This window comes from Mesocricetus auratus, unplaced genomic scaffold, assembly GCF_017639785.1.
Source record: "Mesocricetus auratus isolate SY011 unplaced genomic scaffold, BCM_Maur_2.0 Super-Scaffold_100676, whole genome shotgun sequence".
In the NCBI taxonomy this organism is placed as follows: Eukaryota; Metazoa; Chordata; class Mammalia; order Rodentia; family Cricetidae; genus Mesocricetus; species Mesocricetus auratus.
Genome location: NW_024429266.1, coordinates 120081013 through 120153101, shown reverse-complemented (window position 1 = coordinate 120153101; position 72089 = coordinate 120081013). Strand labels below are relative to the sequence as shown.

At 38.4% G+C, this 72089-nt stretch overlaps 4 protein-coding genes across 4 annotated transcripts; 1 reads left to right on the top strand and 3 right to left on the bottom strand.

Annotated features, from left to right (window-relative positions):
- The first annotated feature begins 5758 nt into the window (after window positions 1-5758).
- LOC101842490 (putative vomeronasal receptor-like protein 4) lies at window positions 5759-6670 on the top strand. Its single transcript, XM_005087419.2, has one exon. The coding sequence runs from the start codon at window positions 5759-5761 to the stop codon at window positions 6668-6670; it is 912 nt and encodes a 303-aa protein (XP_005087476.2).
- Window positions 6671-14259: 7589 nt separating this feature from the next.
- LOC121136531 (putative vomeronasal receptor-like protein 4) lies at window positions 14260-15177 on the bottom strand. The gene has a single exon (XM_040737081.1). It carries the CDS (start codon window positions 15175-15177, stop codon window positions 14260-14262), a length of 918 nt encoding a protein of 305 aa, XP_040593015.1.
- Window positions 15178-30962: 15785 nt separating this feature from the next.
- Window positions 30963-39344, bottom strand: LOC101842222 (putative vomeronasal receptor-like protein 4). The gene is made up of 3 exons (XM_005087418.2): window positions 38476-39344; window positions 32877-32946; window positions 30963-31166 (listed from the first exon to the last, which is right to left on the bottom strand). Exons 1-3 carry the CDS (start codon window positions 39342-39344, stop codon window positions 30963-30965), a joined length of 1143 nt encoding a protein of 380 aa, XP_005087475.2.
- Window positions 39345-62960: 23616 nt separating this feature from the next.
- On the bottom strand, window positions 62961-63878 carry LOC106022665 (putative vomeronasal receptor-like protein 4). Its single transcript, XM_013126223.2, has one exon. It carries the CDS (start codon window positions 63876-63878, stop codon window positions 62961-62963), a length of 918 nt encoding a protein of 305 aa, XP_012981677.2.
- Window positions 63879-72089: the final 8211 nt, after the last annotated feature.

Sequence of the window (72089 nt, the reverse complement as noted above, 5' to 3'; positions counted from 1 at the left end):
CTGATGACATTATGATAACACTGGGGACTTTCTTTTCCACTTCATGGGAAGGAATCTCTTTTCAAACAGAGATTCCACAATAGGATCAACATATGGTCATCTTCAGCAAGTTTATGCTTGCCACAATGTGTTGAAAATAGTGTCTTTTTTGGTGTTACGTGTTCTCTCTTGTTGGAGCTCCTATTTGCACATCCTCAAATGTGATTATATACTCTTTAGTAACAACAGATACCAGAGCAAACTGGGACCACAGCCTGGATTGGAGCGGTGTGCAGAGTGTTAGAGAAGAGAGTAGCAAGTGATCTCATCAGGGAAATGGGAGAGACAGCTCCTTAGAGAGGGGGAGGACAGAAGAAGGTGGGAGAAAAATATAAGGGAATAGCAGAATACAATTGATCTGATAGGGAAAATGGGAGAATGGTGGGGGTTTCTTATGTAAGGTTCAGGGAGATACATACAAAAGGAGGTAGGTAGATGAAGTAGCATATGGATCGTTGAAAAAGTCATAAGAAAAAATCATAAGAAATCATATTATTAATGAATTTCCACCTCACACAAAAATAGAAAAGAAAAACGTGTTTGTCTTGATAGCTGGGAGTTAGTTTTTAAACCCGCAGTGGAGTATTCCAAAATGGAATGGAATGGGATCTAAATTGGGAGACATCTAGGAACAATTGTACCCGTAATCATTGGCTTTAAAATTAGTAGGGTGTGGAAAGTGCCTCCAACTGTATGTATGTATTTAATTATGGATCCTGAGAATATAAGACTTCATAGAAAAAAGGGACATAAAATAAGTAAAATCTGAACTTTGATAGACATTTTACTGATTAAAATAGTGGGATTATCATGAATTACCATTTTGATTCCATTAGAATTATGAATGAAAACAGATAGTTGCAAAATGGAACATATTAAGACTATGAAGATCCTGGTCCCAACTTCCTTCTCTTTCTGGGGTCTCCTGGACTGGGGACTGCAGCAAGCTCAACTTGCCCCTGGAGGAATGAGTGACCAGGAGCCTTTTGAGAGAGCCAGTCTACTCCCACCCCCACTAAGGGCAGAGGGCAGAGGGCAGAGGGCAGAGGGCAGAGCTCCCACTTACAGGGAGAGGGAGTGCCTCAGACACATCTACACTCACCGTGAGACCCTTCACTGGACCTGCTTATATCCACCGGAAGAGAACCTTGGAACTATACTCACCAGGAAAGGAAGAGACCTCACCTCTACCCACAGAAAGAAGGAATGAGAAGACAACAATATAAGAACAAATTCAATGACAGAAAAACCAATATGACACCACCAGAGTCTAGGAATTGTACACCAGCAAGATCTGAACATCACAACACAGATAAAACAGAAGAGGATGACCTTAAAAACAACTTCATGAAAATGATAGAGACCCTAAAAGAAGAAATGAGAAATTCCTTTAAAGAAATGGAAAAAAAGACAGACAAAAAATTACAAGAAACAATTCGAACAGTGCAAGGTTTGAAAGCTGAAAGAGACACAATAAAAAAAAACCACAGTCTGAAGGGATGCTGGAATTAGAAAAGGTGAGTAAATTATCAGGAACTACAGATGCAAGCATAACCAGAAGAATACAGGAGTTACAAGACAGAATCTCAGGCATTGAAGATTCACTAGGAGAAATAGATTCATTGACCAAAGAAAATCTTAAGTCCAACAAATCCCTAATACAAAATATCCAGGAAATATGGGACACCGTGAAAAGGCCAAAACTAAGAATAATAGGTACAGAAGAAGGTGAAGAAACCCAGCTCAAAGGTGCAGAAAACATATTCAATAAAATAACAGAAGAAAACTTTCCGAACCTAAAGAAAGACATGCCAATGAAAGTACAAGAAACCTACAGAATATCAAAAAGAGTAGACCACAAAAGGAAGTCCCCTCACCACATAATAATAAAACCCACAAACCTACAGAATAAAGAAAGAATATTAAGAGTAGCAAAGGAAAAAGGCAAAGTAACATATAAAGGCAAACCTATTAGAATCACACCTGACTTCTCCATGGGAAACTCTGAAAGCCAGAAGTTCCTGGATACTTATTCTACCAACACTAAGAGAACATGGATGCCAGCCCAGACTACTATACCCAGCAATGATTTCAATTACTATAGATGGAGAAAACAAGGTATTCCATGGCAAAACCAGATTTAAGTATTACATATCCACTTATCCAGCCCTACAGAAAGTACTGGAAGGAAAATGTCAATCTAAGGAAGGTAACTACACTAAAAAAAATAGGAAATAGATAATCCAACTTTACCAAAAGCCAAAAGAAAAAGCGGGGTAAATCCACAAACAATAACACCACCACCAACAAATAAAAAACAAACAAGAATTAACACCAAATGCTCTTAATTTGTCTATAAAAAGACACAGGCTAACAGAATGGATACGAAGACAGAATCCATCCTTCTGCTGCATACAAGAAACACACCTCAACTTCAAAGACAGGCATTACCTGAGAGTAAAGTGTTGGGATAAGATTTTCCAAACAAATGGATCCAAGAAGCAAGCTGGTGTAGCTGTCCTAGTATCTAACAAATTAGACTTAAAACTAAAATTAATCACAAGAGATGAAGAAGGTCATGTCATATTCATCACAGGAAAAATCCATTAGGATGAAATCTCAATTCTGAACATCTATGCCCCAAATACAAAGGCACCCATGTTTGTAAAAGAAACATTACTAAAATTAAAATCACACATATGAGCTCATACAGTTATAGTGGGAGACTTCAACACCTCACAGAAACTTAACAAAGAAACAAAGGAACTAACAGAAGTTATGACCCAATTGGGTTTAACAGACATCTATAGAACATTCCATTCAAATACAAAACAATACACCTTCTTCTCATCACCACATGGGACCTTCTCTAAAATTGACCACATACTTGGCAACATAGCAAACCTCAACAGCTACAAAAAATTGGAATAACTCTTTGTCTTATCAGGCCACTATGCTTTAAAGTTAGAATTCAACAACAACACAAATTGCAGAAACCCTATAAACTCATGGAAACTGAATAACGCACAATTGCTCCATTCCTGGGTCAAGGAAGAAATAAAGAAATTAAACACTTCCTAGAATTCAATGAAAATGAAGACACAACATACCCAAACCTATGGGACACTTTGAAAGCAGTACTAAGAGGAAAGTTCATAACACTAAGTGCTTACATGAAGAAACTGGAGAATAGTCACACTAGAGAATTAACAGCACAACTGAAAGCTCTACAACAAAAAGAAGCAAACTCACCCCAGAGGAGTAGAGACAGGAAACAATAAAATTGATGTCTGAAACCAATAAAGTAGAAACAAAGAATCAATGTAACAAAGAGTTGGTACTTCCAGAAAATGAACAAGATAGACAAGCCTCTATCCAAACTAACCAAAAGGCAGAGAGAGAACATGCAAATCAACAAAGTCAGTAATGAAAAGGGGGATATAACAACGAACACTGAGGAAATCCAGAGAATCTTCAGATCATATTTTGAAAACCTGTACTCCACAAAATTGTAAAATTTAAAGGAAATTGACAATTTTCTGGCTAGATATCACTTGCCAAAATTAAATCAAGATCAGATAAGCAATCTAAACAGACCTACACCCCTCTAATGAAATAGAAGCAGTCATCAAAAGTCTCCCAACCAAAAATAGTCCAGGCCCAGATGGCTTCAGTGCAGAATTCTTCCAGAAATTTAAAGAAGAGCTAATTCCAATACTCCTCAAAGTGTTCCACACAATAGAAGCAGGAGGTTCATTGCCAAACTCTTTTTACGAGGCTACAATTACCTTGGTACCCAAACCACACAAAGACACAACTAAGAAAGAGAACTACAGACCAATATCCCTCTTGAACATCGATGCAAAAATACTCAATAAAATATTAGCAAATAGAATCCAAGAAAACATCAGAAAAATCATTGACCATGCTCAAGTAGGCTTCATCTTAGGGATGCGGGATGGTTCAACCTCTGAAAATCTATCAATGTAATTCACCACATAAACAAACTGCAAAAGAAAAACCACATGATCATCTCACCTGATGCAGAAAAATCCTTTCACAAAACCCAACACCCCTTCATGATAAAGGTCCTAGAGAGTTCAGGGATAACAGTAATATACCTGAACATAATAAAAGCAATATACAGTAAGCCACAGCTAACATCAAACTAAATGGAGAGAAACACAATACAGTTCCTCTAAAGTCAGGAAGAAGAATAGGCTGTCCACTCTCTCTATATCTCTTCAATATTGTACTTGAAGTTCTAGCTACAGCAATAAGACAACAAAAGGAGATCAAGGGGATACAAATTGGAAAGGAAGAAGTCAAACTTTCACTATTTGCAGATGATATGATAATTTACATAAGTGACCCAAAAAACTCAATCAGGGAACTCCTACAGTTGATACACACCTTCAGCAAAGTGGCAGGATACAAGATTAACAAAAAAAGTCAGTAGCCCTATTATATTCAGATGATAAATGGGTTGAGAAAGAAATCAGAGAAACATCACCCTTTACAATAGCCCCAACATCATTAAATATCTGGGGATAATGCTAGCCAAACAAGTGAAAGACCTGTATAGCAAGAACTTTGAGTCTTTAAAGAAAGAAATTAAAGAAGATACCAGAAAATGGAAAGATCTCCCATGCTCTTGGATTGGTAGGATCAACATAGTAAAAATGGCAACTTGCCAAAAGCAATCTGCACATTCAACGCAATCCCCATCAAAATACTGGCACAATTCTTCACAGACCTTGAAAGAACAAAACTCAGCTTTATATGAAAAAAAAACCACAAAAGGCCCAGGATAGCTAAAACAACCCTGTACAATAAAGGAACTTCAGGAGGCATCACCATTCCTGACTTCAAGCTCTACTATAGAAACAGGCTTGCTTCACATGTCAATCCCAGCTCCCTCTCCATCCCCACCTCCCCTGCCCTCCACTAACTCCTCTTAACCCCCACTGAATCCCCACTCCACTCTCCAGGGAGGATGAGGTCCTTCATGGGGGATCTCGAAAGTCTGTCATATCATCTGGGGTAGGGCCTGGGCCCTCCCCCATGTGTTCAGGCTGAGAGAGCATTCCTCCATGTGGAATGGGCTCCCAAAGTCCATTTGCATGCCAGGGATAAATACTGATCTAGTACCTGAAGCCCCAAAGAATGCTGAGGCCTCCCCACTGACACCTACGTTCAGGGGGTCTGGATCAGTCCTATGCTGGCCTCTCAGCCATCTGTCTGGGGTTCATTAGCTCCCCCTTGTTCATATTTTGGGTTTCTTTTGTGAATATTTTTCAGCTCAACATTTTTTATTTGGTTGTAAAATCGTGAATAATATTCTGTGTTCATCACAACTGTTTAGGTGTTAACTATTAAATGATGCAATGTAAATCAATAGGATTGCTTTTCTAAGACATGACATGTGTGTGCAATACAGACACATAAAGTGCTCATTCTACATTGAATGTGGCTGAGAAGGCATTTGTTTTGCACATTACAGTATATATACATAGGAGTTAATATGCAAAATATATAGAAATATAGGCCATATCCAATATGGACTTCAAAATATAAAGAGATAGATTAATCAAGAATAAGTAGTTAAAACAGAACGATGATAAATACATAATGACCACTGAGTCACATGTTTGATGTTATTTTTCAGATATATGAAATATGCTTCTACTATGATTTTAAGAGAATACACTTTTCACATATGTCCTCACTGAAGAATATCCTTTATTTTCAAGCTGGACTTGGAGTTCTGGCCAATATGTTTCTCCTTTTTTTCTACACTTTCATAATCCTTGTTCATAGATCTAAGTCTGTGGATCTGATCTCCTGTCAACTGCCCTTCATCCACATAGTGCTGATCCTCTCTGGAGGGGATATTTGGCTTACAGATGTATTTGAGTCACTGAACATTGAGAATGACTTCAAATGTAAGGCAACTTTTTACATAAACAGGGTGATGAGAAGCCTCTCCATCTGCATCACCTGCCTCCTGAGTATGTTCCAGGCTGCCACTATCAGTCCCAGCACCTCTTTGTTGGCAAAATTTAAACATAAACCAAAAAGATACATGATCTATGCTTTCTTCTACATGTGGTTTCTCAACTTGTCATTCAGTAGCATCCTGATGTTCAATTTTGGTGCTTTTACCAATGCCAGTGAGACCAACCAGATGAAGGTCACCAAATACTGCTCACTCCTCCCCATGAATTACATCACCAGCGCAATGATTTTAACAGTGACAACCTCCAGAGATGTATTTCTTGTAGGAGCTATGCTGACCACAAGTACATACATGGTGATCATCTTGTTCAGACATCATAGGCAATGCAAGCATCTTCACAGCCTTAGCCACCTGAGGATGTCCCCTGAGAAAAGGGCCACCAAGACCATCTTGCTGCTGGTGGTTGTCTTTGTGATCACTTACTGGGTGGACTTCATCATCTCATCCACCGCAGTCCTGTTGTGGATGTACCACCCAGTCATCCTGACTGTTCAGAAGTTTGTGATGAATGTCTATCCCACAATTACTCCTTTGGTACAAATCAGTTCTGATAACAGAATAATCAGTGTGCTGACAAACTTGTGGTCAAAGTGCCACCAGATTTTCAAATAATGGTTAATTGTTTTCATGTTTAATAAAATGTTTTATTAATTTTTATTTAAATTTGTGGGAATCATGTCAGTATGTATATATGTGTGAATTCCTGGTGCTCACAGAGGTCTGAACTGGTCACTGCTCCTCCATCCCTAGAACTGGAATATAGACAGTCATTCTGATTCAGCTGCAATTATTATTATTATTATTGTCATTATGTATCAAACTACAGATTCTTTTAAACTGTTTAATAACTCAAGTAGCAATTCAAGGTTCTTCTTAAATAAAATTCCTTTAATAAAATTTTTGGTATTATACATGTACATTCTTGTGACATTTCTGTTACCAACTACTATAGAGTCCCTTAAATTTATGGTAACACACAAGTTTATATTTCCATAGGAATTCTCTTACTCTCTGCTTTTTATTTTATATCATAAATGTTCCCTTGATGCTGAGGTTACTCAAAGGAATCTTCCTTCTCCCTAATGTTTTCCTCTCTCCTCCTCTTCTCCCCTTCTGTTTCTCCTAACACTCTCTCCCCTCCCTCCATGCACCCACTTTCTATCAGGAGAACTTGTCCCTTTCATCTTCTCCAGGGGACACGTGTGTCTCTCTTAGGGTCCTACTTGTTTCCTAGCTTCTCTGGTATGGTATGGATTGTAGGCTGGTAAGCATTTTATCTGTGTCTGAAATGCATATATCAGTGAGTATTTACCATGTTTGTCTTTTCGTGACTGGGTTAGTTCACTCAGGATGGTTTGTTCTAGTCCCATCCATTTGCCTGTGAATTTCAAGATTCCATTGTTTTTTTCCACTGTGTAGTACTCCATTGTATAAATGTACCACATTTTCTTTATCAATTTTTCAGTTGAGGGGCATCTAGGTTACGTCAAGCTTCTGGATATTACAAATAATGCTGCTATGGACATAGTGGAACAGATGTCCTTGTTGCATGAATGTCCACCTTTTGGGTATATGCCTAAGAGTGGAATTGCTGGGTCTTGTGGTAGATTGATTCCCATTTTCCTGAGGCTCTGCCATACTGTTTTCCAAAGTGGTTGTACGAGTTTGCACTCCCACCAGCAATGGAGGTGTATTCCCCTTTCTCCACATCCTCTCCAGCATAAATTGTCTTTGGTGTTTTTGATTTCAGCCATTCTGACAGGAGTAAGAGGTTGTTTTGATTTGCATTTCCATGATGGCTAAGGATGTTGAACACTTTCTTAAGTGTATCTCAGCCATTTTAGACTCCTCTATTGAGAATTCTCTATTTAGTTCTGTGCCCCACTTTTTAAGTGGATCCTTTGGTGTTTTGGAGACTTGCTTTTTGAGTTCTTCGTAAATTTTGGAGCTCAGCCCTCTGTCAGATGTGGGGTTAGTGAATATCTTTTCCTAATCATCTGTTGGGTGTCTGTTTGTCTTGTTGACTGTGTCCTTTGCCTTACAGAAGCTTTTTAGTTTCAGGAGATCCCATTTGTTAATTGTCAATATCAGTGTCTGTACTACTAGTGTTATGTTCAGGAAGTGGTCTCCTGTACCAATTTGTTCAACAGTACTTACCACTTTCTCTTCTAAGAGTTTCAGTGTGGCTGGATTTATGTTGAGGTCTTTGATCCATTTGGACTTAAGTTTTGTGCATAGAGATAGACATGGATCTAATTGCAGTCTTCTGCATGCCAATATCCAGTTATGCTAGCACCATTAGTTGAAGATGCTTTCTTTTTTTCCATTGTATAATTTTAGCTTCTTTGTCAAAAATCAAGTGTTCATAAGTGGGTGGGTTAAAATCTGGGTTTTCCATTCGATTCCATTGGTCTACCTGTCTATTTTTGTGCCCCTTTTCATTTCTGATTTTGTTAATTAGCGTGCTCTCTGTCTGCCTTTTGGTAAGTTTGGATAAAGGTTTGTCTACGGTGTTGATTTTCTCAAAGAACCAACTCTTCATTACATTGATTCTTTGTATTGTTTTTCTTGTTTCTAGTTTATTGATTTCAGCCCTCAATTTAATTATTTCCTGGCATCTACTCCTCCTGCGTGAGGTTGCTTCTTTTTGTTCTAGAGCTTTCAGTTGTGTTGTTAATTGTCTAGTGTAACTATTCTCCAGTTTCTTCATGTGGGCACTTAGTGCTATGAACTTCCCTCATAGCACTGCTTTCATAGTTTCCCATAGGCTTGGGTATGTTGTGTCTTTATTCTCATTGAATTCTAGGAAGTCTTTAATTTCTTTTTTATTTCTTCTTTGACCCAGGAATGGTGCAATTGTGCATTATTCAATTTCCATGAGTTTATAGGGTTTCTGCAATTTGTGTTGTTGTTGAATTCTAATTTTAATGCACGGTGTTCTGATAAGGTGCATGGAGTTATTTTCATTTTTTTGTACCCGTTGAGGTTTGCTATGTTGCCAAGTTGGGTCATAACTTCTATTAGTTCCTTTGGGTCTTTGTTAAGTTTCTGTCTGGTAGTCCTATCTAGTGGTGAGAGTGGGGTATTCAAGTATCTTATTATAAGTCCCCCACCACTTTGACATGTATATTATTGTCTTTGTTCAGCTTATGTTTAGGCATTCAGGTTGGTGAGATTTTATGGTTATAGCTTCTGACATTACTAAGAGACACAATCTCACAGCAAAATTCCTGACCTCCTGGTTCTTGTAATCTTTTCACCAATTCTTCCACAATGTTCCCTGAGCCTTTTGTGTAGGAGTTGTTTTATAGATGTATCCATTGGAACTGAACTGTACAACTCTCCAGTTTGATTGCTTGTGGTGTTATTTTACTAGTCACTGTTGCAAAAAGAAGTTTCTGTGATGAGTGTAGCATGAAAAATAAAAACCCTAACATATATATGTGCAGTTATGGGTTAATACTTAGGACAGAGCTAGCCAGTAAAAAGCCCTAGATATTGGCCAGCAACATGGTAACTAATAGAGTCTCTGTGTGTTATTTGGTGGCTCTAAAGTGGTGATGGGACCCAGGTGGGAATCCCATAACAATATTTATATAAAGATTTATATCCATTATAGGTGTTTTTTATTTGTGTTTTGGGGGATTTTTTTGGATAGTGAGTAGTATGCTTTCTTTTATTAGACTTCCTTACTATTGTTTTACCCTCCTCTTTCTGTCCTCTATACTAGTCTCCCTCCCTTTCCCTAATTAGGCCCCCATTTTTTCCATTTCATCATGCAGATAACTTATAACCTGCTATTCCCACCACTATTGCTCCCTGCCCATCTACCCTGGCAATGCCCCTTCCTGCTTTCCTGATTTCTGCAGTTACTCCAGGTTACATACTCATATCTGAAGAATTGGAACTACTGCTTCAACAGGAGAGAATATGTTTGTACGGATGTTTGTACTTTTGGGTCTGGGTTACCTCACTCAATATGGTTTTCTCTAGTTCCATCCTTTTACTATTTGCTTTATCGCTGAATAGCGTCCCATACAGTATATGGGAGGTACTAGATCTGCCCCATACCATCTTTCATTGTCCATTCACTTGGTCAGTTGAAGGACATTTAACTTATTTCTATTCCCAGCTATAGTGAATAGGGCAGCAATGAATGTGCTCAGGAAAGCACCTGCCGAGTAGGATGTCAGGTCCTTGTGGCATGTGCAAAGAAATGGTAAAGCCAGGTTACACTGCACAGCTATTTTTAGCTTTTTGAGAATTCACACCAATTTCTGTTCTGGCTGTTCCAGTTTGCAATACCACCAGCAGTGAATGAGGGTCCTGTTTTCCCCGCACCCTCTCCAGCATTTCTTGTCAGTTGTCTTGTTGTTCTTTACCATTCTGAGTTAGGTAAGACGAAATCTCACAGCTAATTGCTAGAGATGAGCTTTTTTATTTATTTATTTGTTTATTTATTTATTTATTATTTATTTGGTATTTCTGATGTAGGATAATGTTCTTTTCATTGTAAAGATTTGTTATATTGCTTTAATAAAATGCTGCTTGACCAATAGCCAGAGTTCTCCTAGTCTGGTGGGGCTCCCAGACTAGGAGAACTCTGGGAAGAGAAAAGGGGGAGACAAGATGCTACGCAGCTACCGAGGAAGCAAGAGATCTGGGCATCACCGGTAAGCCAAGACCATGTGGAGATACACAGATTAATAGGAATGGGTTAATGATTAAGAGAGAGATAGCCAATAAGAAGCCTGTGCCATCGACCAAACAGTTTATAATTAATATAAGCCTCTGTGTATTTATTTGGGACTAAACAGCTGTGGGACTGGGTGGGACAGAAATTTCAGCCTACATACTTCTTAGCTACTGTTTTCTTTTGTCTTCTTTTGAGAACTCTCTGTCCAGTTCCCCAGCTTGATTTTGGAATGGGTTGTTTGTTTTTTTTTTCTTGGGGGGGGGGTTGGACATCAAGTTTCCAGTACCATTCGTTCAAGATGTTTTTTTCTCTAACATATGTTTTTGGCATATTTGACAAATACTAAATGGCTGATTATGTGTAGTCATGTTAGGGTTTTTTATTTTGCTCCGTGGGTCTGCATGTTTGTTTTTGTGCCACTACTATGGCATTTTTATTACTGTGACTCTGAAATGGTAATTTACCTGTATTGTTCTTTTTGTTCAGGATTGTTTTAGCTGTGTTAGGTCTTTTGTGGCTCTATAAGAATCTTGGGAAAGTTTTGTCTATTTCTGTAAAGAATGAGATGAGTATTTTGACTGGGATTGCATTAAATCTCTAAAACAAATTTTGAAAAAGAAAATGTTCATTTTTACAATATTAGTTCTAGTTATCCATGAGCATGGGGTATCTTTCTATTTTTTACTGTTTTTTCTATCTTATTCTTCAGCATTTTAAAGGGCTAGGGTTAGGGTTAGTCCTAATATTGTTTCTGAAGCTATTGTGAATGGGTGTGTGTCCATGATCTCCTTCTCTGTTGTTGGTATAAAGAAGAGCTATGGATTTGTACAAATTGATTCTGTATGCAGCCACATCGATGAATTTGTTTATCATATCTAGAAAATTTTTGAGAATGTTGGGGTTATTAATGTATAGTATCGTATCATCCTATTTGTATCCCTTTAATTCCTTTCCCTTTTCTCCCCCTCCATGTAGTTCTCTAAGCACAATATAGAAAGGAAGTGTGAATAGCAGACATTCTTCCAAATTCCTGACTTCAGTGAGATTGCCTCAAACTTGTCTCCATTTAGACTGAATGATGTTGGCTGTGAATTTCTTGTATATGCTGTCTTAGTCAATGTTCTATTGCTGTGAAGAGACACCATGACCAAGGCAACTCTTATAAAAGACAGTATTTAACTGGGAACTTTTTTATCACTTTAGAAGGTTAATCCATGATCATCATGACTGGAAGTAGACAGGGTGCTGGAGCAGTAGCTGAGAGCTTTACACCCTTATTCACAAGAAGCAGGGGGTGGACAGAGAAGAGAGTAAGGGAGGGGAGAAGAGAAGGGAGGGGGGAGGACAAGATGGAGAGAGGAGGGGAGGGGAAAGGAACCTGACTATACCTGGTATGGACTTTTGAAACCTCAAAGCCCATCCCCAGTGACATCTCCTCCAACAAAGCCACACCTCCTAATCCTTCCCAAAGAGTTTCACTCACTGGGGAAAACACATTTAAATGCAGGAGCCCTAGGTGGTATCATAGTAGCTTTTATTATGTTAAGATATATTCCCTCTAGCCCTACATTTTCTAGGACTTTTGTCATGCACTCATGATTGGATTTTGTCAATGGCTTTTTCTACATCTATTTATTGCATCTATTTTCCTGTATCTATGATGATTATACGGTTTTTTATTTAAGTCTATCGATTTATTATACTTAAAGGGTTGTGGATGTTGAACCATGATGCACTGAAAATATACAACCAAGTTGGCAATGGTCTATGATATTTAAACATGTTCATATTCTGTTTACAAGTATTTCATTGGGCAATTTTGAGTCTTTGTTCGACTACTGGCCTGTAGTTTTCTTTTTGTTGTTGTGGTTGCTGTGTGTTTATCGGGTTTTGGTATCAGAGTGACACTGGGTTTCTAGAGGGAGTTTGGTAGAGTTTTTCTGTTTTTCTTCTTTCTTCTTTTTTATTTTTATTTTTATTTAGTATTTTGAGACCTTTGGAGTATACACTGGCACTTGCTTTGTAGACCAGGCTGGCCTTCAACTCACAGAGATCCGCCTGCCTCTGCCTCCTGAGTGCTGGGATTAATAGGCGTGTGCCACCAACACCCAGCCCTAGATTCATTTTGAAAGTCCGTTAGAATTCTGCTGTGAATAAATCTGGCTCCAGACTTTTCCTTTAGCCTAAAGACTTTATATTACTGTTTAAATCTCATTTGCTCTTGGTTTGCTTTTGTTATTGACTTCTTGATTCAATGATTATGTTTTGGATGAGTCTAGAAATTCATCTATTTCTTTTATGTTTCCCAGCTTAACAGACTATAGGTTTTAAAAGTATCCTCTTATAATATTTTATTACATTTCCTTGTTCAAGTCTGATTCTGAAAATTTGGGTCCTTTATTCCTTTTGATTACTTGGTCCAAGAATCTGTTTAATCTTGTTCACCTTCTCAAAGAACCATCACTTGTATTTGTTGATTGTTTGTATTAATTTTCTTTCTATTTCATTGATTTTTGCTCTCACTTTCATTATTTGTGACTTTCTACTAGATTTGGTTTTGATTTGTACTTGTTTTCTTAAATTTTTGAGTTGTATCATTGGTGCTCTTTTTGGTTTCTTAATGTAGACACCTAGAGCTATAAATTTTCCTCATATTATTGTTTTCAATGTGTCCCAGAGATTTTCCTGTATTTAATTTAGGTCTAGGAAGTTTTTATTTCTTTCTTGATTATTTTCTTTGACCCAGTCATCGTTTGGTAGAGAGTAGTTAATCTCCATGAGTTTGTATATTTACTAGAGATTTGTATGCTGCCAATTTCAAGGTTTATGTCATTGTGGTCAAATAGGATACAAGGAGTGATTTCAATCTTTATGAATTTAATAAGATTTGTTTTATATTTTAGGACATGGTATATATCAGTAACCTCAGCATCAAGGGAACATTTACAATATAAAGTAAAAAGAAGAGAGTATGAGAATTCCTGTGGAAATATCAATTTATGGCGTACAATGAACTTAAAGGACTCTATAGTACTTGGCATCAGAAATGTCACAAGAATGTATATGGGTAATGCAAGAAAAATTTACTTCAATCTTACTAAGAATCTTTCTTTGCTACTTGAACTATTAAACAGTTTAAGGAGAATCTGTTTTTAGGGAAAAATGTATTGGTGCTGTACCAACATGACTCCCTACAAATATCTGTGTGTCCAGTTCCAGGGGGTTCTGTGACCTCCTCTAGCCTCTGTGGGAGCCAGGAATGCACACATGCACACAAGCTGACACAACACTCATTCACAGAAATCAAAATAAATAAGTTGGGTTTTTTGTTTTTTATACAGGGTTTCTCTGTCACTGTGGAGCCTGTCCTGGCATTCACTCTGTACACTAGGCTGGTCTCAAACTCAAAGAAGTCCACCTGCCTCTGCCTTCCAAGTGCTGGGAAAAAAAGGTGTGCTCTGCTGCTGCCTGGCTAATAAATTGTTTTTTTAAAGGAAGAGAAAAATTACCCTTTTAAAAAAATCTTGTGACATTTTGACCGCAAGTTTTTCAGCATATTGATTATTCTGTTATCAGAACTGATTTGAATCAAAGGAGTAATTGTGGGATAGGCATTCACCACAAACTTCTGAACAGTAAGGATGACTGGGTGGTACATCCACAACAGGACTGCGGTGGATGAGATGATGAAGTCCACCCAGTACATGACCACAAAGACAACCACCAGCAGCAAGATGGTCTGGGTGGCCCTTTTCTCAGGGGACACCCTCAGGTGGCTAAGGCTGTGAAGATGCTTGCATTGCCTGTGATGTCTGAGCAAGATGATCACCATGTATGCACTTGTGGTCAGCATAACTCCTACAAGAAATACATCTCTGGAGGTTGTCACTGTTAAAATCAGTGCCCTGATGATGTAGTTCATGGGGAGGAGTGAGCAGTATTTGGTGACCTTCATCTGGTTGGTCTCACTCACATTGGTAAAAGCCCCAACATAGAAGAGCCACCTACTACTGAATGCCAAATTGAAAGACCAAAGGTAGAAGAAAGCATAGATCATGTGTCTTTTTAGTTTATGTTTAAACTTAGCCAACAAAGAGGTACTGGGACTGATAGTGACAGCCTGGAACACACTCAGGAGGCAGGTGATACAGACAGACAGGCCTCTCATCACCCTGTTTATGTAAAAAGTTGTCTTACATTTGAAGTCATTCTCAAAGCTCAGTGACTCGAAAAAGTCTGTAAGCCCAATATTCCCTCCAGTGAAGATTAACACTATGTGGATGAGGGTCAATTGAAAGGAGATCATGTCCATGGGCTTAGATCTGTAAGCTAGGATTATGAAAGTGTAGAAAAAAAGGAGAAACATATTGGCCAGGACTCCAAGTCCAGCTTGGAAATAAAGGATATTCTTCAATGAGGACATACATGGAAAGTGTATTCATCTCAGCATCATAATGGAAGCATATTTCATATACCTGGAAAAATAACAGAGTACACATCAAACTTGTGGTTCACTGGTCAGTATGTCTACAACATCATTCTATTTTATCTAGTCATTCTTGATTAACCTGCATCTTTAACTTTGGATGTTTCAGACTGAATATCATAGCCTCCATTTCTATATACTTCTCTATGTATCTACTTGTATGTATAGCATACGAGAGATAATAAAGTTATTTACAGTCACATCCTATAAAGAATGCACACTTAGTGCGCCTGTATTGCACCAAGGCATCATGCCTTAGAAATCCTATCCTACTGATTTACATCACCTCATTTTATTTTTAACACCTAAAACAGTAGTGACGAACACAGAATATTAATCACAGTTTTACAATTGAATAAAAATTATGTTGATCTGGGAAAAATCACACAACAAATCCAAAATCACAAGGTTTGTCAGACTTATATTTCATAAGTTTAATATGATATATTTTGCAACTATCCATGTTTTGACTCATAATTTTATTTGAATCACAGTGAAAATTCATGATAATCCCACTATTTTAATCCCCAAAATGTTTATCTCAATACATCTGTTTTTATGTTGCCTTTTCCTTGAAATCTTACATCTGCAGGATCTGGAATTATAGACAGAGATACAATAGGAGGACATTATTACACTTTCCACACCCTATTAACTATATAACCATCGTGGTTATAAATGGTATTAGATGTCTCACTGTTTACTTCCCACTCCAATTAAAACTTTTGTGAAGTTCACCTCAGTTTTAAGGAATTAACTCTCAGCTACCAGGACAAATACTATTTTTCCTTGCGGGGTGTGTGTGTGTAAATGTTTAACGGTATGATTCCTTATAGTTTTTCCAACCATCCATATTGCTGTTTTAACTTCCTACCTACCTCTTCTGGATTTACCTCCTTGCAAAGGAGCCCCTCCCTGTTTCCCCATTTTCCCTCTTAGAGTGCTTGTATCTGGCTATCACCTTTGACTCTCCTCCTACCTTTTTCTGGATTTACCCCCACTTCCCCCCAAAGAGCTCCCTTTACCCCATTTACCTTATCAGATTTTTTTGTATCCCACCATTCCGCTTTACCGTCTTCCCACCCCTCCCCTTAGCTAAGGAGCTCCATTTCCATATTTCCCCAGCCAGACTGCTTGTATTCTTCTGTTGCTTGTCCCTCTCCATTGTTCCCTACCACCCCACCCCGATCCTGGCAATAGTCCTTTTTGCTTTCTGTAGTTACTACACACTATGTAATCTGAAGATGTGGAGCTAGGAGCCTCCACCAACAGGGAACATGCAACACTAAGACAAACACTACTTTCAACACATTGTGACAAACATGAACTTGTTGAAGATGATCATATAGTAATACTGTTTTAGAATCAAAAGAGATTCCTTCCCATGCAGTGGAAATCAAGGTCCCCAGTGTTATCATATGTTATCAGTACCCTGACAGTTTTATAGATTCATTCAACAGTCTTACTTTTGGTTCCTTGTTAGTCATTTGACCTGGTTACCAGTGTCATTATTCTTACCAAATTATTATTATTATTGGTTTTTCGAGACAGGGTTTCTCTGTATTGCTTTGGAGCCTGTCCTGGAACTCGCTCTGTAGATCAGGCTGGCATGGAACTCACAAGAGTTCTGCCTGCCTCTGCCTTCCTAAGGCTGGGATTAAAGGAGTGTGCCACCCCCCCCACTGGCTTATCAAATTATTTTAATTCAGTACTTTAAAATCAGCTTTCTGATAGAGAAATAGAAAATTGCTACACTGACTAAGATCTTGTGAGGAAAATGTGCACAATTATATTTTCAAGTTCTCTTGTATATTTCACATATATAGATGCATTCATGTATGTATTGTAACAATGCAAAAGTTAGTGGCTGATAACCCTCTAAAACTTCCCCATGAATACGAGACAATGAACCACATGTTGGATATTTATACAAATTTTGCTCTTTAAAAACTGAATCCAGTAAAGGAATAGATTCCTCCCAATTATCAGAGCCAAACATCTGATTCTCCCACCAACATGTATCTACAGCAGCTCTGCTGCACCAAGATGTTCTGGGTTTTGTTTTGTTTTGTTTTAAGGCTCCAGGACATGGGCTGGAGAGGTAGCTCAGTGGATAACAGCACTTTTTACTCTTGAAAAGGACCTGAGTTAGATTCCCAGAAGTGACATGGTGGCTCAGAACCATCTGTAACTCTAGTTCCTGAGGCTCCATTGCCCTCTCTGATCCAAGCATGAAAATGGCACACAGACATATATGCAGGCAAAACACTCACATATGTAAAATAAAATAAATCCTTTTTAACTTTTATTCTTTTTTACATTACATCTGGGATGCAGTTTCCCCTCCTTTCATTCCCTTTTCCAGGACCTCCCTCCACTTCCTGTCGCTTCCAGATCAACTTATTCCCTGTTTCCCTTCAAAACAAAAAACAAATACCAGAGAAAGTCTTTCAGGGATACTCACCAACCATGGTCTAACAAGATACAATAAGAAGGGACACAAATTCTCATATCACAGGTGAACAAAATCTTAAATAAATAAATGCCCCAGGATAACACTTAATTCAAGTATTGGTCTCGAACTGAAAGAATTGTAGCCCATTCCAACTATAAAATTGCAAATAGACAAACAATGTATGTACAGCCATTTATTATTAATAGATGACTATTAACAAATAATAATTAATCTCTTAAAAATCTACAATTTATTATATATCACATATGTTATAAGTCATACAAAAGATAACATAATCAGGTAGAAGATACTAATCTAAAATGTTTTTACTTATCCCAAAGATATGCATTCCAGCCTCTTCATTTCATACCTATAGCTTTGTAACTGTTTATCACATGCAGAAAATGACTCATCTTTTTGATTTATCAAGCAGCAACTTTCTCTCAGGTTCACTGGAGGTGATACTGGTCCAGAATTTCAATAGCTACCATGGTTACAAACTGAGGTGTTCACATATACATGAACTAAGTCATTCATTTGTTTTATTTGAAAGAAATGTGCAACACTGGGGTCAGTCGAAGTATTCTGCACATTCCAAGAAAGCACTCTAAAACTAAGGTGTAGCCTGAAGTTGTGGGTTCTTATTGTTTGCTAGTTTGTTTTGTCTTTATGCTTTTAAGACAGGACCTCACCATGTAGCTGATGCTGGCCTTGACCCTGCTATGTAGCCCAGAATGTTCTGCTTCTGCCTCTTGAGTGCTGGAGTTACTGGTGTGCATGCCAATCCAATGGGTTTATTTTAATTTAAATTATAAGCATTTATCAGACATTTTTAATTGATGCCTCTGGCAGTTCCATAATAGAAGATTCAAAAGATCGATTCTAATGTAATGCTAGTCAGGAAGTCATAGGATAAGAAAATATCAGAGATAAAGTCTTAGACCCTTTGAGCCAGGCTGGAAATGCACTAACTGTATACACACCTTGTAGTCTGTAGGAGTGTGAAGGTCAGGGCTGCTTGGGCTGACATAAAAGCACTAGAATACATTCAAAGCAGACGTTGGAAATAAAGGCTATTGCTGTTTCTGCTTTCACAGAAGTTTATGTTGTAAAATTAAGTTGGAAGTACCCATAAACATTCATAATAGTGGATAAGCCATCACTACTGAACTGACCCAGACCCAAAGGCTAAGCTGTCTGCAGGCAGCAGTTTAGAAAGTTCTACCAAAAGGAAAGCAGGAGCTGCTTCGTGCATGGCTCAACACTCTTCTGAGAAAAATCACTTTACCCCTTTGCTATCATAGCATTTGATTTTAGAACAGCCTTGACTTATGAATTTATGATGGTCTTTTTATTCCGCTTTGAGGAGATAATATGATAAACATACAAACATATTAGATCAATTATCATTTTAATTTTTAAGTTTTACCCCATTAGTGAGTAATGACCAAAAAGCAGTGTGACCGCTCAGGGAGAACATGAAATGATTATGTGACTGTCAGGTGATCAGATACATGGTGTGGGCTGAGGTACTCTCCACTGTCAGCAACATTAGCAAGTCTTCAGGAATCTCAAGAAAATGAAGACCTTAGCCACTCAAATTAGTTCCATGAAGTCTTTATGAAATGCATAATGCCAACAGGAAGAAATAGTGATTATTTATTTAAGGTATCAATTCATAGTAATTTCCTGATACTTTTAAATATTTTTAATGTATAAATGATTCTTTGGAAATTGAGTTTAGCACAGGTGCAACTGACAGCACACAGACAGTGACTGGAATATTACAATTTCACAGTTGTGAGCCTGCTCCCCTGAGAGGAAGCAGCAGCAGCAGCAGCAGCAGCAGCAGCAGCAGCAGAAGTGTCTGTCACTGCAGAGACTGTGGGGAAGCAGTCAGACTTGAGCTTGATCGCTCGGCACATGGCATTTGAATCTGGGAAAAATATGAAAATATTCACTGGAAGTGTGTGTGTGTGTGTGTGTGTGTGTGTGTGTGTGTGTGTGTGTGTGTGTGTGTGTGACTACCAGGGCTGAGAAAAGATCAATAGCATATTGTTTACTGGGGCTGTTAATATAAATACATGTACAGCACTTGAGTGAAAAACTGAGTTTCCTCAAATGAGTTCATGAAATAAAATGAACCATAAAGAAGATGGAGAGTGTGTCCTCTGTTTTACAATTCACTTGACCAGATCCATGAGGGTCCTGCCTCATTACCAGTGCAGACTGGCCCCAATCAAAATCATGATGCTCCTGCTTAGCCTTCAGAGTGCTGGGATCACAGGTGTGTGCCACCACACCTGCCTTCACTTTCCATTTAGTTTCCTGTGTACATTAGTAAGTGATATTCCAGAACAATAAACATGGACATCCAGCAGTTAAATTTAAATTTACTTGGCATGTTTTGTAAATGCATATCCCAATGAGCAATTGTATTTTGTAACTATTAGAAGAAATATTGGAAATTTTGACTTTAAATAATCTTATACTATTTGAGAATTGAAAACATTGTCTCATAGCTAATGAAAAGCTTACTCAATATTATATTAATATCAGTGTTACAAGATTCAATTCAGAAAACTTGAAATATTTAAACGGAATCAATTTTAATTTAAACATTGAAACTGTTGCTAATATTTCACAGCTTACATTTTAGTAAGGATAAATTTACAAAGGTTTCATAAATAAGTGAGATGAGGTATTCAGAAACTTCTGAAGTAAACAGTAAACATAGATGCTATTAGAAATCATCGCAATAGAATAAACAAATCTATGTAAAAAAAGTTTAGCACTCACCTTATGTTAAGAACATCTTATGGGTTACTAGCCATGAGTTGAAACTTTCCTAAAAAGTTCCTGCATGTATGCAAACTTAACAGAATAGTAAATTACTGATAAACACTAAATTAGTTAATATTGTGGTATATTTGTAGCTTGTCTCACATAAATCAATGCATACACTCAGCTAACTTGAGAAAAGCAGTAAAATGAGAAAATACAAAATTTAATTTAAATACATCTTAATATTATAAATATACTCCTGAAAAACCAATAAATGTTCTTTGTTTTTCACCCACTAAGTCATTTTTGGTGTTTTGTGACAGGAATGGAAAACTAACACAGTTGGCATTACCCAGTTGGAGTTATATTCTTAGAATTATAGTAATAGACACTCAGGAAACTCCATAATCAGATATGCTCATTAAAATATTCCATTTGTGGCCACTTTTATGTATGTATTAGTGTACATTCATTGTAAAGCATGATGTGTTTCATGGCATTTTCATTCAGTATATAACACCCATTGATCATCTTCATCCCATCAGCCCTTTCTGTCTCTGTCTATACTTCTGCACTCTTCTCACTAGCCCCTTTCTAGGGTCACATTCATTATATTCAGAGATCATAATAATTAAATCTATGTTCTTTATAAAATGCTTACACTGATATATTCATGTCTACAAGCATCTGTTATACTTGGATATGATACAGTAAGGTTCAAAAGGAAAAATTCTAAGCAGAGAATTCTCTAGTCATTTAAGTACAGAAAATCCTCCTTCATCTACACTTACAGCTCACGCTATTAATGAGTAGAAAGCAAACACTCACCTGCCAAGGCCTTTGATCAACATTCATTTTGAACAAGGCCCTAAGAAGCAGTTATAAGGAAGAAATGTCATCAGCTCATCTCCCTGTACACCCATAATTATCATGTCACCTGTAGAGGACAGTTCTGACCTTGAGCTTGTTGGAAAGTGGTACCATCAAATGGAAGAGTAAACTTTCCTAACTCCAGGACAACAGTAATGAAGGAACAACTGAGCTCTGGGTTTCCCGAGTGTGAGCAATTCTCCCCAGGCCACATCTGTTTGTGTGGATTAGCTGATCCCAGTCCTTGTGAATAAAACAAAAGCAATAATAATAATAATATTCAATTTCAAAGAAGTAGAAAAAATTCATTCCCCAAGGTATCCTTTCTGATTCCAAAAATATCCCTAATGCCCTCTATGCTTATTTGACCGTAGCTTCAGGATCTCACCTAAAAATTAACAGCAATTTTGTTAGGATAAAAACAAGTTAGCTCCTCCAAACACACTTAGGAATAGTAATCTTTCTTACAGAGGACACAGTCATGAAGACATAGTCATGAGGTGATGTGACTGTGTTATGAGTAAAAAATGGGATGTAGGGCTGAGGATGTAAATCGGTTATAGAGTGCATTCCTAGAAATTCTTGTATATGTAGGGTGCCATGAAAACAACAAACTTTCAAATTTATAAGCACAGCTGAGGATGAAGAATCTCAAGCCAATGGCAAGGACCAGACCTGCAATGAAATCATAGAAGAAAAATGTTCCTAGTTAAGGTAAGACACATGCATAAAAATACAGGAATATATAGAGTGTCAAAAAACATGATTAGAAAAGAAAATTTCCATGGCATTTCATATTTCAAACATTAAGTATATAGAGCAAGAAATTGTTCTAAAAGTTCCAGGAGAAAAACTTCGAGTCACAAATAAAAACCCATCAAAAGATAGGAAAACTTTGAAAGCTAGAAGAGCCTGGAACAATATGGTTTTCTAGATTCAGTCAAATCACAAAAGTTAAACCAAGAAGTCGAGAACCTAAACAGACCCGTAACAAATAACTAGGGTGGTATAATAATAAAACGCTTCCAGCTAAAAGAAGTCCAGGACATAGTGGATCCATAGCAGGATTCTACCAGACATTCAAAGAAGATCTTCTCACACCACTTTTTTTTTTAAAGAAAAGAAACACAAGGAACAATCCAAAACTACTTCCACAAAACCAGTTTCACTCTAATACCAAAACCAAGTACTGACAGAAGAGGAAGAATTTCAGGTCAGTATCTGTGACGAAAATAGTCTAAAAAAACCCTCAATAAAATACTTCTGAACAGAATACAGACATACATCAAAAGACGTATATATTATAAACATGTTGGCTTTCTCCTTGAAATGCAGGATGGTCTACAAGTCAATAAATATAAGCCACATGAATGAATGAAAAAATACACATGATTATCTCAATAAATGCAGGAAAAGCCTCTGAAAATATAATATGCATTCATGTTAAAGGTTCTGGATAATGCAGGATGAGAGAGAACATATGTCAATATAATAAAAATGTATAATCAAGAAACTCACAGGATACATCATCTTGAATCAATTCCACGGAAATCAGGAACAAGACAGGAATTAACGTGATACATGTAGGGAGAGAACAAATCACATCACCCCTATTTGCAAATAACCTGGACTGAATATTAGAGACCCCCATATCTAAAAATCATTTCTAGAAATAAATTTGACTAAAGAAGTAAAGACCTCTACATTGAAAAGTTTAAACACAGCGGGGTGGTGGTGGTGCACGCCTTTAATCTCAGCACTCGGGAGGCAGAGGCAGGTGGATCTCTATGAGTTCGAGGCTAGGCTGGACCGACAGCCTCCAAAATAATACAGAGAAACCCTGTCTCATAAAACCAAAAAAAAAGAGAAAAGTTTAAACACACACACACACACACAGGAGAAAGAGAGAGAGAGAGACAGAGAGACAGAGAGAATGAAACAAAATAGGTTCTTTTAGAAAATCAGTAAAATTGACAAACTTGATCAAATTCATTAAAAGTAGAGAGAAATGATCAAATTTACAAGATTAGAAATGAAAAGTGGGACAGAATAACATACTGAGGAAGTCCAATGGATCTTAAGGACATACTTTCAAAATTTGTACTCTACCACATTGGAATAACAACAACAACAAAAAAGATAATTTTCCACCTAACTCAGTTAAATCAAGGTCAAATAAGCAATTAAACAGACCTATAGCCTTCAGTGCATTAGAAGTGGTAGTTAAAGTTGGCCCAATCATATTAGATGTAAAGCAAAGGATCACCAGGCTACAATTCACAGGCCAAGAGAAACTAGGTTACAAGGAGGGCCCTAGGTAACTTGGGTCACCCTGGGAAGGGAAAATAGATGACATCTCCTGGATAAACTGGGACCAGGGAGGAGTAGAGAATAGGAGGTGGGGGATGGGAACATGAGGGTTGGTCCAGTTGGGGGAGGGGTGGGAGAGAGAGAGCAATGAAAGCAGTGTTTTGATAGAGTGGGGGCATTTTGAGGTTAGGGAGACTCCCTGGAATCCACAAAGATGATCCCAGCTAAGACTCTTAGCAATAGTGGAGAGGGTGTCTGAATTGGCCTTCCCAGTAGTCAGATTGGTAACTGCTAGAATTTTCAGCCAAAAACTGATGGAAGCAGATGCAGAGGTCCACGGCCAAGCACTGGGTTGAGCTCCCAAAGTCCAGTTGAAGAGAGGGAGGAGGGAGTATATGAGCAAGATGGGATCAAGAACATGGTTGGGAAACTCACAGGGACAGCTGACCTGAGGTCACAGGAAGCTCATAGACTCTGGACCTTCAGCTAGGGAGCCAACATAGGATGAACCTAGACCCCCTGCATGCTGATGGTAGTTGTGTAGCTTTGTCCGTTTGTGGGGCCCCTAGCACTGAGACCAGGACCTGTCACTGGCATATGAGCTGCTTTGAGCAGGGAAGCCTATTCCCTTGGATGGGATGCCATGCTCAGTCTTGATGCAGCGGGGAGGAACTTCGTTAACTCCCATGGGAGGACTTACCCTTTCTGAATGGAGATGGAGGAGGAATGGATGTGGAGGGTAGAAGGGAGGTGGAGGGAAAGGAATGAGAGAAAAGGAGGGAGGGAAATCTGTGGTTAGTGTGTAAAATAAATGTAACAATTTAATTTAAAAAATTGTCTTCCTGGAAACCAGTTGTAGTGAGGGAGGAGTGATGAGCAAAGGGGTCATGACTAGTCTGGTGAAACCCACATAAATAGATGACCTGAAAAAGGGGGGGGGGACTCAGGGACCCCAGACTGATGGCTGAGAGGCCAGCATGGGACTGATTCAGACCCCCTGAACATGGGTATTAGTGAGGAGGCCTCAGCAAGCTTTGGGACATCAAGTACTTGATGAGTATTTTATTCCTGGCATCTGAATGTACTTTGGGAGCCCATTCCACATGGAGGGATGCTCTCTGAGCCTGGACACATGAGGGAGGACCTAGGCCCTGCCCAGGATGATATAAAAGGCCTCACCCTACCTGGAGAGTGGAGTGGGGATTGGATAGGGGGGTTTCGAAGGGCTGGGATGGAGGGTGGAGGGGAAACAGAGGGAGCTGGAATTGACATGTGAAGCAAGCTCATTTCTAATTTAAATAAATTTAAAAAATTGTCTCAACAAAAAACAAACAAAAAGTAAGACAAAAACCTCTATGGTAAGATGGTTTTAGCACAGAATTTTTTACCAGACTTTCAAAGAAGAGTTAACCACAATATACCTCAAAATATTCACCAAATTAAAACCAGAAAGAACATTGCCCAATTCTTTCTACTAGTCCAGTTACTATGATATCTAAGCAACATAAAGATTCAACAAAGGTCTAGGCCCCAAACTCCGGCAAGCCCAGCTTCAGGTGAGATTGGGTCTCCGGCAGGGACACCCTCATCCCCTGCCCAACACCCATCCCCTCAATCTTCCGGGGCCTCACCTGGCATCCAGAAGACCCAACCACACAGGAAAGACATCAGCCCTTCCAGGCCCCAACCTCCGGCAACCCCAGCTTCAGCTTAAGCTTCAGTGTCAGCATCCCCAGCTTCAGCTTCAGGAAGAAAGGAGACCAGTGGAGACTATAGACCAATTTCCCTCATGAACATCGATTCAAAAATACTCAATAAAATACTTGCAAACCGGATTCAAGAACACATCAGAAAAATCATCCACCATGATCAAGTAGGCTTCATCCCAGGAATTCAGGGATGGTTCAACATTAGAAAATCTATCAACGTAATCCACCATATAAGCAAACTGTGTAAGAAAAACCACATGATCATCTCACTAGATTCTCAAAGATCCTTTGACAAAATCCAGCACCCCTTCATGATAAAGGTCCTAGAGAGATCAGGGATAACAGGAACATACCTGAATATAATAAAAGCAATATACAGTAAACCAACAGCTAACATCAAACTAAATGGAGAGAAACTCAAAGCAATTCCTCTAAAATCAGGAAAAAGACAAGGCTGTCCACTCTCTCCATATTTCTGCAATATTGTACTTGAAGTTCTAGCTACAGCAATGAGACAACAAAAGGAGATAAAGGGGATACAAATAGGAAAAGAAGAAGTCAAACTTTCAAACTTTCACTATTTGCAGATGATATGATAGTTTACATAACTGACCCGAAAAACTCCGCAAGGGAACTCCTAGAGCTGATAAACACCTTCAGCAATGTGGCAGGATACAAGGTAAACTAAAAAAAAAATCAGTGGCCCTATTATATACAGATGATGAAGTGACTGAGAAAGAAATCAGAGAAACATTACCCTTTACAATAGCAATAAACAGCATCAAATATCTGGGGATAATCTTAACCAAGGAAGTGAAAGACTTGTATATCAAGAACTTTGAGTGTTTAAAGAAAGAAATGAAAGAGGAAACCAGAAAATGGAAAGATCTCCCATGCTCTTGGATTGGTAGGATCAACATAATAAAAATTGCAATCTTGCCAAAAGCAGTCTACAGATTCAATGCAATCCCTATCAAAATTCCATCACAATTCTTCAAGGACCTTGAAAGAACAATAATCAACTTTATATGGAAAAACAAAAGGCCCAGGATAGCCAAGACAACCCTATACAATAAAGGAACTTCAGGAGGCATCACCATACCTGACATCAAGCTCTATTATAGAGCTATAGTCCTGAAAACAGCTTGGCACAAAAATAGGCAGGTAGACCAATGGAACCTAATTGAAAACCCTGATTTTAACCCACACACCTATGAACACTTGATTTTTGACAAAGAAGCTAAAACTATACAATGGAAAAAAGAAAGCATCTTCAACAAATGGTGCTGGCATAACTGGGTACTGGTATGCAGAAGACTGCAGGTAGATCCATGTTTATCACCCTGTACAAAACTTAAGTCCAAAATGACCAAAGATCTCAACATAGATCCAGCCACACTGAAACTTTTAGAAGAGAAAGTGGGAGATACTCTTCAACGAGTTGGTACACGAGACCACTTCCTGAACATAACACCAGTGGCACAAACACTGAGATCGGCAATTAACAAATGGGACCTCCTGAAACTAAAAAGCTTCTGTAAGGCAAAGGACACAGTCAACAAGACAAAAAGTCAGTCCACAGAATGGGAAAAGATATTCACTGACCCCACATCTGACAGAGGGCTAATCTCCAAAATCTACAAAGAACTCAAGAAGCAAGTCTCCAAAACATCAAAGGATCTAATTAAAAGGTGGGGTACAGAACTAAACAGAGAATTCTCAATAGAGGAGGCTAAAATGGCCAAGAAACACTTAAGAAAGTGCTCAACATCCTTAGCCATCAGGGAAATGCAAATCAAAACAACTCTGAGATACCATCTTATTCCTGTCAGAATGGCTAAAATCAAAAACACCGAAGACAATTTATGCTGGAGAGGATGTAGAGAGAGGGGAACACTCCTCCACTGCTGGTAGGAGTGCCAACTCGTACAGCCACTTTGGAAAGCAGTATGGAAATTCCTCAGGAAAATGGGAATCAATCTACCACAAGACCCAGCAATTCCACTCTTAGGCATATATCCAAATGAGGCAAATTCATACAACAAGGGCATCTGCTCCACTATGTTCATAGCAGCATTATTTGTAATAGCTAGAACCTGGAAGCAACCTAGATGCCCCTCAACTGAAGAGTGGATAGAGAAAATGTGGGACATTTACACAATGGAATCTTGAAATTCGCAGGTAAATGGATAGCACTGGAAGAAACCATCCTGAGTGAGGTAACCCAGTTGCAAAAAGACAAACATGGTATGTACTCACTCATATATGGATTTTAGACATGATCAGGTAGTGCCAGTCTACACTTCCACTGATAGAGAGTCTGGGAAACAGGAAAGAACCTAAAAGATATACATAGTACCCAAGAGAAGAGGAATGAGGCAAGATCCTCTGAACAGATGGGGAACATGGCGAGGGGTGGGAGGGAGTGGGAGCTGGGAAGAAGAGAGGGGGAGAAGAGGACGAGAGAGTAGGTCATGGGGGAACAGGAAGGTTGAGTGGGGGGGTAGGATAGGGGGAAGAGGGAATCATAGGTTAGAAGACAGATCAGGCACCAGTGTGACCTCTAGTGATCTAAATGGATGACACCAATTGGCAAGCTAAGCAATAGTGGAGAGACCACCTCGAATGCCCATTCCTGATAATGAACTTGATGTCTATAACCATCCTGGAGCCTTCATCCAGTGATTGATGGAAGCAGAGGCAAACACCCACAGTTAAATACTGAACAGAACCCAAGGAACCCAGTGACAGAGAGAGAAGAGCGATGAGCAAATTGGCAAAGAATGGGCTGGCAAAACCAGCAGAGACAGCTGATCTGAACAGGGGAGAGCTCTTGGACCCCAGACCGACAGCTGGGAGGCCAGCATGGGACTGATCCGGACCCCCTGAATGTGAGTGACAATGAGGAGGCCTGAGCAACTTATGGGGTCCTGAGCAGTGGATCAGTGTCTATCCCTGGAATACAAACAGACATCGTGTGTCCATAGCACAAAGAGGGATGCTCTCTCAGCCTGGACTCTCAGGGGAGTCCCTGGACCCTGCCCTGAGTGAAATGATAGACTCTAGATATCCCTTATGTGAAAGGAATTGGCAATAGGGTGGGAGGCTGGGGGGGATTGGGGGTGCGGGAGGAGGGGAGGGAGAGGGAACTGGGATTGATATGTAAAACAAGCTATTTAAAATTAAAATAAAAAATTAATAAAAAAGGCTCAACAAAGAAAAAGTGGAGGCAAATTTCCCTTATGAACATGAATAAAATACTTGGAAACTGATTCCAAGAACACCTCAAAAAGATCACCCACCAAGATCAAGTACACTTCATGCAAGAAATGCAAGAATGTTTCAACATGCATAATTCAATGCATGTAACCCATCAAGTAATTAGACTAACATACAAAAACCACATGATCATCTCATTAACTGAAGAAAAGGCCTTTGAAAAATCCAGCACCTGTTCTTAACAAAAGTCCAGGAGATATTAAGGATACAACAGACATATCTCAACATAATAAATGCAATCATAGCAAGCCCATAGCAACTGTCTACTTAAATGGAGGAAAGCACATTTCCACTAACTTTAAGAACAACACAGGACATCCAATCTACCCACACCTAATTTATGTAATACTTGAAGTATTTTTTGTTTGTTTGTTTTTTGAGATGGGGTTTCTTTGTGTAGCTTCAAAGCCTATCCTGGAACTGGCTCTATAGACCAGGCTGGCGTCAAAATTATAGAGATCCTCTTGCCTCTGCCTCCTTAGTGCTGGGATTAGAGACATGCACCACCACTGCCTGGCAATATTTAAAATCTTAACTAGAACAACATGATAACAGAAGGACATTGAGGGGACACAAATAAGAAAGAAAGAAACCAGAGTATCTTTATTTTCAGGTGATGTGATAGTATGCATAAATGACCCTAGAACTTCTACCAAGAAATGCCTACAACTGATTAACACTTTCAGCAAAGTATCAGGGTACTAAATTAGCACACATAACCAGTAGCCCTCCTATACACAATTGGAAAATAGACTGAGAAATAAACAAGGGAAACTATACCTCTTACAATAACCTCAAATAATATAAAGTATCTTGGAGTAACTCTAAAACAGGCCACTAGGGCTCAGGATAAAGAGGTAGACAGATGTCTGTGAGTTCAAGGCCATCCAGATCTACACAAGATTGATCCAGTCCTAAAGATAAACAGCTCACACAAAGATGATCTCAGCACCTGGGATCAGCACCTGGGAATAGTGGAACAAAAGTTATTGGAGTAACCAATCAATATCTGATTTGATTTAAGGCCCACCAATGAGATGGAACCCATACATGATGTTACTTAGGTGGGAAAAAACCCTGAGACTAGATAGGCTAGCTGGAAGGAGTCTAACTGATCATAGAATGGCAAAAATGATCCTGGAGGACTTTCCCTCCTCCCTCATTCCCCATGCCTTGCTAAAAACTGTTAGATTACATTCTTGAAGCTAGTCCCCAAGGTCCATTCCCTTGTTTGGTCACTTCTTCCTCCTGAGACTGAGTACCAAGGATCAGGTATCAAACTATTGAATCCAGAAATAAACCACCATTTGCCTATGGTCATGCTGTCTCCTATATATCTAGAAGTAGTCCTTTATCTCACTGGGACAAATACCCCTTCTGCTGTCCCTTGTTCCTTCCCCTTCTCCCTCATCTTTTGTCTCCTTTCATGGTCTCTTATTCCCTGCCCTTTGTCCATGTGGGGCAGAGAACTTGTTTCTGGGGTATCTTGAGCCAATACAGGTGCTTTGGTTTCATAACTCAGATCAGCCTACAGGACCTTGCTCCCCACCTTGCTTAGTCATGAGGACCTTCAGGTGCTGGCTTTCTCCATGCAACAGTGACTAATTGGTGAGTTTTCCCTTAACGCTCTGTATCCTACACTCCTGCTGAGCACATTCCATTCAGTTCTGTGTGGCTGGCAAGCTTTCCTTTCACTGTTGGTTGTGGTACTGCCAGAATATGGTGCCTGTTCCTAACCATACAAAAACCCTGCTGATAGGTCCCTGGATTCTTCCTCAGACTCACTGGGGTGTTGTGAGATATTTTGAATGCATTCTGACAATAAAACTTGTTTTGGGTCAGAGGGCAGAGCTAGTCACTAGCTGACCAAAATTAACCATAGAGGTTTTGGAGGTTTGATGACAGATAGGAGACAGGAAGTAGTATGGCCGAGTTGAGAGAAGATCTCAGCCCTTTGGAGACAGGTGGTGCAGAAGAGGTCACTGGCAGCTTCTCCACTACTTCTCTGATCTTTTGGGTTCTTACCCCAATATCTGACTCCCAAATTTTATTGATAAAGAACAATTAGATAAATACATCATCTGGCACCAAATGTGCGGCACAAAATCACAAGATAGCCACACAACCAGCGACCACCACCACTGTCCCAGCCACCAGAGCTGGATGGCATTTCCTCCATTGCCCCAAACCATCTGAGCAATTCTGGGATTTGCCTATTGCGGCCTCCTTAGAAAGCTTCAAGCTGCCACCCAGACGACTCCACAGGCTCCAAACTCCACAGGTGGCACCTGGGCTGCAAATGCCACTGGAGGTAGTCACCCACTGGCCCGCTCTGCCTTCAGGCAGCTCTGCGTGCTAACTTCCTGCCACGTGTGCCTCTTCTGCATATCCCCTGTGTCTGCTTTCCCGATGGCAGGCTCCTTCTCCCCATGGGCTGCAGGCTTTCCCTGGATGAATTCCTCTTGTTGCTGCCACCACCAGGTCAGCTGCCTTGACCCGTGCTCAGGCTTCTGTTGTTGCTGTGTTCGCCACACCCTCTCAGCTCACAAGTGAGCAGCTGCAGTCGCTCTTGGCCGGGCAGTGCACCACCTGTGTTCGTTGCCCAGCTGTGCTATAAGGTGACAGCCAGTCTCACACTTCTCTGCCGCCTTCAACAGACCTGGTAAAACAACTGGGAATTGTTAATGGGTGGGGTGGGTTAAAAAAGGGACCCCTCCCCCCACTAAAATGCAAAATATGATGTTGTAGTAAATTAGATCCCTTATAGTTCCACAATGGAAGGTTTGAAAATGGAGCAATTAAGTGGGGGGATAATCAGCTTAGCTGGGATTGACATAATGCCAATTATAACCATCATTATTTTGGTAATTCTGGTTTTATCCCTTAAAAAGTTATTTGATATCAGTGCCAAATAGGAAAAATTGACTGGTAAGATAAAATCCTTAGAAAGAGTAATGAAGCTAATATAAAAAATATTCACACATGCAAGGGGGAATTTAGAACAGAAGTTACCACACCATTGCATTCTGAAACTGAAGAGGAATGGCCCAAGTTTACTAGAAAACGAATCTTAATTTATCCAATTACTATTCAAGAACAACCACCAGATGATAGACGTCTCCAAGGATATTCAGAACTGGGATCCAACAGAAATGTTAGATTTGAAGAGATTTAAAGAAGAAATAGTTGCATATGGCATTTATTCACCTTTTATGAAGCAGATGTTAAATTCATGGGCCACTCAGAACAAAATTATTGCTCAAGACTGGAAGATCTGGTTATGGCAGCATTGGAAGCTGGTCCTCAGTTACACTGGAGAACCTGGTGGAGAGATGAAGCTAGGACCATAGAATGATGAGGTAGGGCTTAGATGTGATGAGATTTCCCAAGATCACTTCCTCAGTGCGGGCAATTACAATGCTGTGGAAGGACAGATTACATTTGATAATCACATGTTGGCCCTATGCTGCACAGCATCTTTGAATGCTTGGAACAAGACTGAAAAATCAGGAAAGAGGACTGAGTCATTTTCTAAAATTACACAAGACCTAAAAGAAGCCTTCACTGACTTTTTCCAAAGGTTGAATTCAGCTGTAAATAGAATGATAACAGATACTGAAGTTAGATAAATATTAATTGAATCTTTGGCTTTTGAAAATGCTAATTCAGAATGTATAAGGGTAATCAGGTATTTAAAGTCAAGATCAGCACCAACTGATAAATGTATTTGAAATACAGTTAATATAGGATTTCAAGCTTTTGATGATACATGCATGGTGGAAGTGATTTCTAAAAAAGTTAAGACAACTAAAAAAGTTTAGATGTTTTCATTATGGTAAACCAGGTCATCTGAAAAGGGATTGGAGGTAACGTGTTCCTAGAACATTTTTTTTTTCTAGAGAGAATCCAAACAGAATGTCCGAGCCTTCTGGATATGCAGAAGGTATGACAAAAGCTGACATTGAACTAATGAATGCACATTAAAATGGGAGAGGCAAGGTAACTCTTTGTCCGGAGGAAAGACCATGGGGGGGGGAGTGGTCTCTCATAGGCTATCATATCAAATTTGGTTCAATCATTCCCTGTCAGCATTAAGGAAGCTCCTTCACAGTGCAATTAAAAGATTCCGTGCCTGTTATGAAAAACCAGAGTGCTTTGGATGACAGAACAGCTTTAAAAGATAAAACACAATTTTCAGGAGAAACCATAAAGAAAATATTTTGGCAAACTTCTAGTAAATGATTGAAGCCCAAAGTTATAACTACTAATGAATGGCATTGCAATTGAGTGTTTTGTAGACACAGATACAGATGTAACAATAATTACACCAAAATCTTGGCATCCAAATTGACCTCTTCAGAAGGTAAATGTTCAGCTTTTAGGAATTGGAACTTTATCTCAAGTAAAAGAAAGTGCAAGTTTGTGCCAAATGTATAGGACTGAAAGGACAGAGAAGATAATTAAAGCCATATGTGGCTAACAGCAATGAATTTATGGAGACATGATTTGTTACAGCAATTGAAAACCTACATTAACATTCCTCCAATGTCAGAAACAAACCATAAACTAAAGTATGCTTATATCAGCCTGCTCCTCTAAAGATGTGTTGACTTCAAAATGGAAACTAGGGCACGTGTTACATTGGGGAAGATTAGATTCAAACAGGACAGACCTCTTGATGAGAAGTGGTAATAGTTCATCAGATAGCGTGACAATTCAAATTAAACTAACATATAAGACTAATAAATGTCTTTTATTTTATCAGATATAACATGCCAAAAAGGAAACTCCCCAAAGTTAGGGCTGGGACAGGGTTTTATCTTTGTCTTTCCAGGATAATGAAGGCATCCAATTAAGGGATCTGAAGATCACTGAACAAATGAGATATCTAAAGGAAAAAGATGATTCACCCACAGAAAAGGCCCACCCCCCAAAATAAGTTGGCTTAATGGTATGGCCCATTTCCAGCAGTATAAAATATCATAAATCTTCCAAAATGTTGTTTCTGTTGTTCTCTACAGACATATAAGACAGTCTTTTTGTAGTCCCAGTTTAATTAAAAATTAAAACTGGATTTGGAATTTGGAGCATGGCTCTCTATTTCTCTAAGCCCAAGAATTCTTGATAAAGGACAATCTAAAATTTCTGTCTCATATCAGAAGAGGCACCTGATGTGGGGCAGAAGAAAAAATCAAAATTAAGGGACTATTCTATTGGTATTAATTGCATAATTCTTCAGTTTTATTTTGACTCTCTAGAATATTTCTTAAGTATAAATATTATCTCAAAATTTATAAAATTAATATATATTAAACTTTCTGACATGATATTAATGGTGACAAACAATACTAACTAATTCCAGCTTCCTGTATGTGATTTCAGGTCTGAGTCTCTAACAAATAACTAGGAATGAAGTTTTTGTACTCTTGATGAACTTAACAAGTTGTGGTCCTTTAACCTCTCAGAGATCTGATATATATATATGTGTGTGTGTGTGTGTGTATATATATATATATATATATGTATATATAACTTTTTAAATGTTTAAGTTTTCTGCAGTGAACCCTGACAATTCCTAACAGCAACCTTTGGAGTCTCTATAATTAGGATGGGGCCCTACAACAATGATTCCACCTGGACTGTGATAATGCTACTTAGATGACCAACATCACCCAAAGATCAACTTTGGACTACAAACTGCTCAGGACAATTTTCAAGGTGGTTAGCTGAGATGATCCAGCCTCATAGACTACTCTATCCAGGAACAGAGATAAGCACTGTATTATCCCCTTACACAGAGACTGGACAACGAATGATACAGCTACATCTTTCAAGATGTGACAATTATCTAAAAAATTTTAGGGTCTCCTAAAAATGCCATCACCCCCAGAAAGCAGGAAATAATTTTAAGAACATGACACCCACGTTCCCAAGAGGTGGAGTGGATAGGTTTTTGTCATTCAATGGGTTATGCATATTTATCATCATTTAGGGGGTTGATTACAAATGGTTATTGAAAATGGTCAGAAAAAAGCTGAATAAAAATGTTAGATTCAGTCCACTTCTGCCCACACTCAGGGCAGAGGGCAGAGGTGAGCTCTTGGTCACCATCTTAGACCCGAATTCCTCCGGCTTGCCCTCTCTTGGATCTCCTGGCCTGGGGACCAATGCCAGGTCGACGAGCCCCCTGACAGGACCAAGAGACCAGGTGCCTGCAGAGAGAGCCAGTCTACTCCTGCCCCGCACTCAGGGCAGAGGGCAGAGGACAGAGAGCAGAGACCAGAGAGTATTGGATTTGCTTGCACCCACCGAAAGGGAACCCTGGTCGCCCACCCACCAGGAGAGCAAGAGGCTCTTTCTGCACCCAATGGAAGAAGTGATGGGAAAGAGGCAATATAAGAACACACTCAGCAACAGAAAAAACAAATATGACACCACCAGAGTCTAGAGATTCTACACCAGCAAGACCTGAACACCCCAGTGTAGATGAAGCAGAAGGGAATGACCTTAAAAACACCTTCATGAAAATGATAGAGGCCCTCAAAGAGGATATGAGAAAATCCCTTAAGGAAATGGAAGAAAAAACAAACTAAAAAATCCAACAAATGCAAGAAAGGGAGGAAATATGAAGCAAAAATTCCAAGAAATAATTCAAATAATGCAAGGATTGAAAGCTGACATGGAGACAATAAAAAAGACACAGTCTGAAGGAATGCTGGAAATAGAAAAACTGGATAAACAGTCAAGTACTACAGATGCAAGCATAACCAACAGAATAAAAGAGATGAAAGAGAGAATTTCAGGTGTTGAAGACACACAAGAAGAAATAAATTCATCGACCAAAGAAAATCTTAAGTCCAACAAATCCCTAACACAAAATATCCAGGAAATATGGGACACCATGAAAAGACCAAACCTAAGAATAATAGGTATAGAAGAAGGTGAAGAAAAAAAACACCTCAAAGGGGCAGAAAACATATTCAACAAAATCATAGAAGAAAACTTTCCCAACCTAAAGAAGGACATGCCAATGAAGGTACAAGAAGCTTACAGAACACCAAATAGAGTGGACCACAAAAAAGTCCCCTTACCACATAATAATCAAGACCCTAAGCATACAAAATAAAGAAAGAATACTTAGAGCAGCTAAGGAAAAAGTTTAAATAACATATAAAAAGAAACCTATCAGAATTACACCTGACTTCTCCATGGAAACCAGAAAGTCTTGGATAGATATTCTACCAACACTAAGAGACCATGGATGCCAGCCCAGACTACTATACCCAGCAAAGCTTTCAATCACTATACATGGAGAAAACAAGAAATTCCATGACCAAACCAGATTTAAACACTACATATTCACTAACCCAGCCCTACAGAAAGTTCTAGAAGGAAAACTCCAATCCAAGGAACTACAACCAGAAAAACATAGGCAATAGATAATCCCACTTTACCAACAGCTAAAAGAGAAAAGGGGTGGAAGTCCACAAACAATTACACTAACAGCAACCACTCTAAAACCAACAAGAATGAGCAATCAAAGGTCATTAATATCCCTCAGTATTAATGGTCAAACTCTCCCATCCTTCTGCTGCATACAAGAAACACACCTCAGCTTCAAAGACAGATGTTACCTCAGAGTTGAGGGTTGCACAAAGATTTTGCAATCAAATGGACCCAAGAAACAAGCAAGGATAGCAATCCTAATATCTAACAAACTAGACTTTAAACTGAAATCAATTAAAAGAGATGAAGGAGGTCATTTCATATTCATCACAGGAGAAATGCACCAAGATAAAGTCTCGATTCTGAACATCCATGCCCCAAACACAAAGGCATCCACATTCATAAAGGAAACATTACTAAAACTAAAACCACACATTAAACCTCACACACTTATAGTGGGAGACTTCAATACCCCACTCTCACCACTAGACAGGACTACCAGACAGAAACTTAAAGAAACAAAGGAACTAATAGAAGTTATGACCCAATTGGGTTTGACAAACATCTATAGAACATTCCATTTAAACACAAAAGAGTATACCTTCTTCTCAGCACCACATGGGACCTTCTCAAAAATTGGCCACATACTTGGCAACATAGCAAACCTCAACAGATACAGAAAAATTGGAATAAGCCCATGTATCTTATCAGACTGCCATGCTTTAAAGTTAGAGTTCAACAAAAAATTGCAGAAACCCTACAAACTCATGGAAATTGAATAATGCACAATTGTGCCTCTCCTGGGTCAAAGAAATAAAAAAGAAATTAAAGACTTCTTAAAACTCAGTGAGCATGGAGGCACAACATACCCAAACTTACGGGACACTCTGAAAGCAGTGCTATGGGGGAAGTTCATAGCACTAAGTGCTCACATGAAGAAACTAGAGAATAGTCACACTAGAGAATTAACAGCACAACTGAAAGCTCTAGAACAAAAAGAAGTAAACTCATCCAGGAGGAGTAGATGCCAAGAAATAATCAAATTGAGGATTGAACTCAATAAAGTAGAAACTAGGAAAATGATACAAAGAATCGATGAAACGAAGAGTTGGTTCTTTGATAAAAATCAACAAGATAGACAAACTTTTATCCAAACTCAACAAATGGCAGAATGTGAACATGCAAATTAACAAAATCAGAAATGAAAAGGAGAACATAACAATGGACACTGAGTAAATCCAGAGAATCATCAGGTCATACTTTGAAAACCTGTCCTCCACAAAATTCAAAAATTTAAAGGAAGTGAACAGCTCTCAAGATAGCTATCACCTGCCAAAATTAAATCAAGAACAGATAAGCAATTTAAATAGACCTATAACCCCTAAAGAAATAGAAAGAGTCATCAAAAGTCTCCCAAGTAAAAAAAAAGCCCAGGACCAGATGGCCTCAGTGCAGAATTCTACCAGAAATTCAAAGATGAGCTTATAACAATTCTCCTGAAAGCATTCCATGCAATAGAAACAGAAGGGTGTTTGCCAAACTCTGCTTATGAGGCTTCAAAAACATTGATACCCAAGCCACACAAAGACACAACTAAGAAAGAGAAATTCAGACCAATAACCCTCATGAACATTGATGCAAAAATACTCAATAAAATACTGAGAAATTGGAATCAAGAACACATCAGAAAACACATCCACCATGATCAAATAAGTTTCATCCCAGGGATGCAGGGATGGTTCAGCATATGAAAATCCATCAATTTAATCCATCATATAAACAAATTGAGAAACAAAAATCACATGATCATCACACTAGATGCTTTTTTTTAGATGTGCATTGGTGTTTTACCTGTATGAGAATGTCAGGGATCTTGAAATTGGAGTTGGAGTTATGAGCTGACACATCAGTGCTGGAAATTGAACCCTGATCCTCTGGAAGAACATCCAGTGCTCTTAATCACAGAGCCATCTCTCCAGCTCCCCCTTTCCTTTATAAATTGCCATTTGACAATGGGCCACATCTTCTATACCCAGAGGCAGTCCTCTGTATCCCCCAGTTCAAATACCCCTTCCACCTGCCCCTTGTTCTCACTCACAGTCTATCTTCTGTCTTGGTCTCTTATTCCCTTCCCTTTGTCTTTCTGGGTCAACTAAATCTCCTTTGTGCTAAGAACTTCATCTCATAGTGTCTTGAAACAATTATGCTCCCTATACCAGAGACCTAGCAGAAAGTCAAATACTCAAATTAAGCATTCAGGGAACATTTATAATTGAAAGTAAAAAGCAAAGACTAGGAAAATTCTCATGGAAATGTCAACTTATAGTGTACTATGAACTTAAAGGATTCTGTAGTACTTTGTCCAGAAACATAAAAGAATGCATATTGATTATTCTGTTATCAGAACTGATTTGTACCAAAGGAGTTATCGTGGGATAGACATTCAACACAAACTTCTGAACAGCATTGGCAGCTGGGTCAGCCATCCATAACAGAAGTACAGAGGATGAGATGATGAAGTCCACCCAGTACATGACCACAAAGACAACCACCAGCATCAAGATGGTCTGCGTGGCCCTTTTCTCAGGGGAAGCCCTCAGGTGGCTAAGGCTGTGAAGATGCTTGCATTGCCTCTGATGTCTGAACAAGATGATCACCATGTATGCACTTGTGGTCATCATAACTCCTACAATAAATGCATCTCTGGAGGTTGTCACTGTTAAAATAATTGCCCTGATGATGTAGTTCATGGGGAGGAGTGAGCAATATTTAGTGATCTTTATCTGGTTGGTCTCACTCATATTGGTAAAGGCCCCAACATAGAAGATCCACCTAGTACTGAATGACAAATTGAGAGCCCAAATAAATAAGAAAGCATAGATCATGTATTTTTTTAGTTTATGTTTAAATTTTGCCAGCAAAGGGGTGCTGGGACTAATAGTGACAGCCTGGAACACACTCAGGAGGCAGGTGATGCAGATGGAGAGGCTTCTCATTATTCTGTTTACGTAAAAAGTTGCCTTACATTTGAAGTCATTCTCAAAGTTCAGTGACTCAAATATACCTGTAAGCCAAATATCCTCTCCAGAGAGGATCAGCACTATGTGGATGAAGGTCAGTTGACAGGAGATCAGATCCATGAGCTTAGATTTATGAACTAGGATTATGAAAACGTAGCAAAAAAGGAGAAACATATTGTTGAGGACTCCAAGTCCAACTTGGAAATAAAGGACATTCTTCAATGAGGACATATGTGGAAAGTGTTTTCATCTTAAGAGCATAGAGGAAACTTATTACGTATAGCTAAAAAAATAATATTCATCAAACTTGTGATGCAATGGTCAGTATGTCTATATCAACATTCTGTTTTACCTACCTACTTTTGATTAACCTATCTTCTAATTTTTTGACATTCCACATTGGAAATGTCCTATATTTCTATATACCTTCCATATTATCCCCTGTGTATATAGTATAGTGTACATAATAAACGCATTCTCAGCCACATTCAATGCAGAAAAGCTCCAGGATACATGCTGGAAGATGGCTCAGTGGTTCAGACCATGTTTTACTTTTGCAAAGGACCTGGTTAGATTCTCAGCAATGACTTGGTGACTCAGAACCATCTGTAACTCTAGTTACAGGGAATCTCTTGCCTCCTCTGGTATTGCATGCAAGTGGTGCACAAACATACATGCAGGAAAAACACTTACATATGACAATAAACTGCATAAATCTTAAATAAATAAGGAAGAAAACATGTAATTTTATTTAGTAATGATAATAATTCTAGCCTTGTTCTCCAAACTAAAAGAACTGTAATACATTTCAATTTTCAAATTGCAAATGGGCAAACTATATAAATACTCATTTTTATTAATTATACATCTATAAATTATTAGTATGGCAATGTATTATAAACAAAATAAAAAGATGATAATATAAGTTAAAAATAGTAATCTAATTTTTTTCTTATGCCAAAGCTATGGACTTCACCCTCTCTACTTCATACCCAGGCTTTGTAACTATTTATCACCTACAGAAAATGACATATCTTCTCTTTCATTAATTGGCTTCTTTCTCTGGGATTCACTGGAGGTGAGACTGGACCAGAAAAACTGTAGCTTCCATGATTACACACTGAGTTGTTAACATATACACGAACTGAGAAAAGTCTTTTGTTTCATTTGAAAAAAATGCAGTGCTTGGGTTTTCACATTAGTTTAAATTGTAGTTCTTAGTTGTTAGCAGTAAACACAAAGTATATCCACAAATATTCACAATAGTAGAGATGACATCACTATAAAATGGATCCAGACCAAAATACAAAGCAGTCTGCAGGCAGCTGTCTGAAGAGACTCACAGCAATAGAAACCAGGAGCTGCTTCATGCATGGCTCTACATGCTTCTGAGAAAATAATTTTACCCTTTTATTAACAAAGTATTTGATTTTAGAACAGTCTTATTTCATGAATTTATGGTGGTTTTTGCAATCTGCTTTGAGGAGATAGTAACATAGTAAACATACAAACATATTAGTTATTCTTCAGGAATCTCAAGAAAATGAAGACATTAGCCACTCAAATTAGTTCCATGAAGTCTTTATGAAATACATAATGCCAACAGGAATAAATAGTGATTATTTAAGGTATTAATTCACAGCATTTGCCTTGTACTCTTAAATAACTTCAATGTATAAGTTACTCTTTAGAAACTGAATTAAATTTAGCTCACCTGCAACTGGCAGCACACGGACACTGAATAGAATGTTGCAGTCTGACACTTGTGAGCCATCTCCCCTGAGATGAAGCAGCAGCAGCAGTGACTGCAGAGACTGTGGGGAAGCAGTCAGACCTGAGCTTGATCACAGGTCACGTGGTGTAAGTCTGGGAAAGATATGAAAATGTTCACCGGGAGAGAGAGCAAGAGCGAGAGACAGACAGAGAGAGACAGAGAGACAGAGAGACAGAGACAGAGAGAGAGAGAGAGAGAGCGAGAGAGAGAGAGAGAGAGAGCGAGAGAGCGAGCGAGCGAGCGAGAGAGAGAGAGAGAGAGAGAGAGAGAGAGAGAGAGAGAGAGAGAGAGAGAGAGAGAGAGAGAGAGAGAGAGAGAGATATGACTGGACTACTGCTGGGTCTAAGAATATATCAGGAGCACACTGTGTACTGAGGCTGCTAACATGAATATGTTTACGGCACCTGAGTGAAAACCTGAGAGTTACATCGTGTATGCTCATGAGATAGATGAACTTTAAGGAAAATGAACAGTGTATCTGTTTCCTAGGTGACTGCATCAAATCCACGGGGTCCTGCCTCATCATCAGTGCAGACTTTTAATGTGAATTACTCAAAACAAACTGAAAACTCTATAATGCTTGCAAACATAAACTCATGCTTCCATCATTTGGTTTTCATGGTGTGATGCCCTGTGTCCTGAGACTTAATAACATTTACTAGCATCATTTTATTCCATTTTTTCAAAAACAACGATTTCATAATTCTATATTATCTGTTTACCAATATGATTTTGCTGTATTTTTGAGGTGAGAAACAGTGACAGAGAGGGGTGGTCTCAATCCATAGTTCAGACTGGCTGCAATCAAACTTGCAATTCTCCTGCCTTAGCCTCCAAATAGCTGGGATCACAGGTGTTTGTGACCACACCTGTCTTCCCATTCCATTTAGTCTCCTAAGTACATTAGTAAGCGATAGTCCAGCAATATAAAAATGGACATACAATGTTCAGCAGCTAAACTTAAATTTACTTGGCATATTTTGTGAATGCCTCTCTTAAGGAACAATGTATTTTGTAACTACTAGAGGAAACCTTTGGGATTTTGACTTTAAATAATTTTACATTATTTAAGAAATAAAAACATTTCTCACTGCCAATGAAAAGCTTACTGAAATTTATGTAGGAATCAATGTAACAAGGTTCAAGTTAAAAACTCAAAATATTAAAAATGAACTCAATTGAATTAAAACATCATACTCCTACTGAAAATTATCCAGTCTATATTTTATAAAGATAACTTTACAATAATTTAATGAATAAGTGAACTAAGATTTCTAAATACATTTGAGATGCACAAAAGATCTACTTCATTAGAAATTATTGTAATAGAAGAAGCAAATCTATGAAAATATAAGCTTATTTATAGAACGGTAAGAATATCTTATGTTTTACTAGACCATGAAGTGAAACTCTCCTTAGAATTTCTCCTAACTATGGCCAGGTGGTAGTGGCACATGCCTTTAATCCCAGCACTTCAGAAGCAGAGGCAGAGGCAGGCATATCTCTGTGAGTTAAAGGCAAGTCTGGTCTACAGAGTAAGTTCCATGACAGACTCCAAAGCTACAGAGAAACTCTATCTCAAAAAAGAAAAACAACAAAAGAATTTCTAAGTACATGCAAACTCAATAGAACAGAAAATTACTGATAAACCCTAAATTATTTGTTGTATATTCCAAGTTTAATATTTATAAATCAATGCATAAGTTGAGAACCGTAGTAAAATGAAAAATACAAAATATAATTTAAATGTATCTTAATATTATAAATATACTCCTGAAAACCAATGTGTTCTTTGTGTTTCACTATGTAAGCCATTTCAGGTGTTTTGTGAGAGAGATGGAAAATTAACACAGCTGCCTTTAGATAGGAGGAACTATGCTTTTAGAAGTACAAGAGTATAATACACTCAGGAGAATCCATAGTCAGGTATGTTCATTCAAATATTCCATTTACAGCCACTTTTTACATAGACATGAATGCACATTCATTGTAAAAAGAGATGACTTTCATGAGGCTTTCATCCAATATGTAATACCCATTGGTTGCCTCCACCCTGTTAGCCTTTCCTGTCTCTATCCAAACTTCTGCTAGGCCCTGTCCTCTTTCCAATATCTCCTTTTCTACTGTCACATATATTATATTCAGAAATCATAGTAAGTGAAATCTATGGTCTTTACAGATCATTAGAGTGATACTTTATGTCTACAAGTATCTGCTGTGCTTGCTTATGATACATTATAGCGCAAAAGTAAAATTCTAAACAGAGAATTTTCTAATCACTGCATTACAGAAATGCTTGCTTCATTCTACCACTTGCTTTCAGTTATTACTATTAATGAAGAGAAAAAAAGAAACGCTCACCCAGATGGGCCTCTGATTAACATCCATGTACAATGAGGGCCTAAGAAACAGTTATAAGGAAGAAATGTCATCACCTCATCTCCCTCTAGATGCATAATTATCATGTCACCTGGAAAAGGGCAGTTCTGGCACTGAGGTTGTTAGAAAGTCATACCATCCAATGGAAAGTTCGCTTTCCTATTTTCAGGGAAACAGTGGAGTAGGAACATCTTGGGTTTCCCGTGTGTGAGCTATTCTCCCCAGGTCATTTATGTCTATGTGGATTAGGTGATCCCAGTCCTTGTGGACAAAACAAGAGTAAAAATAATATCCCATTATAAGAAGTAAGAGAAATATTTTTCATTCCCCAAGGAATCCTTCCTGCTTGCAAAACACTCCTGATGGCATGCATAATTACCTACAGTGGCTTCAGATTGTCACCTGGAAATTAACAGCAGCTTTGTTAAACATAAGAAAATGTCACCTCCTCTAAACACAATTGGGGAAAGAAGCCTTTCTTACAGAGAGCACAGAGTGAGGTAATGTAATCAGAAGATAGTGAGCTGTGGGGCTGGGGTTGTAACTCAGTTGGTAGAGTGAATGACAAGAAAGTATTGTTTATGTGAGACAACAGGGAAAGGATTAAACTTCCAAATTATAGGCACAGGTCAGGGAGAAGAATCCCAAGCCCAAGGCAAAGACAAGACCTTCAATAAGAAATAAAAGGAAACTGCTTCAAACTAAGGGAAGAAACCATAAAAATACAAGAAGCACACAGAATATATAAAAAACAAGACCAGACAAGAGAATTTTCATGGCATCTCATAGTTAAACCACTAAGTATGTAGAACAGGAAAGGGGTATTGAAGGCTGCAAGAAAAACTACAAGTCATGAAGAAAAAAAACATCAAAAGAATAGCTGACTTCTCAAAGCTCTAAATGACAGCCAACATAAAATAATATGCTCAGGAAAACTATTGCCATGATTGAAGGAGAGGGAACAATTTTCACATTATAGACTGCCTAGAAACTCTATATTCAACAAACTAAATCTAAGGTAATACAGGAAGTTTTATTTTGGAGTAAAGAGAGGTATAAACGAAACAGAGGGGTTATGGCAGATACATGAGTCATAATTAAAAAACCACACCACCAAAAATCAACAACGTGATGACCACAACCAAAGCACACACATTTCAATAGTAATTTGAACATGAATGACCTCAATTCTCTACTTAAAAATCATAGACTCACAGAATGGTCAAGAAACAAAATCTACTCATCTGTTTCCCACAAAAGCACATTTAGTTATAAAGATGGGCTCTACCTTAGAGTAAAGGATGGACAAAGAACTCCAAGGAAATGGAACCAGAAAGTAAACAGGAGTCTCTAGCCTAACATCTAACAAAATAGACTTTCAACTAATGAAAAGAAATAAAAAGGGAAGCTGCATTCACATCAAGGAAACCATTAACCAAGAAGACACCACACTACCCTAAACATATGTACACCAAACTCTGGGACGTATAATTTCAAAAACAAATAAATTTCTGCACTAAAAGACACAGATTAACACCAATTCATTGGTAGTAGGTGAATTAAATACCCAACTTTCTCCAATAGATAGGTCATCTGGAGGCTGGGCGGTGGTGACGCACGCCTTTAATCCCAGCACTCGGGAGGCAGAGGCAGGCAGATCTCTGTGAGTTCGAGGCCGGGCTGGACCAATAAGCCTCCAAAACAATACAGAGAAACCCTGTCTCGTAAAAACCAAAAAAATAGGTCATCTGGATAAAAAATAAACAGAGAAACATCAGAATTAATTGACATTTCACTCTGCATCACAGGAAGCTTCTCCAAAATAGACCATATATTGAATGCAAAACAGACCACTACAAATCAAAAAGATTGAAATAACTCCTTGTAGTCTATATGAAAATGATGCAATAAACCTGAAACTGATAGACACAAATCTCTAATAAAATCCCATCTCTTGGAGATTAAACATGTCTTAGAATGGTGAATGTATTGGAGAAGAAATAAAGAAATGAAAACTTTGTGAAGCTAAATCAAAATGAAAACAATAAGACACAATTTCTGGGATACATTAAAAGAATATCTGTACATAAATAGTAATCATTTTAGGAATACTTGAATTTGTGATATTAAATCATTACATGTTGGAATAACTTTTCTCCTATAATTTTTCTATTTTGTATTACTGGTATGTGGCTTATTTCACAATGCTGCTAGATTGATTTTAATTTCCTTGGAAGAATATTGAGATTTATAGTATATATAACACAGTGGTTTTTTATTTTCCACACACTAACTGTTACAAGAGGTATCACAATACTTCATTTAAATCTACAGTACAGAGCCATACTAGGAAAAACAGCGTCACACTTGCACCAAACCTGACAGATAGACAGAAGAGATAAGCATGAGGTAATTCAGCTGCAGTCAATGATCTTCGACAAAGATGCAAACAATACACACTGGAGAAAAGCCAGCCTCTTCACCTATCTCTACACAAAAAATTTATGTTCGCATGTTAGGTATTTAATCTATAGCCCCATCTCTCACTCCCACAGAAATTAATTCCAAGAGTCTTGCAGACATTAACATAAGACCTGAATCTGAAATGATTAAAGGAAAAAGTAGGGGACATTTCAACACATGGACAGGCAAATTTCTAATTCAGACTCCAGTTGCGCAGGCAATAGGGCCATCAGGTGACAGATGGGATATCATGGAACTAAACAGCTTCTGCATAGCAAAGGAGACAGTTACTAAGGGAAAAGACATCCCACATAATGGGAGAGAAATCTTGGCCAGCTGTACATGTGACAGAGGATTATTACCTGAAATGTACAAAGAACCGAAGAAACTAAACAGGAAATCACACAATCTAATTAAGAATGAATGAAATAAACAACTAACGTAATTCAGTAAATGCATAAATAGCCAAAGCATCTAAATCAAATGTAAATTTCTGAGAACTGCTTAAAAAACTTTTCAATATCAGTGGGGAAAAGAAAACTGAAGCTATTTTGATATTTCACTTTATACCAGTCAGAATGTCCATGAATAATAGAAACCCAGAGACAGATATTGGCATTCAAGCTGAAGATCAGAGAAGCAAAACAGGAAGCCACAGAAGAGTTATGTCCACTACCAATGCTCACATTGAAGGGCTATTCACCAAACTTGAGATTGCATCTCCAGACTGTACTGCTTCTTACCAAATCTCAAAATGCTCCTGAGACTGCACTAGGCTCCTTGTATTCTTTCTAGTGCCAGGATTAAAAGTGTGACCTCTGTTTCTCTTTTAGACTGATTCACTCTCATGTAGCCTAGGGTAGACTTGAACTCATAGCGATTCATCTGGCTCTGTCTCCTGAGTCCTGCCCAGCTTCTATGGCTGTGGTTAGCTTTTCATTCCGATCTCAAGGCAAGCTTTCTCAGATGATAAACAATGTATAACCACATCCAGGCTGTGGAGTAATGCAAATACTCATCCATTGCTGCTGACAGCACAAACTTGTACATCTACTATGAAAATCAGTGTGGTGATTCCTCAGGAAGCTGGTGAAAATACAACACCAAGATTCAGCTATATCTAGAAGAGACAGTGCAAAATACCCTTGAACGAATTGGTACAGGAGACTGCTTCCTGAATATAACACCAGTAGCACAGACTCTGAGATCGACAATTAAAATTAGGACCTCCTGGGTAACGCAGCCACAAAAAGAGAAACATGGCATGTACTCTCTCATATATGGATTTTAGACATAGATCTGGGGAGTGCCAGCCTACAATCCCATGGCCAGAGAGTCTGGGAAACAGAACCTTCATTTAGTGGCTGATGGAAGCAGAGGCAGACTCCCATGGCTAAGCACTGAGCTGAACTCAAGAAAGCCAATAACAGAGAGGGAGGACTGATGACCAAAGGGATTAAGACTGGTCTGGTTTAACCCCCAGAAACAGCTGGCCTGACAAGGTTTAATTCTTGAATCCCAGGCATCAGCCTGGGAATCCAGCATGGGACTGATCAAGACCCCCTGACTGGGGGTATCAGTGAGGAGGCCTAGGTAATCTATTGAGCCTTGGGCAGTAGATCAGTATTCATCCTGAGTATACACATGGACTTTGGACTCCCATCCAACAATGTCAGATGCACTGTCACCCTGAACTCCTGGGGGAGGGCCTCACCCTCCCTGGGGAAATGATATTGGGGGGTTGGGGGAAGGGCACAGGAGGAGGGGAGAGAAATGGAGAGGGACCTGGAACTGACTTGTGAAGCAACCTTGTTTCTAATCTAAATTTAAACTTAAAAATAGTAAAAAAAAAAAATAGGACCTTCTGAAACTGAGAAGCTTCTGTAAGGCAAAGAACACAGTCAACAAGACAAAATTGCAACACACAGAATGGGAAAACATATTCACCAGTCCCACATCTAATACAGAGTTGATTCCCAAAATATAAAAAGAACTCAAGAAGCTAGTTACCAAAACACCAAATAATCCAATTAAAAAGAGGGTTACAGAACTAAATAGGGAATTCTCAATACAGGAATCAAAAATGGCTGAAAGACACTTAAGAAAGTGCTCAACATCCTTAGCCATCAGGGAAATGCAAATCAAAACAACTCTGATATATCATCTTGCTACTGTCAGAATGGCTAAAATCAAAAACACCAATGACAGGTTATGTTGGAGAGGATGTAGAGAGTGGTGGGAGTGCCAACTTGTACAGCTGATGGGGGAAGTCCTTATGTGTATATGTTTTTCTTATACATATAAATAAAATACTGTTGGCCAATAGGGATGCAAGTAGGTAGGACTAGAAGACAATGAGGATTCTGGGAAATGTAGTCAAGATCTCATGGGAGGACAGGACATATCAGGATGGCCTCCTCGGAAAGATAAGTTCTTATAAAATATATATTGGTAATTATGGTTTAATAATTAAATCAGAGCTAGCCGATAAGAAACCATAGCAAGAGTCCTTCCAGACCCCACTGCCTGCATGTCCAGCTTCAGGTAAGCGTGGGTCATCCTGGGACTGCCCCCCCTGCCCATCACTACTCCCTCAATCTTCTGGAGGTCTGCTCCTGGCCTCGAGAGGACCCGCCCACACAGGAAAGACTTGAGCCCTTCCAGACCCCCCCCCCGTTGTGCCCAGCTTCCTGAAAGAAGGAGACCAGTGGAGACAGAGAGAGCCCAACTGCATGCACTGGAAAAAGATATGGGAAGAAGACAGTATAAGAACACACTCGACTACCTGATCCAAGGAGACCAAGTACAACAGGCCCTGCTTCTGAGCCTGTGTTCCAGTGCCTGGGGATCGCCTGGGAACTGCACAGGGCTTCCAATCCCGGCGGGAGCCAAACACCCCAGACTCCAGGACTTCTCTCCCACAAACAAGACCAGGAAACCAGAGGAGCCAGGGAGACCAGGGGAGCAGCCATTCCGGCGGCAGGATCAGGTACAACAGGATCCAGCTAAGGGTCCAGGGGACCAGGTGGGAGGCTAAGCACCCCAGATTCCTGTTCTTTTCTCCACCCACAGGACCAGAAGGAGGACAAGGAATAGAAGAACTACCAGATTATTGGACTTGTTAGCACCCACCAAAAAGGGAACTCTGGTCCCCTAACCACCAGACCAGTAAGGGGCTCTTTCTGCACCCACTAGAAGAAGAGATGGGAAAGAGACAATACAAAAACACACTCAGCAACAGAAAAACAAATATGACACCATGAGATTCTAGAGACTCCACACCAGCATGACTCCAACATTCCAATGCAAACGAAACAGAAGAGAATGACCTTAAAACCACTTTCATGAAAATGATATAGGCCCTAAATGAGGATATAGGAAAATCCCTCCAAGAAATGGAAGAAAAAACAATCCAAAAATGCAAGAAATGGAAGAAGAAACAAACCAAAAAAGGCAGGAAATGGAAGAAGAAACAAAGCAAAAAATGCAAGAAATGGAAGAAAAAGCAAACGAAAAAATGCAAGAAATGGAAGAAAGAACAAACCAAAAAATTCATAAAAGGGAACAAATGGATGAAAAGATAAACCGAAAATTGCAAGAAACAATGCAAACACTGCAAGAGTTGAAAACTGAAATAGAGACAATAAAAACAAAACACAATCTGAAGGCAGGAAATAGAAAAGCTGGGCAAACGGTCAGGTAGTACTGATACAAGCATTACCAACAGAATAGAAGAGATGGAAGAGAGAATCTCAAGTGTTGAAGATACACTAGGAGAGATGGATTCATCAACCAAAGAAAACCTTAAGTCCAACAAATCCTTAACACAAAAGATCCAGGAAATATGGGACACCATGAAAAGACCAAACCTAAGAATAATAGGTATAGAAGCAGGAGAAGAAAACCACCTCAAAGGGGCAGAAAACATATTCAACAAAATCATAGAAGAAAACTTTCCCAACCTTAAGAAAGACATGCCAATGAAGGTACAAGAAGCTTACAGAACACCAAATAGAGTGGACCACAAAAAAAAGTCCCCTCGCCACATAATAATCAAGACCCCAAATATACAGAATAAAGAAAGAATATTAAGAGCAGCTAAGGAAAAAGGCCAAGTAACATATAAAGGCAGACCTATCAGAATTACACTTGACTTCTCCATGGAAACTCTGAAAGCCAGAAGGTCCCGGATAGATATTCTACCAACACTAAGAGACCATGGATGCCAGCCCAGACTACTATACCCGGCAAAGCTCTCTATCACTATAGATGGAGAAAACAATATATTCCATGACAAAACTAGATTCAAGCAAAAACATATCCACTAACCCAGCCCTACAGAAAGTTTTGGAAGGAAAACTCCAACCCAAGGAAGTTAACAACCAGAAAAACATAGGCATTAGAGAATCCCTCTCTACCAACAGCCAAAAGAAAAAAGGGGTGAAATTCCACACATAATTCCACCACCAACAACCATTGCAAATCGAAGAAGAATGAGCAATCAATGGTCATTAATGTCCCTCCACATTAATGGCCTTAACTCACCCATAAAAAGACACAGGCTAGCAGAATGGATTCGAAGACAGAACCCTTCCTTCTGCTGCATACAAGAACACACCTCACCCTCAAAGACAGACATTACCTGAGAGTTAAAGGTTGGGAAAAATCTTCCAATCAAATGGACCCAAGAAACAAGCAGGGGTAGCAATCCTAATATCTAACAAACTAGACATTAAAATAAAATCAATCAAAAGAGATGAATGAGGTCATTACATACTCATCACAGGTGAAACCCACCAAGATGAAGTGTCTGTCCTGAACATCTATGCCCCAAATACAAAGGCATCCACATTCGTAAAAGAAACATTACTAAAACCTTAATCACATATAAAGCCCCACACAGTTATAGTGGGAGATTTCAACACACCACTCTCACCACTATACAGGAATACCAGACAGAAACTCAACAAAGAAGCAAAGGGTCTAATAGAAGTAATGACCCAACTGGAATTAACAGACATCTATAGAACATTTCATCCACATAAAAAAATATGCCTTCTTCTCACCACCACATGGAACCTTCTCAAAAATCGACTACATACTTGGCAACATATCAAACCTCAGCAACTACAAAAAATTGGAATAACTCCATTCATCTTATCAGACTACCATGCTTTAAAATTAGAATTCAACAAAAACACAAACTGCAGAAAACCTACAAACTCATGGAAATTGAATAATGCACAACTGCACCATTCCTGGGTCCAAGAAGAAACAAAAAAAGAAATTAAAGATTTCCTAGAATTCAATGAGAATGAAGACACAACATACCCAAACCTATGGGAAAGCAGTGCTATGAGGGAAGTTCATAGCACTAAGTGCCCACATGAAGAAACTGGAGAACAGTCACATTAGAGAATTTATAGCACATCTGAAAGCTCTAATCCCACATCTGACAGAGAGTTGATCTCCAAAATTTACAAAGAACTCAAGAAGCAAGTCTCCAAAAAACCAAATTAAAAAGTGGGCTGCAGAACTAAATAGAGAATTTTCAATAGAGGAGTCTAAAATGGCTGAGAGGCACTTGAGAAAGTGCTCAACATTCTTAGACACCTGGGAAATGTAAATCAAAACAACTCTGAGATACCATCTCACTCCTGTCAGAATGGCTAAAATCAAAAACACCAATGACAATTTATGCTGGAGAGGATGTGGTGAAAGGGGAACACTCCTCCATTGCTGGTGGGAGTGCCAACTTGTTCAGCCACTTTGGAAATCAGTATGGAGATTTCTCAAAAAAATGGGAATAAACCTACCACAAGACCCAGCAACTCCACTCTTAGGCATATATCCAAAAGATGCCCATTCATACAACAAGGATGTCTGTTCCACTATGTTCATAGCACCATTATTTGTAATAGCCAGAACTTGGAAGCAACCTAGATGCCCCTCAACCGAAGAGTGGATAGAGAAAAATGTGGTATATTTACACAATGGAGTACTATTCAGCAGAAAAAAACAATGGAATCCTGAGATTTGCAGGCACATGGATGACACTAGAAGAAACCATCCTGAGTGAGGTAACCCAGTGACAAAAAGAGAAACATGGCATGTACTCTCTCATATTTGGATTTTAGACATAGATCTTGGGAGTGCCAGCCTACAATCCCATGGCCAGAGAGTCTGGGAAACAGAACCTTCATTCAGTGGCTGATGGAAGCAGAGGCAGACTCCCATGGCTAAGCACTGAGCTGAACTCAAGAAAGCCAATAACAGAGAGGGAAGACTGATGACCAAAGGGATTAAGACTGGTCTGGTTTAACCCCCCAGAAACAGCTGGCCTGACAAAGGTTAACTTTTGAATCCCAGGCATCAGCCTGGGAATCCAGCATGGGACTGATCAAGACCCCCTGAATGTGGGTGTCAGTGAGGAGGCCTAGGTAATCTATTGAGCCTTGGGCAGTAGATCAGTACTCATCCCGAGTATACACACGGACTTTGGACTCCCATCCAACAATGTCAGATGCACTGACACCCTGAACTCTTGGGGGGAGGGTCTAGGCCCTGCACTGGATGAAATGACAGACTATGGACACCACCATGGAGGGCCTCACCCTCCCTAGGGAAATGAGGGGATAATGGGGGAGGGTTGCGGGGAGGGCACGGGAGGAGGGGAGGGAAAGGGAGAGGGACCTGGAACTGACTTGTGAAGCAACCTTGTTCTAATCTAAATTTAAACAAAAATAAATAATAATAATAATAATAAAAGAAAAAAAGAACACACTCAGCAATAGAAAGACCAATATGACTCCACCAGAATCTAGAGACCCCATGACAGCAAGACCTGAAAAGCACAACATAGATGAAGCAGAAGACACAGACCTTAAAAATTATTTTATGAAGTTAGAGACCCTCAAAGAGGAAACAAGGAAATCCCTTAAAGAAATAGAAGAACAAAGAAAAATACATGAAAGGTAGGAAAAGATGAACCAAAAATTCAAGAAATAAATAAATAATCTCTTAAAGAATCTAATGAGTACCAAGAAAAAACAATAAAAAATAAGGAAACAACTCAAACAGTTGAAGGATTGAAAGCTGAATACAAACAATAAAGAAAACACAAAATGAGGGGATGCTGGAAATAGAAAAGCTGGGTAAAGGATCAGGAATTACAGATGCAAGTATAACCAATAGAATGCAAGAGATGGAAGAGAGAATCTCAGGTGTTGAAGACTCGTTAGAGTATATACAGTCATCAAAAAAAGAAAATCTCAAGTCCAACAAATTCCTAACACAAAACATCCAGGAAATATAGGACACCATGAAGAAGCCAAACCTAGGAATAATAGGTATAGAAGAAGTGAAGAAATACAGCTCAAATGTACAGAAAACATATTCAACAAAATCATAGAAGAAAACTTCCCTAACTTAAGGAAGGATATGCCTATGAAAATATAAGAATCTTGCAGAACACCAAATAAAGCTGCACTAGGAAAAGAAGTCCCTTTGCCACATAATAATCAAAACATTAAACCTACAGAATAAAGAGAAAATATTAAGAGCAGCTAAAGAAAAAGGACAAGTAACATACAAAGGCAGACCTATCTGAATTACATCAGACTTCTCAGTGGAAACTATGAAAGCCAGAAGATCCTGGACAGATGTCTTATAAAAACTAAAAGAACAAGGATGCCAGCCCCAACTACTGTATTCAGCAAAGCTTTCAATTACGATAGATGGAGAAAACAAAATATTCCATGACAAAGTCAGATTAAACAATACATATCCACAAATCCAGCCCTACAGAAAGTGCTGGAAGGAAAACTTTGACTCAACAAAGATAACTACACTCACAAAGACACAGGTAATAGATAATCCCACTTTATCAAACACCAAAAGAAAAAGGCAGGAAAACCTACACACAATAACATCACTACCAATAAATCAAAAGCAATCAAGAATCAACAATCAATGGTCATTAATATCCCTTAATGTCAATGGCCTCAACTTGCCTATAAAAAGACACAGACTAACAGAATGGATACAAATAAGGAACCCATCCTTCTGCTGCAAACAAGAAATACATCTCAACATCAAAGACAGACATTATCTCAGAGTAAAGGGCTTGGAAAAGATTTTCCAATCAAATGGACCCAAGAAACAAGCTGGTATAACAATCCTAATATCTAACAAACTAGACTAAATTAAAATCAATCAAAAGAGATGAAAAAGGACATTTCATATTCATCAAAGGAAATGTCCATTAAGATGAAGTCTCAATTTTGAACATCTATGCCACAAATACAAAGGCACCCACATTCGTGAAAGAAACATTACTAACGCTCAAAATGCACCTTAAATCTCACACACTAATAGTAGGAGACTTCAACACTCTGCTCTTACCGCTAGACAGGACCTCCAGACAGATACTTAATAAAGAAACAAAAGAAGTAGCAGAAGTTATGACCCAACTGGGTTTAACAGCCATCTATAGAACATTCCATCCAAACACAAAAGGATATACCTTATTCTCGGCGCCACATGGAACCTTCTCTAAAATTGACCACATAATTGGAAACATAGCAAACCTCCACAGATACAAAAAATTGGAATAACCCCCTGTACCTTACCAGGCCACCATGCATGAAAATTAGAATTCAACAATGACACAAACTGCAGAAGCCCTACAAACTCATGGAAATTGAACAATGCACAATTGCACCATCCCTGGATAAGGGAGAAATAAAAAAAGAAATTAAAGACTTCCTGGAATTCAATGAGAATGAAGACACAACATAGCCAATCTTATGGGACACTTTGAAAGCTGTGCTATGAGGGAAGTTCATAGCACTAAGTGCCCACATGAAGAAACTGGAGAACAGTCACATTAGAGAATTTATAGCACATCTGAAAGCTCTAGAACAAAAAGAAGTAAAATCACCCAGGAGGAACAGACGCCAGGAAATAATCAAATTGAGGGCTGAAATCAATCAAGTAGAAACCAGGAAAACATTGCAAAGAATCAATGAAACAAAAAGTAGGTTCTTTGAGAAAATCCACAAGATAGACAAACCTCTATCCAAACTAACCAAAAGGCAAAAAGAGAACACGCTAATTAACAAAATCAGAAATGAAAAGGGGATATAACAACGGACACTGAGGAAATACAGAGTATCATCAGGGCATATTTTGAAAACCTGTACTCTGCAAAATTCAAAAAATTTAAAGGAAATGGACAATTATCTGGATAGATATCACTTGCCAAAACTAAATCAAGAACAGATAAACAATCTAAGCAGATCTATACCACTTAATGAAATAGAAGCAGTCATCAAAAGTCTCCCAACCAAAAAAAGCCCAGGCCCAGATGGCTTCAGTGCAGAATTCAAAGAAGAGCTAATTCCATTACTTCTCAAAGTGTTACACACAATAGAAGCTGGATGTTCACTGCCAAACTTTTTTTACTAGGCTACAATTACCTTGGTACCCAAGCCACACAAAGACACAAATAAGAAAGAGAACTACAGACCAATTTCCCTCAGGAACATTGATGCAAAAATACTCAGTAAAATACTAGCAAATCTGATCCAAGAGCATCAAAAAATCATCCACCATGATCATGTAGGATTCATCCCTGGGATGAAGGGATGGTTCAACATACAAAACTCTATCAATGTAATCCACTGTATAAACAATCTGCAAAAGAAAAACCACATGATCATCTCACTAGATTCTCAAAGATCCTTTGACAAAATCCAACACCCCTTCATGATAAAGGTCCTACAGAGCTCAGGGATATCAGGAACATACCTGAGCATAATAAAAGCGATATACAGTAAACCAACAGCTGACATCAAATTAAATGGAGAGAAACTCAACGCAATTCCTCTAAAATCAGGAACAAGACAAGGCTGTCTACTCTCTCCACATCTCTTCAATATTATACTTGAAGTTCTAGCTAGAGCAATAAGACAACAAAAGGAGCTCAAGGGGATACAAATCGGAAAAGAAGAAGTCAAACTTTCATTATTTGCAGATGATATGATAGTTTACATAAGTGACCCAAAAACTCTACCAATGAACTACTACAGTTGATAAACACCTTCAGCAAAGTGGCAGGATACAAGGTTAACTAAAAAAATTAGTAGCCTTATTATATACACATGATAAATTGGTTGAGAGAGAAATCAGAGAAACATCACCCTTTACAATTGCTATAAACAGCATCAAATATCCTGGGATAACATTAACAAAAGAAGTGAATGACCTGTATATCAAGAACTTTGAGTCCTGAAGAAAGAATCAAAGAATACACCAGAAGATGGAAAGATCTTCCTTGCTCTTGGATTGGTAGGATCAACATAATAAAAATGGCAATCTTGTCAAAAGCAATCTACAGATTAAATGCAATCCCTATCAAAATGCCAGCACAATTCTTCACAGACTTTGAAAGAACAATAATCAACTTCATATGGAAAAACAAAAGACACAGGATAGTGAAAACAACCCGGTACAATAAAGTAACTTCCAGAGGCATCACCATCCCTGACTTCAAGCTCTATTATCGAGCTATAGTCCTGAAAAAAGCCTGATATTGGCACAAAAATAGACAGGTAGACCAATGGAATTGAATTGAAAACCATGATTTTAACCCACACACCTATGAACACTTGATTTTTGACAAAGAAGCTAAGATGATACAATGGAAAAAAGAAAGCATCTTCAACAAATGGTGCTGGCCTAATTGGATATTGGCATGCAGAAGACTGCAGATAGATCCATGTCTATCACCTTGCACAAAACTTAAGTCCAAATGGATCAAGGACCTCAACATAAATCCAGCAACACTGAAACTCTTAGAAGAGAAATCGGGAGATATTCTTCAAAGATTTGGTACAGGAGACTGCTTCTTGAACATAATACCAATAGCACAGATAACTGAGATCAACAATTAACAAATGGGACTACTTGAAACTAAGAAGCTGTGTAAGGCAAAGGACACAGTCAACAAGACAAAAACACAGCCCACACACTGGGAAAAGATATTCACTAACCCCATACCCGACAGAGGACTGATATCTAAAATTTACAAAGAACTCAAGAAGCAAGTCTCCAAAACACCAAAGGATCCAATTAAAAAGTGGGTACAGAACTAAATAAAGAATTCTCAATAGAGGAGTCTAAAATGGCTGAGAACTAAATAAAGAATTCTCAATAGAGGAGTCTAAAATGGCTGAGAGACACTTGAGAAAGTGCTCAACATCCTTAGACATCAGGGAAATGCAAATCAAAACAACTCTGATATAGCATCTCACTCCTGTCAGAATGGTTAAAATCAAAAACAGCAACGACAATTTATGTTGGAGAGGATGTGGAGAGAGGGGAACACTCCTCTACTGCTGGTGGGAGTGCCAACTTATACACCCACTTTGCAAATCAGTATGATGATTCCTCAGGAAAATGGGAATCAATTGACCATGAGAACCAGCAATTCCACTCTTAAGCATATATCCAAAAGATGCAAATTCATACAACAAGGACCTCTGTTCCACTGTGTTCATAGCAGCATTATTTGTAATAGTCAGAACCTGGAAGCAACCTAGATGCCCCTCAATTGAAGAGTAGATACAGAAAATGTAGTACATTTACACAATGGAGTACTATTCAGTGGAAAAAAAGCAATGGAATCTTGAAACTTGCAGGCAAATCGATGGCACTAGACGAATCGAGATAACACAGTCACAAAAGGAGAAACATGGTATGTACTCAGTCATATATGCATTTTATAAGGATCAGGGGAGTGCCAGCCTACAACTCCGCTGACAGAGAGTCTGGGGAACAGGAAAGAACCTAAGATAGATATGCATGGTACCCCAGAGAAGAGGAATGAGGCAAGATCTCCTGAGCAGATTGGAAGCAGGGTGGGCAGGGGAGTGGGAGCTGGGAAAAGAGAGAAGAGGAGAAGAAAGGAGGTCATGGGGGAGCAAGAAGTTTGAGTTAGAGGATGAATAGGAGAGAACAGGATGAGAAATTCCATAATAGAGGGAGTCATTATAGGTTTCAAGAGAGATCTGGCACCAGTAAGATCTCTAGCAATCTACAAAGATGACACCAACTGGCAAACTAAGTAATACTGGAGAGACTGCCTTAAATGCCCATCCCTGATAATGGATTTGACGACTACCTTTCATTCCATCCTAGAACCTTCATCCTGTGACTGCTGGAAGCAGAGGCAAACTCCCACAGCTAAACACTGAACTTAACCCCTGGAACCCGGTGACACAAAGAGAAGAGTGATGAGCAAATAAATAAAGAATGAGCTGGCAAAACCAGCAGAAACAGCTGCCCTGAACAAGGGGGAGCTCTTGGACCCCGGACTGACAGCTGGGAGGCCAGCATGGGACTGATCCTGACGCCCTGAATGTGAGTCAGTGAAGAGGCCTGGGCAATCTATGGGGACCTGGGCAGTAGATCAGTATTTATCCCTGGCATACAAACGGACTTCATGTGTCCATAACACAAAGAGGGATGCTGTCTCAGCCTTGACTCTTGGGGGAGTGCCTGGACCCTGCCCTGAACGAAATGACAGACTCTGAATATCCCCTATGTGGAAGGGAGTGGGGATAGGGTGGGAGGTTGGGGGTGGTTGTGGGGGATGTGGAAAGAGGGGAGCGAGAGGGAGGTAGCATTGACATGTGAAGCAAGTTCTTTTCAAAAAATGTAATAAAATAATGAAAAAAATCATAGCAAACGGCCAACAGCTTCATAATTAATGCAGTATCTTGTGTGTTATTTGGGGACTAAAGCAGCAACGGGACCCAGGTTGCTGGAGGGAAGAATGCACATTACATACAGCCACTTTGGAAATCAGTATCTAGATTCCCCAGGAAAATGGGAATCAGTCTAACACAAGATTCAGCAATTCCACTCTTAGGCATATACCCAAAAGATGCACATTCATACAACAAAGACATATGTTCAACATTATTTGTGATAGCTAGAACCTGGAAGCCCCTCAACTGAAGAGTGGATAGAGAAAATGTGGTACATTTATACAATGGAGTACTACTCAGCAGAAAAATAAATGGAATCTTGAAATTTGCAGGCAAATGGATGGATCTAGAAGAAACCATCCTGAATGAGGTAACCTAGTCACAAAAAGACAAATGTGGCATGTGCTCACTCATCTATGAATTTGAAACATAGAACCTACAATCCACACTGACAGAGAAGCTAGGAAACAAGAAGAACCCTAAGAGAGACAAACATGGTGCCCTGGAGAAGGAGAAAGGAACAAGAACTCCTGAACTAATTGGGAGCTTGATGGGAGGGGAGAGGGAGTTAGGAGAAAGAGAAGGGGAGAGGAGGGGAGAAGAGGACATGAGGGAACAGGAAGATTGAGTCAGGGGAAGAATAGAGGAGAGCAAACAAAGAGATACCATGATTTAGGGAGTCATTAATGATATAAAGAGGAATCTGGCACTAGGGAAATGTCCAGAGATCTACAAGGATGACCCCCAACTAACAATCTAAGCAATAGTCGAAAGGCTACCTTAAAAGCCCTTCACCGATAATGAGAATGATGACTACCTTATATGCCATCCCAGAGCCTTCATCTAGTAGCTGATGGAAGTAGAAGCAGACAGCTACAGCTAAACATGCAGGTGAACTGGGTGTCAGTTAGGAGGTCTGGGCAGTAGTGTATCAGTATTTATCCCTAGTGTTCGATTGGACTTTGGGAGCCCATTCCACACAGAGGGATACTCTCTCAGCCTAGACATACTGGGGAGGGCCTGGGCCTTTTCCCAGATGGTATGACAAACTTTGAAGATCCTCCATGGAAGGCCTCACTCTCCCTGTGGATCAGAAAGTGGATGGGATAGGGGGTCGGTTGGAAGCAGGGGAGGAGGTGAGGGAGAGGGAAGTGGGATTGACATGTAAAACAAGCTTATTTCTAATTTAAATTTTAAAAAAAGAAAAAATATTCAGCTATACCACTATTAGGCATATACCCAGAGGACAATTCATCCTACTATAGAGACATTTGTGTATTCATAATATGCAAAAATGGAAACAATTAGATTTCAATTAACAGAAGAGTAAATAAAGAAAATGTAGTACATTAATACAGTAGAATATTACTCTGACATTAAAAGTAGTGAAATTTGCAGGTAAAGGGATGAAACTAATAAAAGTCATTCTCAGTGATGTATCCCAAACCCAGAAAGACAAACATGGTATAAGTTTGCTTATGTTTTGATTTTAGCTATTAAGTCATTAATGAGCAAGATGTGATAACCATAAAGGTTAGATATAGAGTTAGGGGATAGAGGCCAGGGATCTCACTAGGAAGGGAAAATAGAATAGATAGTTATAGATGAATAATGGGGTCTAAAATGGGAGGATCAAATAGGGGAAAGTTAGGGAGAAGAGGAGCAAGAAAGGGAATGCAGGGAGGGACAGTAAAACTAAGCAACACTTAAGGGACCATGTGGAAAACTTCCTACAATGGAAGCTTCCTAGAGTATATACATGTAGGAAAGTGATCTGAATGAAATTGCAAATGACAGTGGGGACAGAACCTCAAATGAAACCACTCATCACCAAATGAAGCTTCCAGTACTGGGAATAAGTTATATCTAACTGACTTGTTGGCCAAAGGGGCTCCATGGGAACCTGAAAGCAACCCAGGGCATTGTCAAGGTTATTGTTTGCTCTGTAGAAAATCATAGACAACACTTGCTGTCCTGAAGACGGTACCTACAAAACTAACCAAACATGAAGAATCCAAGACGTCACCCCTACAGATTAGAGTTCACCATGTCCTGCTTGCAAGATACACTAGGACAACAGTGGTAAAGACGAGAAAGAGTAACCATCTGATCTCTGATCTGATTTAAAGCATGTGCTCCATGAGATGGAACCCATCCTCGACACTGCTTGTGTGGTCAAGAACCTGATTTTAAATCAGCCAAGGGAAACAAACCACTCATAGGGGTAGGCCCTGTGTCCTACATAAACAGTAGATGCCCAACATAAAATGAACTTGATACAATCTCCAGGACTTTTGCATATATTATGACTTCTAGTTTTGTGTTTTTATGAGTTCCCTATGTGTGACTTCATGTTTCCATATTTATATGTTTCTTTTTTATATATTTTTATTTTTAAATTTAAATTAGAAACAAAGTTGCTTCACATGTCAATTCCAGGTCCCTCTCCTTTTCCCTCCACTTCTTCCGTGCCCTCCCACCAACCCCTCCAATATCCTCTCATTTCCCCAGGGAGGGTGAGGCCCTCCCTGGGGGTGTCCATAGTCTGTCATTTCATCCAGGGCAGGGCCTAAGACCCTACCCCAAGAGTTCAGGGTGAGAGTGCATCTCACATTGTTGGATGCGAGTCCAAAGTCCATTTGTATACCCGGGATAAATACTGATCTACTATCCAAGGCTCAATAGATTACATAGGCCTCCTCACTGACACCCACATTCAGGGGTTATTGATCAGTCCCATGCTGGATTCCCAGCCATCAGTCTGGCTCTTTTTCTTCTAATTCTGAATGGTTTATTTTTGTACCTAGTTGTTTTGTTATTATTATTACTTAGATGCTTGTTTGTTTTCTAAAGAGAGAAAGGGCATGGACCTGGAGGACAGGAGGAACTGAGAAGAGTATGGGAACAGGAAACTCCAATTAGAATATATTGTAGAAAAAGATCTTTTGTCAATAAAAAACCCCACAAATTTGAAACGGTAGTGTGTGGTGGTGTCCACTTCTAATCTCAGAGCTGGGGAGACAGGCAGGAGAATAACTGGGCCTACCTTCCTGGCCTATTGGAGAGCTCCAGGTCACAGTGAGAGATGCTCTCTCACAACAACGGTGAATGGCACATGAAGAATGAAAGTCATGTCTCCTGGCCTCCATGTGCATATGCACACATATCCTTCCTCTGTGCACACACCCATGCATCCTCACATTCACAGAAACCACATCATACTTTATGCATGTATATATGAACAATTTTTAGCTACTGATGATTTTCAGTAGGTGTGGATGAAGTAAAGTACAAAATGAAATTTTGATATACAACTCATTAAGGAGATGTAGTTAAAACTGGAACATTCAAATTCACATTATTTTTATGATCCAGAAAAATTATACTTAGGAAAGAGAATTAAATCTACAATAGGATATTTAAACTATTCTTGATGATAGAGAGTAGATTAAAATCCTTTAAAAAGAAAAGCTTAAAAATTCACTACCAATAAGGATATTGAACATATATGATATAAAAGAAAAAGGAGAGAGCAAGAGAATTCCTTTGGAATTATAAGCTTACAATGAACTTAAAGGACTCTATAGTGGTTGGCAGCACAAATGTCAAAAGAATATACATGTGTAATATCACAAATTTTATTTAAAGAAGAACATTGATTTGTTACTTGAACAATTAAAAAGTTTACAAAGAATTTGTAGTTTGATAAAAATAATTATAATAATAAAGTAATTGCAGCTGCACCAGAATGACTCCTTACAACTATCTGTATTCTGGTTCCAGGGGAGGAAGAGGAGCAATGATCACTTCTGACATCTGTGGGCACCAGGGATTCAAACACACACATATATGCTGACATGATTCTCACAAATTTAAATAAAAACGAATGAATCACTTTATTAAAATGAGAAAAATTACCATTTTTAAAAAATCTCCTGTGGAAATATCAAATTATGGCGTACAATGAACTTAAAGGACTCTATAGTACTTGACATCAGAAATGTCACAAGAATGTATATGGGTAATGCAAGAAAAATTTACTTCAATCTTACTAAGAATCTTTCTTTGCTACTTGAACTATTAAACAGTTTAAGGAGAATCTGTTTTTAGGGAAAAATGTATTGGTGCTGTACCAACATGACTCCCTACAAATATCTGTGTGTCCAGTTCCAGGGGATTCTGTGACCTCCTCTAGCCTCTGTGGGAGCCAGGAATGCACACATGCACACAAGCTGACACAACACTCATTCACAGAAATCAAAATAAATAAGTTGGGTTTTTTGTTTTTTATACAGGGTTTCTCTGTCACTGTGGAGCCTGTCCTGGCATTCACTCTGTACACTAGGCTGGTCTCAAACTCAAAGAAGTCCACCTGCCTCTGCCTTCCAAGTGCTGGGAAAAAAGGTGTGCTCTGCTGCTGCCTGGCTAATAAATTGTTTTTTTAAAGGAAGAGAAAAATTACCCTTTTAAAAAAATCTTGTGACATTTTGACCGCAAGTTTTTCAGCATATTGATTATTCTGTTATCAGAACTGATTTGAATCAAAGGAGTAATTGTGGGATAGGCATTCACCACAAACTTCTGGACAGTCAGGATGACTGGGTGGTACTTCCATAACAGGACTGCGGTGGATGAGATGATGAAGTCCACCCAGTACATGACCACAAAGACGACCACCAGCATCAAGATGGTCTGCGTGGCCCTTTTCTCAGGGGACGCCCTCAGGTGGCTAAGGCTGTGAAGATGCTTGCATTGCCTATGATGTCTGAACAAGATGATCACCATGTATGCACTTGTGGTCAGCATAACTCCTACAAGAAATACATCTCTGGAGGTTGTCGCTGTTAAAATCAGTACCCTGATGATGTAGTTCATGGGGAGGAGTGAGCAGTATTTGGTGACCTTCATCTGGTTGGTCTCACTGGCATTGGTAAAAGCCCCAACATAGAAGATCCGGTTGCTACTGAATGACAAGTTGAGAAACCACATGTAGAAGAAAGCATAGATCATGTATGTTTTCAGTTTATGTTTAAATTTTGCCAGAAAAGAGGTACTTGGACTGATAGTGACAGCCTGGAACACACTCAGGAGGCAGGTGATGCAGATGGAGAGGCCTCTCATCACCCTGTTTATGTAAAAAGTTGCCTTACATTTGAAGTCATTCTCAATATTCAGTGACTCAAACATATCTGTAAGCCAGATATCCCCTCCAGAGAGGATCAGCACTATGTGGATGAAGGGCAGTTGACAGGAGATCAGGTCCATGAGCTTAGATTTATGAACTAGGATTATGAAAGTGTAGAATAAAACGAGAAATATATTGGCGAGGACTCCAATTCCAGCTTGGAAATAAAGGACATTCTTCGATGAGGACATATGTGGAAAGTGTATTCATGTTAAGAACATAGTAGAAACTTATTTCATATATCTGGAAAAAATAAAGAATATTCTTCAAATCTAAATAGTTAGTATGTCTATATCAACCTTCTCTTTTACCTACTTATTCTTTTTTTTTTTTCTGAGACACGGTTTATCTGTACTGCATTGGAGGCTGTCCTGGAACTCACTGTGTAGGCCAGGCTGGCCAGGCACATTTGGTTCCTGTGTTAGTGTTTTTGCCTGGTTACCAGTATCAATTTTAATTGAATTAATTTAATTCAGCACTTTGAAATTAGCTTTGTGACAAAGAAATAGAAAACTAGTACACTCACTCAGATTCCTGTGAGAAACGGTGCCCAATTATATTGTCAAGTTCACGTGTATATTCTACACATATAGATGGATGCGTGCATGTGTGTATAGAAATAAATCAGAAGTTAATATATGAGTGCACACTGTAACATACCCATGAATACGACAAAACCATTTGCACATTTTTATATTTACATTCTATTTCCTTTAAAAAATCTTGATCTAGTATCGATATAGTTTAATTATAATTGCCAGAGCCAAACATCTGATTCTCCTAACAAAATACATTTACAGTAGATTCTCCCAACAAAATACATATGCAGTAGCTGTGCCATGGTTTTCTTTTTTTGTTTGTTTGTTGTTGTTGTTGTTTTTTCTTTAACCTCCAGGATACAAGCTGGAGAGGTGGCTCAGTGATTCTGAGCAAGATTTTCTCTTGCAAAGATACCTGGGTTAGATTCCCAGCAGTAACATGGTGGCTCAGAACCATTTGTAACTCTTGTTCTGGGGATCTGTCCTCTCAGATCCAGGCATGCAGGTGGCACACAGACATATGTGCAGGAAAAACACTCCTATATGTAAAATAAAATAAATAAATCTTAAATAAATAAAAGCTCCAGGATATCACTTAATTCAGCCTTGGTCTCCAAACTGAAGGAAAGGGAGACCAATTCAAATTTTAAAAGCATAAATGGACAAAACATATATGTAAATAATTTTCAATAATTATACATTTACAAATTATCAATATACACATGTATCATAAGTAATATAAAAGGGTGATAGTATAAGGTAAAAGGTCATAATCTAAAACGATTTTTTCTTTAACAAAGATATGTTCTGCAACTTGTATATTTCATATGCATTGATTTGTAAACATTGATGACTTACAGAAAGTGATTCATCTCCTAATTCATCAAGTGGCATCTTTCTCTGGAGCTCACATCAGTTGAGACTGTACCAAAAAAGACCAGAGCTACCATTGATACAAACTGAATTGTTAACATGTACATGCACTGAGAAAATTGATTTGAAAAAATAAATTGCAGTGCTTAGGACTTTCACATTAAAGTTTTTACTATTTACTTGTAAGTACTAAAACCCAAAGTGTACCCATTAACATTCATAACATGGAGAAGCCATCACTATGAAATTGACCCAGACTTAAAGACCAAGTAGTCTGTGGGCTACTGCCTTCTACCAAGAGGAAGAAATGTCTGAAGACATGTACAGCAATAGAAACCAAGAGTAGCTTAGTGCATACATAGCTCTACATTCTTTAAGAAAAATCACTTTATCCCTTTATTATCACAACATTTGATTTGGAACAGTCTTATTTTATGAATTTATGGTGGTTTTATACTCTGCTTTGTGGAGATAAAAATATAGTGACCATACAAATATATTAAATAAAAAGTATCATTTTCATGAGAAACTGTATTTTGTTACTATTAGAGGAAACCTGGGGAAATTTCACTTTAAACAATTTTATATTGTTCAAGAATTGAAAATATTTTTCACTGCTAATGAAAAGCTTACTCAACATTATATCAGTATCAATGTTACAAAATTCAATTTAGAAAATTTGAAATATTAAACTTTAATGAAAATATCCAATATCCAATGGAAAGTTTTTATTTATATTTTTGTAAGCATAATTTTTCAAGGATTTAATAACAGGTGAGGTGAGATATCCAGATATTTTTAAATACCCAGAAAATATTTATTTTATTAGAAATAACTGCAATAGAAAAAACAAATGTATGTGTGTTTTTAAAAACTTATTTATACAATATTAAGAGTACCTTATGTTTTACTAGTTAAAATTACTTTAAACTTTTCTCAGAATTCCTAAGTAGATGTAAACTTAACAGAACAGATAATTACTGATAGACACTAAATTAGTTAATATTTGTTGTATATTTCTGGCTTAAGTTTCATCACAATGAATCCGTATAGTCAGTTAACTTGAGAAAATACAAAATAGTCAGGAAAAATGAGAAAATACAAAACATAATTGAAATATAATTTAGTATTATAAATATACTCCTGCAAATGAATACATGTGGATTCTCTGTTTTTCACCCTCTAAATTATGTCAGGAATTTTGTGAAAAGATGGAAGACTAACACAGTTGTCATCTGCTGTGTTTACCTGTGATACAGTAGTGGTTCAAAAGTAAAATTCTAAGCATTGACTTCTATAACCATTTTGTTACAGAAAATCTTGATTCAGTTCACTGTGCCCTACTTACATCTCTCACTATTAATGAGTAGAAAAGCAAACACTCACCTGGTTGGGCTTTTGATCAACATCCTTGTAGATTAGAGTCCTAATAAGCAGTTATAAGGAAGAAATGTCCTTAATTCATCTCCATCTACACCCATAATTATCATGTCACCTGTAGAGTTCTGACCTTGAACTTGTTAGAAAGTTGTACCATCAAGTAGGAAAGTTCACTTCCCTGATTCCAGGAAGACAGTGGAGTAGAAACAGCTGAGCTCTGGGTTTCCCATATGTGAACTATTCTCCCCAGGCCATATCTGTCTATGTGGATTAGCTGATCCCAGTCATTGTGAATAAAATAAAATGAAAAACAATAATATCCCATTTAAAAGAAGTAGAAAAACAATTTTGATTCCCCATGATATCCTGCACCATTCCTGCTTCCAAAACATTCCTGATAGTCTCCATGCTTAGCTGACAATGGTTTCAGAGTCTCATCAAAAACTGATAGCCGTTTTGCTAAAATTAAGAAAATGTCCACCCAGACACAGAATCTTCCACATACACATTGTCCTGCCTGTTGGATATGCTGGAGTAAGAGTAACCTAAAGTTTGGAGAAGAGGCCAACCACTGATTAGTCTAGCCTAAAACCCTTGCCAAGAGAATAAGCAGATCCTTGACAATGCCTTGATCACCAGGACCCACAGACTGGATGACCCAGAGACCTAGGATAAAACCAAATATCACAAGAGGAAGACATGTCAATATATTGATGCCTAATGATATTCTGCCAATACACTTAGACAGGTACCTAGCCTAATTTCATGAGAGATGCATTTTCCAGAATCTGATAGAAACAGATCTAGACACATAGCTAAACATTAGGTAATAAAAGCAAAAGAAAAAAGAAAAGAAAATGTCTATAGATAAATCCTGTGCTTTGAGCTTATTCAAAAGGAAATTCTAAAAAAAATCTGTATTAACTAAAAGAAAGCCTGAAAGAAAATTTTAAGGTTGCTAAACTGGGACTAAGATATGGGGCACCAAAAAATGATAGAAATTTGCCAGAGCTGTGGTGGTTTGATTGAGATGCCTCCTGGAGTCTTGGGCATTTTAACACTTAGTTTCCAGTTGATGCTGTAATTGGGGTGAATCATTTATCTGTTTATTCTTTATAAATAAAAATTTGGGAGTCAGAATTGGAGATAAGAATCTGAATGATCATAGAAGTGGCAGAGAAGCAACTAGTGACCTCTTCTTTCTCATTCCTAGATCCAAACAAGCCAAGAATGTCTTAAGTCCAACCCTACTACATTCTGCGTCTCTTTATCTGTCCTCTGTCCTGTAAAATCTCTACATCTAATTTTGTTCACCTAGTAGCTAGTTACAGTCTCTGATTCAAAGGAACTTTATTATCAGTCTCGGGAGCATCAGAATGTGATCAAAATATCCCACAACGTTTCTCCCTTTTTGCCTCAATAAACATGGGAAGTTTTAACTCTAACATAGTAAAATTATGTACAAGAAATATAATTATTGGGTAAAAATTACATTCACAATATCTAGTCTATATACATTTGGCAAATTCAAAGAAAATACTCCAATATCTATCCTATCCTGGTGAGATCAACATTTTGTACCTAATTTACTTTCTATCCTAATTTGCATTACAAGTCAAAGAATTTTCTTTCTTTCTTTCCTGTTTTTGACAGGGTTTTCCTCTTAAAACATTTTCTTAGATAAACAATTTAAGCTTTTATGTCTCTTAACCTTATACACTTCACACAACTTTTGTCAGTTTCTTTTCTAAATTTTCTAGCAAGGAAAACTGTAAGTGTAAGTATCTATTCTTCAACTTAATCAGAGTCCCAAGGAAGAAACATGAAGCACAGAGCAAGAAACTTCTAAAACTGTAGAAATGACAAAAACATTTGACAACCTGGGCAGTCACACAAGGTTCCTCTGCAATGATGGGGCATCCATCTTTGACCTACAGGCCCAGAATGTTTGACAGACTTTCTGTGAAGCCAGAATTCTGAAGAACTATCCTACCTGTGTTGGCAAAGTTTGTCAGTCACTTTTTTGTGTCTTACTTGTCCATTTTAGACAGCATACTATTAACAGTCAACTCACAGGTAGTTTGTTTGTTACCCATTAAGTAATGTGGAGTTTGCCACAAAGAAAGCAAACTCCAAGCAGAGGTTCTTTGACTCCCATCATCTTATCTGAAGTAGATTGTTGCTTCCAGGGACAGAAGTATCTCACTGTCATGAAACGTCTTGTTATTAAAATATCTTAAATGCCATATTCTATAGGTCTATGAAGTGTTTGAAGACCATTTGTCTATTTAAAGTATATCTCTGTTTGACCTCTAAAATATACCTAATATGACTACAAGGTTGATTGTTATAGGTGACTAATAACCTGCATTTATTATCCTAAATACCTTGTAATGATAATGTTCAATGACTAGAAATTTACATTACACTGATAAATGACCTGCATGGGTACAATAAAGTAAACAAGAGGAGAAACATATGTATAGTATTTTCTAGCAACAATAAACTTAATATTTATCAGTATTCAAAAATGCCTTAAACAAGAGTAGAAACATATACACAATATAGCACAAATAACCTTAAATTTGTATCAATATGTAAACACCTCTACCAATGTAAAATAAAGTCTAAAAGTTGCCTTTTTATTTTAAAAGTAGATTCAATAATCTTCCAGTCTATCGTATCATTCCTCTATCCCCCCACCCATTTTTTTTATTTTTTTATTTTATTTTCCAGTTTAAATTTAGATAACAAGGTTGCTTCACAAGTCAGTTCCAGGTCCCTCTCCCTTTCCCTCCCCTCCTCCCGTACCCTCCCCCAACCCTCCCCCCCCCCCGTTAAAGAATGAAATCCCTAAACCCAACCACTTTTGTTTAGTTTCCTCCCTGACCATGGGAATGACAACTTGTAATCCTAGCCCCTTAAATGACAATAGCATCCATAATTCACCAAACAACAATAAACTACCCACCTCACCTCTTGGGAGTGTGTGTGTCATGCTTTCAAGACTACTTTCTGTTGTCTGGGAGCAATGGCATCTTTAGGTGACCCTGAGAAAACTGAGGTATTTTTCAGTCATGGGAGAATTAGATGATGTCCAGGCTCTGTGTGATGTGCAAGTGTAATGAGCAAGTCCTCGCTGGAGTAGTCTAAAAGGCTAGACCATATCAGAAAACCATGTTGTACCATGTAAAATCTGTTTGCTTTTACTAGAGACATATGTTGGAGCATTGTTAGTCTGAATCCATAGAGGTATCCCTATGATGGACATAACTTCTACTGAATGTGTCACTAGAGAATCAGCCATTTTAGAACTCAAAGCAATTAACCATTGAAATTCTGAGCATTTATTTATGGTATGGTATACATATTTTAATTTCCCAAAGTATACAAAAATTAAAGATGACCATGTGCCAAATTTCATTTCTTTGAGTAATCTTTGAGTTCCTTCTTGCAGGTAGTGGATTTTAGCTATACAAAAAACCAATAGGACACTTCTTTATAATTTCCTTGACTTGTTGCCAACAGATAGAGAAATCTTTCTCCAAATTCTTGCCATAAAATAATGTCTCTTATGAAATTTTGAGGCTTCTAACATGTTTTGTACCAATAACTGATCAATTTCACCATTACCTTGTGCTAGAGAGCTAGCCTGGTAGATCTGTATGGGATTTGATATGTGTTACATACAAGAAATGATTTCTATTTCTTATAATTGTATAAATAACAAAATTAATTCTGAGTCATCTGAAATAAATTCAAAGATTTTATTATGTAAATCATCTCTTTTAGCATGTTGATAATAACTATATTAAGAGGATATGGAAAATCTAATAACACCATGAGAATAGTAAATAATTCTGACTTTTGAGCAGAATCATAAGGTCTTTGAATCACTTTACTTAAGTTTTCTTAATTATAACTTGCCTTTCCTGACTTATTTGCATCAGTATAGAATGCTGGGGCTCTAGAAATCAGAGTTCCCATAAAATATGATGGAGGAGCCAATTAGTTTTCTTTATAAATTGAAGTGTCTTGTTTGGGGGATATTTGTTGCTAATCTCTGCCAAAATAATTACTGCAGGCTCTTTGCCAGTGTTCACTTCCTGTCCATAATGGGGAAATTTCAACACTGGTAAAAGGTACCACAATCTCTGCTGAGGCTACACCTGCTAATTGATTATGTCTTAATTTTCCTTTTAGAATCAATTCAGAAATCTTTCCTGCATAGCTATTGGAATTTTTTCTCTGTGTTTTAAAAATATCTATTCAATGACATTATCTTCTCTCTGCTTAAGAACTTCTGAAGAGAAGGTAAAATAACCAGAATAAAATAAAGCTCTGGATCTAAGCAATTCACATGTGCATTCTGCAATTACATTTCTAATAAAGCCAATTCTGCCTCAGCCTCGGCTGATAGTTCCCTTGGTAATCCTTATCACTCCATTAGATGTGAAATAAACTACTTAGTTCTTGAGTTGTTAATACAATTATGTATAATAACCAGTTAATATCTCCCAGTAAGTTTTAAATATCATGAGTTTGTAATTGATCTCTTCTGATTTGTACTTTCTGTGGCTGAATTTTTCATAATCCTATCTTAAACTCTGGGTAATTAACAGACTCTCTTCTTTGTATTTTTTTCAGGATCAATTTGTAATCACCAACAAGGTAAATTTTTCTTTATCTCTTCAAACACTTTTTTCTAAGGTATCTGAGTCTGAATCTGCTAGTAAGGTATCATCTATATAATAGTAAATTATAGATTGAGGAAACTGTTTTTGAATTATTTCCAATGACAGTCATAAAAAATATTGACACAAGATAGGGATGCTTAACATCCATTGTGGAAGAATTTTCCACTGCTGTCTTAACAGGCTGTGAATTACTGTAAGTAGGCACTGTGAAGGCAAATTTTACTCTTCTAAAGGAATAGGAAAAAAAGAAGTCTTCTAAATCAATCACTATAATAGACCATCCTTTAGGTAATAGAGAAGATGAGGGAATTCCAGACTGTAAAGAACCTATTGGCTGAATCATCTTATTTATGGCTTTAATTTTGTTAAAATTCTCTACTTTATAGACTTATTTTTAATGAAAAATATAGTTGAATTCTGAGGACAAGTTGATCCTTCAACATGTTGAGCATTTAGCTGCTCCTGTACCAGCTATTCTAATGCCTGTAACTTTTCTAATGCCAAGGGCAATGTTCTACCCAGAAAGGGTTGTCAGTTAACCATTTTCAGGATAGGACTGCTGGTTCCTTAGACTGATGGCTGAGAGGCCAGCATGGGACTGATCCAGACCCCCTGAATGTGGGTGTCAGTGAGGAGGCCTAGGAAATCTATGCGGCCTTGAGTAGTAGACCTGTATTTATCCTTGGCATACAAATGGACTTCGGGTGCCCATCCCACAATGAGGGATGTTCTCTCAGCCTGGATTCTTGGGGGAGGCCCTGAACGAAATGACAGACTCTGGAGATCCCCCATGGAGGGCCTCACCCTTTCTGGGGAATGGAGTGAGGATTGGGTGGGGGAGTGGGGGGCTGATGGGGGGGACTGGGGAGGAAAGGAGGGAGAGGGATCTGGGATTGACATGTGAAGCAAGATT

Bases quoted from the DNA above. Each gene is read 5' to 3' on its own strand.
- LOC101842222 (XM_005087418.2), bottom strand. From the start codon at position 39,344: ATGTCCTCATTGAAGAATGTCCTTTATTTCCAAGTTGGACTTGGAGTC. The intron at 32,947-38,475 runs GCATTCTTTTAT...TCTGTATCTGTG, and splicing joins GATAACAGAATAATCAATAT to TCTACAAAACACTCAATTGC. The intron at 31,167-32,876 runs GTTTGCCAAAAT...TGGCGAACACAG, and splicing joins GCTTCAATCATTTACTAGAA to CAACAACAGAAGCCTGAGCA.
- LOC101842490 (XM_005087419.2), top strand. From the start codon at position 5,759: ATGTCCTCACTGAAGAATATCCTTTATTTTCAAGCTGGACTTGGAGTT.
- LOC106022665 (XM_013126223.2), bottom strand. From the start codon at position 63,878: ATGTCCTCATCGAAGAATGTCCTTTATTTCCAAGCTGGAATTGGAGTC.
- LOC121136531 (XM_040737081.1), bottom strand. From the start codon at position 15,177: ATGTCCTCATTGAAGAATATCCTTTATTTCCAAGCTGGACTTGGAGTC.